The sequence below is a fragment of the Heptranchias perlo genome, chromosome 11, assembly GCF_035084215.1.
Source record: "Heptranchias perlo isolate sHepPer1 chromosome 11, sHepPer1.hap1, whole genome shotgun sequence".
In the NCBI taxonomy this organism is placed as follows: Eukaryota; Metazoa; Chordata; class Chondrichthyes; order Hexanchiformes; family Hexanchidae; genus Heptranchias; species Heptranchias perlo.
The window spans coordinates 77,106,219-77,178,307 of NC_090335.1; the positions used below are offsets into that span (position 1 = coordinate 77,106,219).

Sequence of the window (72,089 nt, forward strand, 5' to 3'; positions counted from 1 at the left end):
TCTGGGGTACGGTTCCTGAAGGTGCTGACTCTCTCTGGGGTACGGTTCCTGAAGGTGCTGACTCTCTCTGGGGTACGGTTCCTGAAGGTGCTGACTCTCTCTGGGTTACGGTTCCTGAAGGTGCTGACTCTCTCTGGGGTACGGTTCCTGAAGGTGCTGACTCTCTCTGGGGTGCGGTTCCTGAAGGTGCTGACTCTCTCTGGGGTGCGGTTCCTGAAGGTGCTGACTCTCTCTGGGGTGCGGTTCCTGAAGGTGCTGACTCTCCCTGGGGTACGGTTCCTGAAGGTGCTGACTCTCTCTGGGATACAGTTCCTGAAGGTGCTGACTCTCTCTGGGGTACAGTTCCTGAAGGTGCTGACTCTCTCTGGGGTACAGTTCCTGAAGGTGCTGACTCTCCCTGGGGAACGGTTCCTGAAGGTGCTGACTCTCACTGGGGTACGGTTCCTGAAGGTGCTGACTCTCACTGGGGTACGGTTCCTGAAGGTGCTGACTCTCACTGGGGTACGGTTCCTGATGGTGCTGACTCTATCTGGGGTGCAGTTATAGAATCATAGAAGTTGCAACATGGAAACAGGCCCTTCGGCCCAACAAGTCCCTGTCGCCCTGTTTATACCACTAAGCTAGTCCCAATTGCCTGCACTTGGCCCATATCCCTCTATACCCATCTTACCCATGTAACTGTCCAAATGCTTTTTAAAAGACAAAATTGTACACGCCTCTACGACTGCCTCTGGCAGCTCGTTCCAGACACTCACCACCCTTTGAGTGAAAAAATTGCCCCTCTGGACCCTTTTGTATCTCTCCCCTCTCACCTTAAATCTATGTCCCCTCGTTATAGACTCCCCCAGCTTTGGGAAAAGATTTTGACTATCTACCTTATCTATGCCCCTCATTATTTTATAGACTTCTATAAGATCACCCCTTAACCTCCTACTCTCCAGGGAAAAAAGTCCCAGTCTGTCTAACCTCTCCCTATAAGTCAATCCATCAAGTCCCAGTAGCATCCTAGTAAATCTTTTCTGCACTCTTTCTAGTTTAATAATATCCTTTCTATAATAGGGTGACCAGAACTGTACACAGTATTCCAAGTGTGGCCTTACTAATGTCTTGTACAACTTCAACAAGACATCCCAACTCATGTATTCAATGTTCTGACCAATGAAACCAAGCAAGCTGAATGCCTTCTTCACCACCCTATCCACCTGTGACTCCACTTTCAAGGAACTATGAACCTGTACTCCTAGATCTCTTTGTTCTATAACTCTCCCCATTAACGGAGTAGGTCCTGGCCCGATTCGATCTCCCAAAATGCATCACCTCACATTTATCTAAATGAAACTCCATCTGCCATTCATCGGCCCACTGGCCCAATTTATCAAGATCCCGTTGCAATCCTAGATAACCTTCTTCACTGTCCACAATGCCACCAATCTTGGTGTCATCTGCAAACTTACTAACCATGCCTCCTAAATTCTCATCCAAATCATTAATATAAATAACAAATAACAGCGGACCCAGCACCAATCCCTGAGGCACACCGCTGGTCACAGGCCTCCAATTTGAAAAACAACCCTCTACAACCACCCTCTGTCTTCTGTCGTCAAGCCAATGTTGTATCCAATTGGCTACCTCACCTTGGATCCCGTGAGCTTTAACCTTATGTAACAACCTACCATGCGGTACCTTCTCAAAGGTACCGCATGGTAGGTTGCTACATAAGGTCTTTGTTCTTTTACTCTCCCCAACGCCCTACCATTAACGGAGTAGGTCCTGGCCCGATTCGATCTACCAAAATGCATCACCTCACATTTATCTAAATTAAACTCCATCTGCCATTCATCGGCCCACTGGCCCAATTTATCAAGATCCCGTTGCAATCCTAGATAGTTCCTGAAGGTGCTGACTCTCTCTGGGGTACGGTTCCTGACGGTGCTGACTCTCTCTGGGGTACAGTTCCTGACGGTGCTGACTCTCTCTGGGGTACAGTTCCTGACGGTGCTGACTCTCCCTGGGGTACGGTTCCTGAAGGTGCTGACTCTCTCTGGGGTACGGTTCCTGACGGTGCTGACTCTCTCTGGGGTACGGTTCCTGACGGTGCTGACTCTCTCTGGGGTACGGTTCCTGACGGTGCTGACTCTCTCTGGGGTATGGTTCCTGACGGTGCTGACTCTCTCTGGGGTACGGTTCCTGACGGTGCTGACTCTCTCTGGGGTACGGTTCCTGACTGTGCTGACTCTCTCTGGGGTACGGTTCCTGACGGTGCAGTTCAGGCAACTCTGGCCAGAATGACCTTTGCTCACAGGCCTAGCCTGGAGAGGTCAGTCCGGATCAAGTGTTCCAAAGCGAAGTGAATATTCATCACTTCGATTCCACCTCCCCTGTTGCCATTTCTTGGCAGAGAGCACGTACCCAACCGACTCCCACTCTCGGGGTTTGTGTGTAACACTGGGGGTTCGGAGAAAGTCTGTGACGTCTGTCACAACACAAACCCCAATCACCAACAACCGGATCGGGACCAACCCACCTGCCTCTCGGGTGAATCCAGCCTGGTGAAGGTAAAGGAGAGAAGGTGAATCAGGAGGTAGTGATTGGGTTTTAAGAAGCCTGGAACTAGTCGGAAGGGGAGGAGGTGCTGAGAAAGTGTGGGATTCGATGGGGTTCAATCATTTCTACAAACCACCCCCATTACCCCATCATTCCTCTCCTTCGAGGTGGTGAAATCTGCCCGGCGACAGCACCAAACTACTCAGTGGAATTGTGGATTTGTTTATTCTGAAATGCAAGATCGACTGGCCGGTGAGACCGGTGCACGATTCATCGAATTAAAAGTTTTTATTCCCTGAAAGTCCTTGTAGACATTTAGTATGTAAAATTGCAGAACAGTGAGAAACAAACTCTCAGACCCATAACCCATAGCCAGGGGACTGTGAGCGACCCATCCTGTACAAATAACCATGTGGAGTACACAGAGACATCAGTGCTAAACCCCAAAACACACACAAACTTCATGGCTCTCATGTATTGACAAGTTAGCTTACAAAAAGACTACATACTTACTGGGGGATCTGTGTCGAGGCCGTGATACCGTTATTCATGGCATGACACAGAGCCCACCGACAGAGAACAGACACAAACCCTCAGAGGGAGCAGTGCGGCCGGAGACCTGCCCCTGACTGGGAGGGGGGGGGGTGGAGAGAAGAGAGTAGGGAGGGTGGGGAGAAGAGAGAAGGAAGAGAGAAAGGAAGAGAGGGAGGAGGGAAGACCTCCCCCGACTGAGAGAGGGGAAAGGGGGGAGAAGAGGAGAGGAAAGATACCCCCTGACTGGAAGAGGGGGAAGAGGGGATGGGGGGGGTGAGGGGAGGCCTCCTCCTGACAGGGGAGGGAGGGGAGAAAGGAAGGGAAAGGGGAGAGAATGAGGGGGGAGACCTCCCCGAGTGGGGGAGAGAGGAGGGGATAGACCCCAATGGGTGGGCAGGACAGGACAACTGGTGAGCAGCTAACCATGGGGGCCAGCCCGTTTCATCCCCCTCCATGGGCATAGGCTGCCCCTGCATTGGGGGGGGAAGGGGGGGTCTTTAACCCAGATATAATGGGAACAGATCACCACCATTTATAGAGTGGTTGTGCCCCAAAATCCCAGGATGTGGTGAACCTCCCTGGGCAAGGCGGGGGGGCTGGTCTCAGAGGCAGCGATCTGCCTTTCTGCATGTATCTACCCACAGGCTGAGTTTAATAATATTTCTGTTACTCCTTATTGAAATGAACTACCATATAAAAACAATGACGATAAATGTGTTTTTTTTAGTATATTTTCTGCTCATCCAGGTGAGGGGTAACAGTGTGGAAATACATCTCTCACCATTACAGGCACCCGAGCCAGCAAACACTCCCGGGGCAGGTACAGCACGGGTTAGATACAGAGTAAAGCTCCCTCTACACTGTCCCATCAAACACTCCCGGGGCAGGTACAGCACGGGTTAGATACAGAGTAAAGCTCCCTCTACACTGTCCCATCAAACACTCCCAGGGCAGGTACAGCACAGGTTAGATACAGAGTAAAGCTCCCTCTACACTGTCCCATCAAACACTCCCAGGGCAGGTACAGCACGGGTTAGATACAGAGTAAAGCTCCCTCTACACTGTCCCATCAAACACTCCCAGGGCAGGTACAGCAAGGGTTAGATACAGAGTAAAGCTCCCTCTACACTGTCCCATCAAACACTCCCAGGGCAGGTACAGCACAGGTTAGATACAGAGTAAAGCTCCCTCTACACTGTCCCATCAAACACTCCCAGGGCAGGTACAGCACGGGTTAGATACAGAGTAAAGCTCCCTCGACACTGTCCCATCAATCACTCCCAGGGCAGGTACAGCACGGGTTAGATACAGAGTAAAGCTCCCTCTACACTGTCCCATCAAACACTCCCAGGGCAGGTACAGCACGGGTTAGATACAGAGTAAAGCTCCCTCTACACTGTCCCATCAAACACTCCCAGGGCAGGTGGTAAGTTGAGTTTCAGGTTTTTTTTGCCCTTTTATTCGGTGCTTTCCATAACAGACCAGTTTATACCAGGCCGACAGCCCAAGGACCCCCGGTCCGTGCTGAGCCCACAGGAATGTACATGCAGCCCGGCCTGTTCAGTGAGTGTGGCAGGGTCTTGTGGGGGGGGGGGGGGGGGGGATGGGAACAAGCTCTCGGGGAAAGGGGCCAGGTCCCCATGTGGGAAGTCGATCCTCGGGTTGGGGAGGGAGGAGCCGTTATGGGCGAGTGAACGGGAAACCGTCACTGAGTCAACATTTTAAGAGGGAGGTGGGAATTGCAACAATTTTTTAAAAAAAGAAATCAGCAGCAAATATCAGAATCACACCCCTCACCCGCCTCTGCCCCTTTCTGGGTGAGTGAAAGTGATAGAAACAAACATGGGTCACTTCATGCCCGATTCTCATTCTAAAATAGTTTTATCCATTTTCAAATGCTTCATTTTAAGTTCTGAGCTCCAAATCATGCTAGCACAGGCACGATGGGCCGAATAGCCACCTTCTGTGCTGTATCATTCTATGATTCTTGGAAATCTGTAGGGATTGGAGTTTAAAAATATATCCTACAGGGAAAACACACATGCACTCGCAGACACACGCACAGACGCAGACATTACAAACACACACCACACAAACACAGACAGAGTCCCTTCCTGCCACTGGCCTGTGTTATACCCAGTTATATAAAAGGGATGGAGCAATCCAATCCTTTTAAGAGAGATTAACAAAAAGTAAGAACTCGATTGTGATCCAAACCCATCGCTTTGTAACATTTAATAATCGCACTGTACGGTATCAGTGTGGGATTAAAACCTGTGAATGCTCAAAGCTCCAAAAGAGGCCGTTCAGTTTTCAAAAGATTCAAAATTAACATCAAACTGCAATCAGCCACTCGCTCTCACTCACACTTAACACTGCGCCATCGAGTTAAACATTCCCCACATTCCCGGCATATCTGAACCCGGCTGTGAAGCTCCACTTTCACATTGAAAATACACAAATCAGAAACCGAAATGCTCCCGAATCAGAGAGACAGGTTCCCCTGGTCACAGCTCTGGGTTAATTGTGGCAAGGTATGAACAATGTGTACTTCATTAAGGAGCACTGATTTATTCAGATGCTGTAAGTAGGGGTGGTGTAAAGTTAGATTGCCGCCAGGGCTCAGACACAAACCTGCGGAGAATTCAGGGTGTTTGAATCAGTGCTGCCTACAAGAGCAGGAACTCTCCTTCAAACCCCATCAAACCAGCGCTGTTACAAACAATCAAACACACCGTCTGTGGGCCCAGACAGAAGGTCAGAAGCCCTCAACTCTCAGTGCTCTACACAAGTGCTATGGGCTTCCCAGGCTGGGGGCCCTGTGACATAGTGCAACACTGAACCCCCCAAATCAGGGGGTCCTGTTGCACGGCGCGACACCGAACCCCCCCAAATCAGGGGGTCCCGCTGCACGGCGCGACACCGAACCCCCCCAAATCAGGGGGTCCCGCTGCACGGCGCGACACCGAACCCCCCAAATCAGGGGGTCCCGTTGCACGGCGCAACACCGAACCCACCCCAAATCAGGGGGTCCCGTTACGCAGAGCAACACTGAAATCCCAGATCAGGGGGTCCTGTTACACAGCGCAACACTGAACCCCTTCACGTCAGGGGGTCCCCGTTACACAGTGTAATGGGGAAACCCCCCCTCCCCACCACCAGGCTGGGGATGTCAGGGGTAGGGCGGGTCTCAGGCACTGTGTCTCACTGTCAACCCCAGCCTGTGTTGAAATGCATCACAGAGATTTTCAGAGACAAATAAAATGACACAGCTATTCCTGGTTATTGTGAGCGCCAAACATCGGGCCAACCCCAGCTCCTATGTAACTAGTGCTGGGCAGGGTCAGCCTTCAAAATTGAGGGAGGAGGGAAGTTTGTGTGTCAGGGACCCCGAGGTGGAGGCTCCACACTCAATCTCAGGTCAAAACCAATTACCTTCATAATCTCACCTCAAAGTTTAAAGAAACAGATGCCAGTTACATGATTTGAAAAAAAAAATGAACATCACAGATCTTGCGAGTGACCCCAGGGTGGAATCTGGGGGGGAAAGAGGAGAGAAGGGACCCGAGGGGAGGGAGATCTGACGGGAAAGGGGGGGGGGGGGGGGGAAATCAAGGTCCTGAAGTGGAGTGACCGCCTCTCACTGACTCGCGGAGATCGACAGTTTCTTTCGTGCGTGTCAGCTCATCCTCATTTTTGAATTCAGTCAACAAGCAGCCAACACATCACATTCCGCGTCCTTGGAGCCCCATCGCGAGAGAGTCAGCGACAATCGATGGCACTGCAAGGATGGGGGCAAGGATGGGGGTATGGACGGGTAACAGGAGCTGTCAGAATGAAGTATAAAACAAATCAAAATGGACAGCCTCAGTTCTGATGCCTCCTGCATCAGGGAACCTTGTTACGGAGTGGTGAGTGTCCAAGGCCAGAGGGTGACTGTGAGCTCACCCTCCAGAAACAAGCAGGTACAGAGAGAGAGGCAGAGGCAGAAACTGCCCGTTCTTACTGAGGAGAGTCAAAGTAAAGTTCAATAAAAAAAAACTTGGAGCATTTCAATCGCGATGCTGTGCCTTGGATAATTCCAGGGTTCAGTCGGGCGAGGACACAGCGGGAGGGGGGGGGGGGGGGGTCAGTCCGCCGTGAACAGAGCGGTGGGGGGGGGGGGTTCAGTCTGGCGGGGACAGAGCGGCAATGGGGAGGGGAGGGGGTCAGCACAGCTGCCCACTTGTGAGTGAATTCTGAATTGGCCACTTCTCGTTTCCCGGGTGCCTTGTTAGCGCTGTCAGTTGAGGATAGCAAGACATTCCTAAAGATTTATGAAGTTATTTCCGGTCAGCAGCTTGGGAGCCTTTCCGTTAACACTTCTACATCCTCTTCTTAAATTCCTGGTTTCCATAACTAGACCCTTTCCCAATCTCAGTCACTCCGATCAGCCGACGAACACAGAACGATGCTGTGAAAACAGGGAATGGAAACAGTTATATTGGTACAGGGTGAATGGGGGGGGCGGGGGAGGGAGGGAGGGAGGAGAGATGAGTGAATGGGGGGGGAGGGAGGGAGGAGAGATGAGTGAATGGGGGGGGAGGGAGGGAGGAGAGATGAGTGAATGGGGGGGGGGGAGGGAGGAGAGATGAGTGAATGGGGGGGGGAGGGAGGGAGGAGAGATGAGTGAATGGGGGGGGGAGGGAGGAGAGATGAGTGAATGGGGGGGGAGGGAGGGAGGAGAGATGAGTGAATGGGGGGGGGGAGGGAGGAGAGATGAGTGAATGGGGGGGGAGGGAGGAGAGATGAGTGAATGGGGGGGGAGGGAGGGAGGAGAGATGAGTGAATGGGGGGGAGGGAGGGAGGAGAGATGAGTGAATGGGGGGGGAGGGAGGGAGGAGAGATGAGTGAATGGGGGGGGGAGGGAGGAGAGATGAGTGAATGGGGGGGGAGGGAGGGAGGAGAGATGAGTGAATGGGGGGGGGGAGGGAGGAGAGATGAGTGAATGGGGGGGGGGAGGGAGGAGAGATGAGTGAATGGGGGGGGAGGGAGGGAGGAGAGATGAGTGAATGGGGGGGAGGGAGGAGAGATGAGTGAATGGGGGGGAGGGAGGAGAGATGAGTGAATGGGGGGGGAGGGAGGGAGGAGAGATGAGTGAATGGGGGGGGAGGGAGGGAGGAGAGATGAGTGAATGGGGGGGAGGGAGGAGAGATGAGTGAATGGGGGGGGGAGGGAGGAGAGATGAGTGAATGGGGGGGAGGGAGGAGAGATGAGTGAATGGGGGGGGGAGGGAGGAGAGATGAGTGAATGGGGGGGGGGGAGGGAGGAGAGATGAGTGAATGGGGGGGGAGGGAGGGAGGAGAGATGAGTGAATGGGGGGGAGGGAGGGAGGAGAGATGAGTGAATGGGGGGGGGGAGGGAGGAGAGATGAGTGAATGGGGGGGGAGGGAGGGAGGAGAGATGAGTGAATGGGGGGGGGAGGGAGGAGAGATGAGTGAATGGGGGGGGGAGGGAGGAGAGATGAGTGAATGGGGGGGGAGGGAGGGAGGAGAGATGAGTGAATGGGGGGGGGGAGGGAGGAGAGATGAGTGAATGGGGGGGGAGGGAGGGAGGAGAGATGAGTGAATGGGGGGGAGGGAGGAGAGATGAGTGAATGGGGGGGGGAGGGAGGAGAGATGAGTGAATGGGGGGGAGGGAGGAGAGATGAGTGAATGGGGGGGAGGGAGGAGAGATGAGTGAATGGGGGGGGGAGGGAGGAGAGATGAGTGAATGGGGGGGGGGGGGAGGGAGGAGAGATGAGTGAATGGGGGGGGGAGGGAGGAGAGATGAGTGAATGGGGGGGAGGGAGGGAGGAGAGATGAGTGAATGGGGGGGGAGGGAGGGAGGAGAGATGAGTGAATGGGGGGGGAGGGAGGGAGGAGAGATGAGTGAATGGGGGGGGGGAGGGAGGAGAGATGAGTGAATGGGGGGGGAGGGAGGGAGGAGAGATGAGTGAATGGGGGGGAGGGAGGAGAGATGAGTGAAGTGGGGGGGGGTGGGGGAGGAGAGATGAGAGAGAGATTTATCACTGGATAGTGCTGAAAAACTCTCTAATACAACATTATAAACACCTTTAAAAATAAATTCAGGTCTCGATGACAGGTGGTTAGTTTTTAAGGTCAGAATCCAGTGTATGAACCAGAGGTTAACCCGCCCAGTCTGAATCAGCTCAGCATTAATCTCAGATCCCGACCCAGTGTAATGTCCCCCCGTTAGTATATCACACTGTGTTACCCCGTATAACGCCCCCCGTTAGTATATCACACTGTGTTACCCCGTATAACGCCCCCCGTTAGTATATCACACTGTGTTACCCGGTATAACGCCCCCCGTTAGTATATCACACTGTGTTACCCCGTATAACGCCCCCCGTTAGTATATCACACTGTGTTACCCCGTATAACGCCCCCCGTTAGTATATCACACTGTGTTACCCCGTATAACGCCCCCCGTTAGTATATCACACTGTGTTACCCCGTATAACCCCTCCCGTTAGTATATCACACTGTGTTACCCCGTATAACGCCCCCCGTTAGTATATCACACTGTGTTACCCCGTATAACCCCTCCCGTTAGTATATCACACTGTGTTACCCCGTATAACGCCCCCCGTTAGTATATCACACTGTGTTACCCGGTATAACACCCCCCGTTAGTATATCACACTGTGTTACCCCGTATAACGCCCCCCGTTAGTATATCACACTGTGTTACCCGGTATAACGCCCCCCGTTAGTATATCACACTGTGTTACCCCGTATAACGCCCCCCGTTAGTATATCACACTGTGTTACCCCGTATAACGCCCCCCGTTAGTATATCACACTGTGTTACCCGGTATAACGCCCCCCGTTAGTATATCACACTGTGTTACCCGGTATAACGCCCCCCGTTAGTATATCACACTGTGTTACCCCGTATAACGCCCCCCGTTAGTATATCACACTGTGTTACCCCGTATAACGCCCCCCGTTAGTATATCACACTGTGTTACCCGGTATAACGCCCCCCGTTAGTATATCACACTGTGTTACCCCGTATAACGCCCCCCGTTAGTATATCACACTGTGTTACCCGGTATAACGCCCCCCGTTAGTATATCACACTGTGTTACCCCGTATAACCCCTCCCGTTAGTATATCACACTGTGTTACCCCGTATAACGCCCCCCGTTAGTATATCACACTGTGTTACCCGGTATAACGCCCCCCGTTAGTATATCACACTGTGTTACCCCGTATAACGCCCCCCGTTAGTATATCACACTGTGTTACCCGGTATAACGCCCCCCGTTAGTATATCACACTGTGTTACCCCGTATAACGCCCCCCGTTAGTATATCACACTGTGTTACCCCGTATAACGCCCCCCGTTAGTATATCACACTGTGTTACCCCGTATAACGCCCCCCGTTAGTATATCACACTGTGTTACCCCGTATAACGCCCCCCGTTAGTATATCACACTGTGTTACCCCGTATAACCCCTCCCGTTAGTATATCACACTGTGTTACCCCGTATAACGCCCCCCGTTAGTATATCACACTGTGTTACCCGGTATAACGCCCCCCGTTAGTATATCACACTGTGTTACCCTGTATAACGCCCCCCGTTAGTATATCACACTGTGTTACCCCGTATAACGCCCCCCGTTAGTATATCACACTGTGTTACCCGGTATAACGCCCCCCGTTAGTATATCACACTGTGTTACCCTGTATAACGCCCCCCGTTAGTATATCACACTGTGTTACCCCGTATAACCCCTCCCGTTAGTATATCACACTGTGTTACCCCGTATAACGCCCCCCGTTAGTATATCACACTGTGTTACCCCGTATAACCCCTCCCGTTAGTATATCACACTGTGTTACCCCGTATAACCCCTCCCGTTAGTATATCACACTGTGTTACCCCGTATAACGCCCCCCGTTAGTATATCACACTGTGTTACCCCGTATAACGCCCCCCGTTAGTATATCACACTGTGTTACCCCGTATAACGCCCCCCGTTAGTATATCACACTGTGTTACCCCGTATAACCCCTCCCGTTAGTATATCACACTGTGTTACCCCGTATAACCCCTCCCGTTAGTATATCACACTGTGTTACCCCGTATAACCCCTCCCGTTAGTATATCACACTGTGTTACCCGGTATAACGCCCCCCGTTAGTATATCACACTGTGTTACCCCGTATAACGCCCCCCGTTAGTATATCACACTGTGTTACCCCGTATAACGCCCCCCGTTAGTATATCACACTGTGTTACCCCGTATAACGCCCCCCGTTAGTATATCACACTGTGTTACCCCGTATAACGACCCCCGTTAGTATATCACACTGTGTTACCCCGTATAACCCCTCCCGTTAGTATATCACACTGTGTTACCCCGTATAACGCCCCCCGTTAGTATATCACACTGTGTTACCTGGTATAACGCCCCCCGTTAGTATATCACACTGTGTTACCCTGTATAACGCCCCCCGTTAGTATATCACACTGTGTTACCCCGTATAACGCCCCCCGTTAGTATATCACACTGTGTTACCCGGTATAACGCCCCCCGTTAGTATATCACACTGTGTTACCCCTGTATAACGCCCCCCGTTAGTATATCACACTGTGTTACCCGTATAACCCCTCCCGTTAGTATATCACACTGTGTTACCCCGTATAACGCCCCCCGTTAGTATATCACACTGTGTTACCCCGTATAACCCCTCCCGTTAGTATATCACACTGTGTTACCCCGTATAACCCCTCCCGTTAGTATATCACACTGTGTTACCCCGTATAACGCCCCCCGTTAGTATATCACACTGTGTTACCCCGTATAACGCCCCCCGTTAGTATATCACACTGTGTTACCCCGTATAACGCCCCCCGTTAGTATATCACACTGTGTTACCCCGTATAACCCCTCCCGTTAGTATATCACACTGTGTTACCCCGTATAACCCCTCCCGTTAGTATATCACACTGTGTTACCCCGTATAACCCCTCCCGTTAGTATATCACACTGTGTTACCCCGGTATAACGCCCCCCGTTAGTATATCACACTGTGTTACCCCGTATAACGCCCCCCCGTTAGTATATCACACTGTGTTACCCCGTATAACGCCCCCCGTTAGTATATCACACTGTGTTACCCCGTATAACGCCCCCCGTTAGTATATCACACTGTGTTACCCCGTATAACGCCCCCCGTTAGTATATCACACTGTGTTACCCCGTATAACGCCCCCCGTTAGTATATCACACTGTGTTACCCCGTATAACGCCCCCCGTTAGTATATCACACTGTGTTACCCCGTATAACGCCCCCCGTTAGTATATCACACTGTGTTACCCCGTATAACGCCCCCCGTTAGTATATCACACTGTGTTACCCCGTATAACCCCTCCCGTTAGTATATCACACTGTGTTACCCCGTATAACGCCCCCCGTTAGTATATCACACTGTGTTACCCCGTATAACGCCCCCCGTTAGTATATCACACTGTGTTACCCCGGTATAACGCCCCCCGTTAGTATATCACACTGTGTTACCCCGTATAACGCCCCCCGTTAGTATATCACACTGTGTTACCCCGTATAACGCCCCCGTTAGTATATCACACTGTGTTACCCCGTATAACGCCCCCCGTTAGTATATCACACTGTGTTACCCCGTATAACGCCCCCCGTTAGTATATCACACTGTGTTACCCCGGTATAACGCCCCCCGTTAGTATATCACACTGTGTTACCCCGTATAACGCCCCCCGTTAGTATATCACACTGTGTTACCCGGTATAACGCCCCCCGTTAGTATATCACACTGTGTTACCCCGTATAACGCCCCCCGTTAGTATATCACACTGTGTTACCCCGTATAACGCCCCCCGTTAGTATATCACACTGTGTTACCCCGTATAACGCCCCCCGTTAGTATATCACACTGTGTTACCCCGTATAACGCCCCCCGTTAGTATATCACACTGTGTTACCCCGTATAACCCCTCCCGTTAGTATATCACACTGTGTTACCCTGTATAACGCCCCCCGTTAGTATATCACACTGTGTTACCCTGTATAACGCCCCCCGTTAGTATATCACACTGTGTTACCCCTGTATAACCCCTCCCGTTAGTATATCACACTGTGTTACCCCGTATAACCCCTCCCGTTAGTATATCACACGTGTTACCCCGTATAACGCCCCCCGTTAGTATATCACACTGTGTTACCCCGTATAACCCCTCCCGTTAGTATATCACACTGTGTTACCCCGTATAACCCCTCCCGTTAGTATATCACACTGTGTTACCCCGTATAACGCCCCCCGTTAGTATATCACACTGTGTTACCCCATATAACCCCCGTAATCACCTGTCCGTACCCCCGTTAGTATATCACACTGTGTTACCCCGTATAACGCCCTCCCGTTAGTATATCACACTGTGTTACCCCGTATAACGCCCCCCGTTAGTATATCACACTGTGTTACCCCGTATAACGCCCCCCGTTAGTATATCACACTGTGTTACCCGGTATAACGCCCCCCGTTAGTATATCACACTGTGTTACCCCGTATAACGCCCCCCGTTAGTATATCACACTGTGTTACCCGTATAACGCCCCCCGTTAGTATATCACACTGTGTTACCCCGTATAACCCCTCCCGTTAGTATATCACACTGTGTTACCCCGTATAACGCCCCCCGTTAGTATATCACACTGTGTTACCCCGTATAACGCCCCCCGTTAGTATATCACACTGTGTTACCCGTATAACCCCTCCCGTTAGTATATCACACTGTGTTACCCCGTATAACCCCTCCCGTTAGTATATCACACTGTGTTACCCCGGTATAACGCCCCCCGTTAGTATATCACACTGTGTTACCCCGTATAACGCCCCCCGTTAGTATATCACACTGTGTTACCCCGTATAACGCCCCCGTTAGTATATCACACTGTGTTACCCCGTATAACGCCCCCCGTTAGTATATCACACTGTGTTACCCCGTATAACGCCCCCCGTTAGTATATCACACTGTGTTACCCCGTATAACGCCCCCCGTTAGTATATCACACTGTGTTACCCGGTATAACACCCCCCGTTAGTATATCACACTGTGTTACCCCGTATAACGCCACCCGTTAGTATATCACACTGTGTTACCCCGTATAACGCCCCCCGTTAGTATATCACACTGTGTTACCCGGTATAACGCCCCCCGTTAGTATATCACACTGTGTTACCCCGTATAACGCCCCCCGTTAGTATATCACACTGTGTTACCCCGTATAACGCCCCCCGTTAGTATATCACACTGTGTTACCCCGTATAACGCCCCCCGTTAGTATATCACACTGTGTTACCCGGTATAACCCCTCCCGTTAGTATATCACACTGTGTTACCCCGGTATAACCCCTCCCGTTAGTATATCACACTGTGTTACCCCGTATAACGCCCCCCGTTAGTATATCACACTGTGTTACCCCGTATAACCCCTCCGTTAGTATATCACACTGTGTTACCCCGTATAACCCCTCCCGTTAGTATATCACACTGTGTTACCCGGTATAACGCCCCCCGTTAGTATATCACACTGTGTTACCCGGTATAACGCCCCCCGTTAGTATATCACACTGTGTTACCCCGTATAACGCCCCCCGTTAGTATATCACACTGTGTTACCCCGTATAACGCCCCCCGTTAGTATATCACACTGTGTTACCCCGTATAACGCCCCCCGTTAGTATATCACACTGTGTTACCCCGTATAACGCCCCCCGTTAGTATATCACACTGTGTTACCCCGTATAACGCCCCCCGTTAGTATATCACACTGTGTTACCCCGTATAACGCCCCCCGTTAGTATATCACACTGTGTTACCCCGTATAACGCCCCCCGTTAGTATATCACACTGTGTTACCCCGTATAACGCCCCCCGTTAGTATATCACACTGTGTTACCCCGTATAACGCCCCCCGTTAGTATATCACACTGTGTTACCCGGTATAACCCCCCCCGTTAGTATATCACACTGTGTTACCCCGTATAACGCCCCCCGTTAGTATATCACACTGTGTTACCCCGTATAACCCCTCCCGTTAGTATATCACACTGTGTTACCCCGTATAACCCCTCCCGTTAGTATATCACACTGTGTTACCCCGTATAACCCCTCCCGTTAGTATATCACACTGTGTTACCCCGTATAACCCCCCCCCGTTAGTATATCACACTGTGTTACCCCGTATAACGCCCCCCGTTAGTATATCACACTGTGTTACCCCGTATAACGCCCCCCGTTAGTATATCACACTGTGTTACCCGGTATAACCCCCCCCGTTAGTATATCACACTGTGTTACCCTGTATAACCCCTCCCGTTAGTATATCACACTGTGTTACCCTGTATAACCCCTCCCGTTAGTATATCACACTGTGTTACCCAGTATAACCCCTCCCGTTAGTATATCACACTGTGTTACCCCGTATAACGCCCCCCGTTAGTATATCACACTGTGTTACCCTGTATAACCCCTCCCGTTAGTATATCACACTGTGTTACCCGGTATAACCCCTCCCGTTAGTATATCACACTGTGTTACCCCGTATAACGCCCCCCGTTAGTATATCACACTGTGTTACCCTGTATAACGCCCCCCGTTAGTATATCACACTGTGTTACCCTGTATAACGCCCCCGTTAGTATATCACACTGTGTTACCCCGTATAACGCCCCCCGTTAGTATATCACACTGTGTTACCCTGTATAACGCCCCCCGTTAGTATATTACACTGTGTTACCCTGTATAACACCCCCCGTTAGTATATCACACTGTGTTACCTGGTATAACCCCCCCATTAGTATATCACACTGTGTTACCCCGTATAACGCCCTCCCGTTAGTATATCACACTGTGTTACCCCGTATAACACCCCCCGTTAGTATATCACACTGTGTTACCTGGTATAACCCCCCCATTAGTATATCACACTGTGTTACCCCGTATAACGGCCCCCCGTTAGTATATCACACTGTTACCTGCTATAGTGACAAGAACGAGGGGGGCGTTATAAGGCAGGTTCCCTCTGATGTGCCGTGGGCTGTTATCACTGGAGACCTCTTGGTCTCAGTAACAGTGACGGGAGTGCGGTGAAGACGCGAGGAGTTGAAACGTTACCTGCTCCGACGAACAGCAGGAATGTACAGATGAGGACTGGGGAACCGCTGGCAAACACTCCGAACATGAAGCTGAAGAGCGGAGTCAGGAGCACGATGACCCAGAAGAGCCAGTTGAGGAGGGCCCACGGTCGCCGGCGAGGCTGGATCCGCTGACCGGGGAACGTGCCGTCCTTGGCGTACTGCTCCTGGAGTGCGTCCTACCCAAACACAAACACATTCCTCTTCAATGCCAAGGGGAGGGGTGTGGTTCGGGGCCGGGCTTCGGCGAGCACTCAATGCCACTCCCGCCCTGCACCGTGTGGGGACGCTGGTCTGTATTTCACGTTCCCCCACACACAGCACTCGTATCTGACCTGTGTCACTCGTGGATGGGGGATAACCCCAGGGTGGTTGCATCCCTCCCTGAAGCCAGTGCCAGAGCAACATTCACCGGCCCGCTGGGTAAAGGATCTTTTCCGAACCACCACTTTAACCCTCTGTTATCTTCCTGTTACCGTCTCGCTAGCTCTTCTCTCCCTCTCTCTCTCTCCACGTGTCACTTGGGGTCAGACTGCAATACCTGACATGTTGGGGCCAGCTTGTAATGGGCTGGGGGGAAATCGCAACCCCAAGAAAAACTGAGGCAGAATGTACCCACCAGGGAGGGGGGCAAAAGGTGAAAGATCAACTCAATGCCCAGACAGTCGCAGGTGGCAGGGGCTTTAGCTCAGCCCTCCTCCCCGTAAAGGCTGACTGACACCTGATCATTTCATCGAGAAAAGGGATTGAGAATTAGAGATATTAACACATCAGTTTGATTCACAGGAGGGTCAGGGGGAAAGCGCTGAGTTTGGGGGGGGGGCGCGGGGGGGTATAGTGTGGAGCTGGGGAGACTGTTTCTAGATTCTGCTCCGTGTGCCGATTGCCGGGTATAAATTTTCAGATGGTGAACATACGAGAGGGGATTCTGTAAAACGCCTGCGGAGGTTGACAGCAGTCAGTATCCTGGGTCTGTGCCTGATTCTTGCGCCTGAGGCTGTGACCGCAAGGGGATTGGTGTCGTATTAGGGCCTCTCCCGGACCGGGGCCTCTCCCGGACCCGGGCCCCAGTGTCGGGGCCAGTGACGGGGCCGCTCCCGGACCCGGGCCCCAGTGACGGGGCCTCTCCCGGACCCGGGCCCCAGTGACGGGGCCTCTCCCGGACCCGGGCCCCAGTGACGGGGCCTCTCCCGGACCCGGGCCCCAGTGACGGGGCCTCTCCCGGACCCGGGCCCCAGTGACGGGGCCTCTCCCGGACCCGGGCCCCAGTGACGGGGCCTCTCCCGGACCCGGGCCCCAGTGACGGGGCCTCTCCCGGACCCGGGCCCCAGTGTCGGGGCCTCTCCCGGACCCGGGCCCCAGTGTCGGGGCCTCTCCCGGACCCGGGCCCCAGTGTCGGGGCCTCTCCCGGACCCGGGCCCCAGTGTCGGGGCCTCTTCTCCACCAGTCAGGAGATGGGACTGAGACCGGCACCATCGAAACCAACAGCTCACGCAGCAACCTCGGACTGGGCCCAGGGCCAACACTCAACATGCAATGTGGCAGAGAGAGATAACTATCCCCATTCATACAGACCCCGATTCCCACTCCATTGTACTGCTCATTCATTACAAATTTAGGGAAACAGAATGAAGCCCGCCCACCAACCCGTACCCCAGGGAGAGTCCGTTTCCTTTCAGGAGTGGAGTGGAAAAGTTTGAATCTAAAGAAAGCCCCGGACACCTCTCCCAGGCGCTACGTTCATCTCATCTGGATATACACATGGAACAGGAGACCGAGCCGCAGGTAAACGAGTTACCTTTTCCTGGTACAGTTTATGGAGCCACGCAGCACATTCTCTCTCATCTTCAGGAATATCTTCTAGAGGAAACCTCCTGTCAACCAAAACACAATATCTGACTGATAGATGCCTGGAACCTTGCTCTGACAGCCAGCCCGAATGAGTGAAGGCATTAAATGGGCATTGGAAAAGTGGTACACATGATCATCTCCCTCCGCGCGCACCCACTCGCCTCCCGCCCCTCCTTCCTCCCACGCGCCCCCTTCTCCCACTCCCCCACCTTGCTACCCCCCCTCCTCTCTCTTTCCCCCCCCCCCAATCCACACCCCCCCTCTCTCCCACCACCTCCTCTCCCCCTCTCTCCCCCCCCGTGCGCGCCCCCCCCCTACCCGCACACCCCCTCTCTCTCCCCTCCCCCCTCCCCTTCCCCCCTCGCCCACCACCGGCCCCTCGCCTTGCGTCCGCCCCCCAATAAGAACAATCCCAGCTTCTCCAGTCTCTCCACATAACTGAAGCCCCTGATCCTTGGTACCATTGTAGGGAAACGGCAGAGATGCTGAGGATTGGGTATCGATAGCTGGCTGAAATGTTTGTGTAGTCAGCGGCCGTCTGTTCCTCACCTGATACACATGTCTGCATGATACCGCTTGCCGTACAGTATACCCAGCAGCGTTGGGTTCTTGTTGTCTCGGAAGTTTAACGTCACATCGTACACAGCAGCAACTGAAACAGAAAGCAGGGACGTTGATGATGGGCTTTCATGGAGCAGCAGGTGTGCTGGGGGACCCGCAGAGCTGGCTGGCAGAGCAAGGGTCATACGGGATCCAACGGCCCCCCTCAGTAGTGCGGACAGCAGAGCAGCCCATCTGAGGAAATGGGTTACTGGGGTGAAGGGGTTGGTGGGAGATGGAGGCACATCGGCTGTCTTAGGCTCCCAGAGTCTTTGGGCGTCAATAAACATGCCATTGACGTTGTTCGATACGAAATGCACCAGAATGCTAAGGAATGAGAGAAATATCTGCACGTTGACCGTTAGCAATGGAGCGAGCCCCCCCCCCCCCCAGCCCCGAAACAGTGAGAGTCGGCAGCCAAGGCATTTTTCAGGGGCCCAAATACCTCGAATGTAATCTAACCCCAGACCGTTGCAGTGCCGATAAACTATCCAAGTCAGTTCCAAAGGCCAAGTCACAAAAATCCAATTCAACTTTAAACTGGAACAAGTATCTCTCACCTGCCCATGGAGGGAGTTAATGGCCCCGTCTCTCCACTTCATGGAATCATAGAAAGTTACGGCGCAGAAGGAGGACATTCGGCCCATCGTGACCGTGCCGGCTGAAAAAGAGCTATCCAGCCTAATCCCACTTTCCAGCATTTGGTTTGTAGCCCTGTAGGTTACAGCACTTCAGGTGCACATCCAAGTACTTTTTGAATGAGTTGGGGGTTTCTGCCTCTACCACCATTTGAGGCAGTGAGTTCCAGACCCCCACCACCTTCGGTGAAAAAATTTCTCCTCAGCTCCCCTCTAATCCTTCTACCAGTTACTTTAAACACTTAGGTAGCCTTTTGACCTGGGTTGCAAATTGGTTGAGGGATGGGAATCAGAGTGGGGATAAAGAGAACGTTTTCCGACAGGTGGGATGTGACAAGCGGTGTATCCCAGGGATCTTTTCTGGGGCCTCAGTTTTTCATCATATTTATTAATGACTTGGATGAAGGAATACAGATTTCTATATCCAAGTGTGCTGACGTCACTGAGTTAGGAGGGACAGTAGTAGTGGAGATGGGAGCAGGAAGTTACAGTGTGACAGGAGATTGGGCTGGAACACTCTGGAGCCTAATCACCAGTGACCACGAGAGTGCAGCAACACGCAAGCTCACCAACTCAAGCAACAATCTCATGCTGTGGCATTACAAATCACATCAGTGCAGGCAAACTGAGTCCAGCCCATCTTACCTGTTCCCCTGAGACACTCCACCGTGGTGGTAAAACCCTTTGTCCTCGGTAACAAGTGATGTTTCAGTTTCGGTAAACCCTTCGATTCAGCCACCTCCATACTGATACGATGCTTCTTCTCTGTAAACCGCGTGCCTTCACAGTACAACAGGAACTGAAGGAGAAACATAGAAAATAGGAGCAGCAGTAGGCCATTCGGCCCTTCGAGCCTGCTCGAAGGTCGCGGTTAAAGGGTCTGCTCGGAACTGACTGGGGTACGGGTCCCACAGACGCCGACTCTCCCTGGGGTACGGGTGGGGAACCAAGGGTGTAACGAGAGTGAGGAACTTGAAGTAATTAAGATTAGTAAAGAAAAAGTACTGGAGAAATTAATGGGACTAAAAGCTGACAAATCCACTGGACCTGATGGTCTACAGTTTTAAAAGAGGTGGCTGCAGAGATAGTGGATGCATTGGTTGTGATCTTCCAAAATTCCCTAGATTCTAGAATGGTCCCAGTGAATTGCAAGGTAGTAAATGTAACCGTTATTCAAGAAAGGAGAGAGAGAGAAAACTGGAAACTATAGGCCAGTTAGCCGGACATCAGCAGTCAGGAAAATGCTGGAATCCATTATTAAGGACGTAGTAACAGGGCACTTGGAAAATCATAAAATGATTGGGCAGAGTCAACATGGTTTTATGAAAGGTTTGTCAAGCACGATTTCCCTATTAGTGTTTTTTGAGGATGTAACTAGCGGGGTAGATAAAGGGAGAACCAGCGGATGTAGTATATTGGATTTTCAAAAGGCATTCGATAAGGTGCCACACAAGATAAGGGCTCATGGGATGGGGTAATATATTAGCATGGATAGAGGATTGGTTAATGGACAGAAAACAGAGAGTAGGGATAAACGGGTCATTCTCAGGTTGGCAGGCTGTAACTAGTGGGGTGACGCAAGGATCAGTGCTTGGGCCTCAGCTATTTACAATCTATATTAATGACTTAGATGAAGGGACTGAGTGTAATGTATCCAAGTTTGCTGACAATACAAAGCTGGTGGGAAAGTAAGCTGTGAGGAGGACACAAAGAGTCTGCAAAGGGAAATGTGAGGTTATTCACTTTGGTAGGAAGAATAGAAAAACAGAATATTTTTTAGATAGTAATTGTTAAACGTTGGTGTTCAGGGGGATTTGGGTTTCCTTGTACACGAAACACAGAAAGTTAACATGCAGGTACAGCGAGCAATTAGGCAGGCAAATGGTATGTTGGCCTTTATTGCAAGGGGGCTGGAGTACGAGGAAGAAAGTCTTGCTGCAATTGTACAGGGCTCTGGTAAGATCTCATCTGGAGTACCATTCCCTCTACCCTGCCCAAGCGCGTGGCCACGCAGCAGTCTGTTGTGTGCTTCATCATTCCATCCGCGCACCAAACTTGGACCAGGAGATGGATCTGCATATCCGGCGGAGCGCATGGAGTTTGTAATTGGCACAGGCCCTGGTCGTCCTCACGGTGTGGGTCTTTGGCAGCGGCTCCGGGTCCGGCTGCCCGAGTTCGGATCCAGCTCTGTGTGCGCCCCAGACTGTGCAGAATCAATTCGAGATGTGGAGGGAGGGGGCCCGGCGTCTTTATGGCTGGGCTGAGTCGGGTCGGGGCCACTGGCTGGGCTGAGTCGGGTCGGGGCCTTTTTGTAAGGCAGGGAGCGCAGTGTGCGTGAACAAACTGCTCCCTGCCTTACATAGAGCCAGACAAAACTAATGAGATCTGCAAGATGTACAATTGTAATGCAATAATTTTCTTAAACCCTGCTGAGGGCTGGGGGAGGGGAAAGAGAGCTTTAATTAAACTGTTCCCTATCCCCAAATTCACACTTACTGATTTGACAGCTGTTTTGTATTTCTGACTCAACTTAAAAATTCTGATTCAAACAGAAATAAATCGTGTGCAATCAGTCATTAAGCGGATTCAACGAAAAGCTCAGGAGTTGTGAGTCACTGTAACAACACACCGTCATACCCATAGTTAAGTGGAAGGCAGTAGCATCAGCCAACAATGGAGCAGTGCTAGGAAGAAATCCTGTCTCCCATTTGAAGAACAGCGGCTAGATGAAATTGTAGAGGCGGAATCTCATGAATCAAGAAGCAAGATCCCTGTACAACCGAGGGAGATATTCCAATATAGTGCAGATGTGGGCTTGATCTGAAAAATGTACTGGAGCAAAAATATCAGGTGATTTCTCCACTGGCAAGAAATGGGAAGACGGATGGCAGTTAGACTATAAGAGGCATTTATCATGCAAATCACATTATTCTACTGTAGTTGTTCTTAGAAACAGAAATTCTCGCCCACTGGGATTCAGGTTGCAGAAAATGTTAACAGAAACTGCTGCTAACAGAGAATAGAATGGACCTGACAGTGAGACAGCAATCAAAGCCAGATGAAATAAAGATTCTCATAGACAATGTACTGCTTGGAGCACAAATGAACAACTCCATGCATTCTGTGCAACATATACACGGCCACATGGCTAAATATCTCCAGGTACCAGCGAGATGGCCGAGCAAAAACTATGCCGTTAAATTTCTGGAATCAATCAACAGTCTCGTCCATGCAGAAATTATGTTGGAGATTCACCAATCTTTACATCATGCACTAATTATTGATGAGAGCACGGAAAACATGCTCATAATTTATTTCAAGTTCAGGGAAGCGGCTTCTGCAGTGGACAAGACAGTGTTCGGTGGAATTGTTAACTTCTAGCAATGCACCGGCTATTACGACGACTATCAAAGACCTGCACACTCTAAATCAGCTGGACATGATGACAGTGGTGATGTTCACTTAAGATGGTGCTTGTGTCATGCTGGAAAAAAAACAATGGCGGTGCCGCACGGATTAAGCAGTCCATTCCACATTCAGTACAGCAATACTGTGCAGCCCATCGAGAAGATTTGGGAATAGTTGATGCCTGGAACAAAGTAGCAATGATAAAGGAAATAGAGACATTGCTGAGAACCATTTATACAGTCGTCTGCAGATCTTCAGTTTGAAGAGGACAATTTGAGGAAATTGCAAATGTCACAGAATGTGAAGCTGTGTCCTTTCGACCTCCAAATGAAGTGAGGTGGCTATCGAGACATTTTGCTGTTAGTGCTTTGATGCACAATTACAAAGTTCTTCTTCAATACTTTGAGCTTGAAGAAACAGAGAACAATGATCCAGTTGCCAAGCATTGCCTGAAGAAGCTCTCAGACTCTACTTACCGTATCACCATAGCAGCATTGAATGATATTGTGTGTGAGCCAGCAGAACGGTGCAAATGCTTTCAGAAGAGCTGTTTAACAACAATCAAAGCTGTACAGTTAACGAGGGCCAAGAGCTGCAGGATCAGAGGACAGTATCTCAGCGAGACAGTCTTCTGGTGCAACAGTGAAAAATCTAATTACATCATGCACAAGAGATGAACCTTTCAAGGGAGATTCCATTCCGACATTCGTATCCCTACTATGTGATCATCTGGAAAAAAGGTTCCCAGAAAATGTACTCAATGAATACGAACATATGAATTAAGAGCAGGAGTAGGCCATTCGGCCCCTCGAGCCTACTCTGCCATTTGATAAGATCATGGCTGATCTGATTGTGACCTCAACCCTACTTTCCTGTCCACCTACTATAATCTTTGACTCCCTTGTTAATCAGGAATCTATCTAACTCAGCCTTTAAAATATTCAATGACCCTGCCTCCACCGCTCTCTGGGGAAGGGAGTTCCACAGACTCACGATCCAGAGAAAAAATTTCTCGTCATCTCCATCTTAAATGGGAGACCCCTTATTTTTAAACTGTGGCCTCTAGTTCTAGTCTCTCCCACAAGGGGAAACATCCTCTCAGCATCTACCCCTTCTAGTCCCCTCAGGATCTAATATGTTTCAACAAGATCACCTCTCATTCTTCTAAACTCCAATGTATCCAGGCCCAACTTGTTCAACCTTTCCGCATAAGATAACCCCCTCATCCCAGGAATCAGTCGAGTGAACCTTCTCTGAACCGCCTCTAAAGCAATTATGTCCTTTCTTAAATAAGGAGACCAAAACTGCACACAGTATTCTAGATGTGGTCTCACCAATGCCCTGTACAACTGTAGCAAAACATCTCTACTTTTATATTCCATTCCCCTTGCAATAAATGACAACATTCCATTTGCCTTCCTAATCACTTGCTGTACCTGCATACTAACTTTTTGTGATTCATGTACTCGGACACCCAGATCCCTCGGTACCTCAGAGTTCTGCAATCTCTCTCTATTCAAATAATATACTGCTTTTCTATTCCTCCTGCCAAAGTGGACAAGTTCACATTTTCCCACCTATACTCCATCTGCCAAATTTTTGCCCACTCACTTAACCTATCTATATCCCTTTGCAGACTCCTTATGTCCTGTTCACAACTTACTTTCCTACCTACCTTTGTGTCATCAGCAAATTTAGCAACCATACGTTCGGTCCCTTCGTCCAAGTCATTGATATGGATTGGAAATAGCTGAGGCCCAAGCACAATCCCCGTGGCACTCCACTCGTTACATCTTGCCAACCTGAAAATGACCCATTTATGCCAACTCTCTGTTTCCTGTTAGCTAACCAATCCTTTATCCATGCTAATATGTTAGCCCCTACACCATGAGCTCTTATTTTGTGTAGTAGCCTTTGATGTGGCACCTTGTCAAATGCCTTCTGGTATGAACGGTCGGCTTTCGATTTTGCTTCATTTGCACCACAACAAATCAGCTATCAATTCGGCACAGAGAATACCGAAAAGCTGGTTGACAAATCCAGACAAATCCTGAGCCTTGGTCAAGTAAGGTCTTCTGGGCAAAGCATCATGGATAAGAGGGAGCTCATTGTGAGCCAATACAATGACTACAAGTACTTAATTGCAGGGAAGATTGAAATAAAATCGTCAAAAACATTTCAGGACATGGTGACTCTCAGTCTACAAAATGCAGAGCGGGAAATTCTGGTTTCACAACCAGTGGATGGATATATGTGCAACGTTTCAAGCTTCAACTGCTGATTGTGAGCGTGGCTTCAGCCTTATGAATAATATAAAAATGAAATCACGAAACGGTTTGAAAGAAAATCACCTTGATATGCTTATGTGGATCATATCTCATCTGTCAAGTGGTAGAGAAGTAAACCTGGACAAAATATATAAACACTGGAAGAGAGGGAGAGACAGAAGAGAAAAACATCCAAACCAGAGACAGCCACCCTCTCCTCCATCATCTGGCCTGTCACCTACAGACTCTGGGTCTCAATCAGGATCTCCCCATTCCTCTGGTGACAGTGTTTACTTCTGAAATTTCTATAACCAGTTTTGTTTAATTAAAAATCCTTGACAGCTGGCCTTGTTACAATTATCCATTATTTCGTACTCTTGCTCTGTTATTTACCCTGAATAATATTTTCTAAAAAGATGTTCTATTCAAAGTTGTGATTTTTTTTTTTAAAACGGTGGTGCACACAGCCTTTATAATCGGTGCACAAACCTAAATTCATTCCACACACGGCCGAAAAAAGAGGGAACATTGACCTGGAGTATTGTGTACAGTTTTGGTCTCCTTATATAAGGATGGATATACTTGCCTTAGAGGGGGTACAATGAAGGTTCACTCGATTGATTCCTGGGATGAGAGGGTTGTCCTATGAAGAGGTTGAGAAGAATGGGCCGATATTCACTGGAGTTTAGAAGAATGAGAGATGATCTCATTGAAGCATACAAGATTACGAGGGGGCTTGACAGGGTGGATGCTGATTGATTGTTTCCCCTGGCTGGAGAGTCTAGAACCAGGGGGCATAGTCTCAGAATAAGGGGTCGGCCATTTAGGGCTAAGATGAGGAGAAATTTCTTTACTCTGAGGGTTGTGGATCTTTGGAATTCTCTACCCCAGAGGGCTGTGGATGCTTAGCTGTTGAGTATATTCAAGACTGAGATCGATACATTTTTGGACTCTAGGGGAATCAAGGGATATGGGGATCGGACAGGAAAGTGGAGTTGAGGTCGAAGGTGAGCCATGTTGTGCGGGGTCCTTTAGGGAAGAGTGACCATAACATGATAGAATTCTTCATTAAGATGGAAAGTGAAGTAGTCCAATCCAAAACTAGGGTCCTAAATCTAAACAAAGGAAACTACGAAGGTATGAGGAGTGAGTTGACTATGAGAGATTGGGAAGCTTCATTAAAAGGCATGACGGTGGATAGGCAATGGCTAGCATTTAAGGAACAAATGCATGAATTGCAACAATTATACATTCCTTTCTGGCGCAAAAACACAAAAGGAAGAGGCCCAACCATGGCTAACAAAAGAAATTAAGGATAGTATTAGATCCAAAGAGGAGTCATATAAAGTTGCCAGAAAAAGTAGCAAGCCTGAGTATTGGGAGCAGTTTAGAATTCAGCAAAAAAGGACCAAGAGATTGATTAAGAGGGGAAAAATAGAATACGAGAGTAAACGTGCAAGGAACATAAAAGTGGACTGTAAAAGCTTCTACAAGTATGTAAAAAGAAAAAGATCAGTGAAGACTAATGTAGGTCCCTTACAGTCAGAAACGGGAGAATTTATAATGGGGAACAGGGAAATGGCAGAGCAATTAAACAAATACTTTGGTTCTGTCTTCATGGAAGAGGACACAAATAACTTCCCAGAAATGCTCAGGAACCAAGGGTCTAGTAGGAAAGAGGAATTAAAGGAAATTAGTATTTGTAAAAAAAAGTGCTGGAGAAATTAATGGGACTGAAAGCCGATAAATCCCCAGGGCCTGAAAATCTGCATCCCAGAGTACTAAAAGAGGTAGCCATGGAAATAGTGGATACATTGGTGGTCATTTTCCAAAATTCTATAGATTATGGAACAGTTCCTACAAATTGGAGGGTGGCAAATGTAACCCCACTATTTAAAAAAGGAGGGAGAGAAAACAGGGAACTACAGACCGGTTAGCCTAATATCAGTAGTGGGGAAAATGCTAGAGACTATTGTAAAGGATGTGATAACAGGACACTTAGAAAATATCAACGGGATTAGACAAAGTCAACATGGATTTATGAAAGGGAAATCGTGTTTGACAAACCTACTGTAGTTTTTTGAGGATGTAACTGGTAGAATAGATAGGGGAGAACCAGTGGATGTGGTTTATTTGGATTTTCAGAAGGCCTTTGATAAAGTCCCACATAAGAGGTTAGTATGCACAATTAAAGCACATGGGATTGGGGGTAATATACTGGCATGGATTGAAAATTGGTTAACAGACAGGAAACAGAGAGTAGGAATAAATGGGTCTTTTTCGGGGTGGCAGGCAGTGACAAGTGGGGTACCGCAGGGATCGGTGCTTGGGCCCCAGCTATTCACAATATATATCAATGATTTGGATGAGGGAACCAAATGTAATATTTCCAAGTTTGCTGATGACACAAAACTAGGTGGGATCGTGAGTTGTGAAGAGGATGCAAAGAGGTTTCAAGGCGATTTAGACAAGTTGAGTGAGTGGGCAAATACATGGCAGATGCAGCATAATGTGGATAAATGTGAAATTATCCACTTCGGAAGGAAAAACAGAAAGGCAGAGTATTATTTAAATGGTGATAGATTGGGGAATGTTGATGTACAAAGGGACCTGGGTGTCCTTGTACACCAGTCACTGAAAGCAAAGATGCAGGTGCAGCGAGCAGTTAGGAAGGCATATGGTATGTTGGCCTTCATTGCAAGAGGATTTGAGTACAGGAGCAGGGATGTATTACTGCAGTTATACAGGGCCTTAGTGAGACCACACCTGGAGTATTATGTGTAGTTTTGGTCTCCTTACCTAAGAAAGGATATATTTGTCAGAGGGAGTGCAGCGAAGGTTTACCAGACTGATTCCTGGGATGGCAGGACTGTCGTACGAGGAGAGATTGGGTCGACTCGGCCTGTATTCACTTGAGTTTAGAAGAATGAGAGGGGATCTTATTGAAACATATAAAACTCCGACAGGGCTAGACAGACTGGATGCAGGGAGGATGTTTCCCCTGGCTGAGGGGTCTAGAACGAGGGGTCACAGTCTCTGGATACGGGGTAGGATATTTAGGACTGAGATGAGGAGAAATTTCTTCACTCAGAGGGTGGTGAACCTGTGGAATTCTCTACCACAGGAGGCCGTGGAGGCCAAGTCACTGAATATATTTAAGAAGGAGCTAGATAGATTTCTAGACACAAAAGGCATCAAGGGATATGGGAGAGAGCGGGAATATGGTATTGAGAGAGAGGATCAGCCATGATCATATTGAATGGCAGAGCAGGCTCGAAGGGCTGAATGGCCTTCTCCTGCTCCTATTTTCTATGATCTTATTGAATGGCGGAGCAGGCTTGAGGGGCCGTATGGCCTACTCTTGCTCCTATTCCTTATGTTCTCGGGCCCCACAGGCACCGGCTCCCCCTGGCGTATGGGATATCTGCACACTGATCATTGACCTTCAGTTCCACCCTGAGAGAGCTAGAACCATGGAAATTTCCAGTACAGAAGGAGGCAATTCAGCCTTCCTGTGCTGGCACCTTGCTGAAACAATTCAAAATGAACCCCACTGCCCCGCTCTCTTCCCTGAGCCCCACCTTAGTATTATAATATGGTACACCACAGCAGGAACTCATCCGGCCCAGCATTCCTGTGCTGGCTCTTTAAAAGAGTTTTCCAATTAGTCCTATTCCCCGTTTTTTTGCCCAAAATTCTGCAAATTTTTTCCCTTCAAGTATTTATCCAATTGCCTTTTGAAAGTTACTATTGAATCTGCTTCCACCGCCTTTTCAGGCAGCGCATTCCAGATCAGAACAACTCGCTGCGTAAAAAAATGTTTCCTCATGTCGCCTCTGATTCTTTTGCCAATCACCTTGAATCCGTGTCCACTGGAAACAATTTCTCCTTATTTACTCTGTCAAAACCTTTCATGATTTTGAAAACCTCCATCAAATCTCCCCTTAACCTTCTTTTTCTGAGGAGAATAATCCCAGCTTCTCCAATCAATCCCAAATTAACCCCACTGCCCCTCTTTCTCCCCATAACCCTGTATCAATCCCAAACTAATCTCACTGCCCCACTCTCTCCCCATTGCCCAGTATCTTCCTCTGCTTGAGGTATGTATCCAATTTTCCCTTAAATGATAGACTGTCTCTCCCTCAACTCTCTCCTGACAAAACCTTCTTGATCATTTTAAATTGATAATCCCTTATCACCAACTCCCCAACCAGAGGAAATATCCTTTCCTTGTTTGCGATCAAAACCATCCATAAAATCTCCTCTTGACCGTCTCTGTTCCCGTGAAATCAGTCCCAGTATCTCAAGTCTCTCCTCATAACAATAGTTTCCCATCCCTGGCAACATCCTGGAGAATCTACGCTGTACGCTCTCTATGGCTTTAATGTTCCTTCTATAATAGGCCACCTAAACTGCACTCAGTCTTTAACTGTGGCCTAACCATTACCTTGCACAAATTTATCATTACTTCTTTACTCGTGTCCCTATTTCTAAAACCCATTGTCCTTTTTTCTGGCTTTATCTACCTGCACTCACACTTTCTGTATTTTATCCCCTGGGTCTGTCTGTCTGTTCATTGCCACCCTTCAGATATCCGTGCAGTGACGGCTGTACCTCGCTTGATGTGTACTCACCCACATGTACTCTGGGTAGTCCCGCAGAGCCTGCAGTCCGCTCACCACTGTGTCTCTGTCCTCATCCCAACGACGTTTACAGAAGACGATCTCCAGGAAGTACCACGTCCACCCGATTAGAGGGACATAAAGCAACTCCTGTTTTGCCAACACTTTGGAGCTCTGTAAACATGAGGGCAAAAACCGGCAAATAAAACACAAGCCACATAAGATCAGCACCAGACAATCGGGGCTCGGGGAACAAACCAGGGCTCGGGGAACTCCTACTTCAAACCGTGGCTCAGGGAACTCGCAACCAAAACCACCACATCCAACGCTGTCCACCCCCCAAACTCACCACCCGTCTCCCCCCAAACTCACCACCCGTCTCCCCCCAAACTCACCACCCGTCTCCCCCCAAACTCACCACCCGTCTCCCCCCAAACTCACCACCCGTCTCCCCCCAAACTCACCACCCGTCTCCCCCCAAACTCACCACCCGTCTCCCCCCAAACTCACCACCCGTCTCCCCCCAAACTCACCACCCGTCTCCCCCCAAACTCACCACCCGTCTCCCCCCAAACTCACCACCCGTCTCCCCCCAAACTCACCACCCGTCTCCCCCCAAACTCACCACCCGTCTCCCCCCAAACTCACCACCCGTCTCCCCCCAAACTCACCACCCGTCTCCCCCCAAACTCACCACCCGTCTCCCCCCAAACTCACCACCCGTCTCCCCCCAAACTCACCACCCGTCTCCCCCCAAACTCACCACCCGTCTCCCCCCAAACTCACCACCCGTCTCCCCCCAAACTCACCACCCGTCTCCCCCCAACAAGCTGCGTGCAATCCACGCACTGCCTCATGCTCAACACAACTTTACTCACATTTTGTGGATTTCACTCATCTCATTTAGTTATTTTAATCCCAAATCTAGAAACAAGAGTCTCTGAAATCCTGGCATAGTTCATAAGCCTTGACTGAGAACATCACCCTGAACTCTGAACACAGCAAGAACACCACATGAAATCAGGGCGCACACATACACTGACACACACAGGAGAGGGAGAGGCCGGTTTGTTAACAGGCTCCAAAGCGGTCGTCAAGACCCGCTCCCTGCAGGCAGAGAAGGAGGAATCAAATTTAAGAGGAGCATGGGTGAGTCTCATCTACCCGCAGGGTTTGTGAGAGAGGGATTGAAAGCAGGGAGAAGTAAAAGGTTAACATTACTGACCCCCAGGATGCCGTATCTCTCACACATGGTCCAACCGCAGAGGAAGTCAATCTCATAATTGTGATTTAAGATGACAATGACATGCTCCTTGCCAAATTTGTCCTCAGTGGCCTGTTCAGTGAACAGCGTACACTCAGTGCCCGACCACCATTCCAGCAGAATGACCAGCTCTAGAGAGAAAGAGAGAGACAGACAGAGAGGCAACGGGGCAGATTAACAAGCGCAACAGCAACAGAAACAGAAACAGAGCAATAACCCTACAGTGGCCGTGCAGACCAGAGGAGAGAATCAGAACCAACAAACTCCCCGCCTGTCAAAACAAAAAGTTATTACCACTTTACTCGGGAAGACGTGGAGGATTGTTTGGAATGCTGCACAGTGGTAACAAGTTTCAGTAGCTGCACCAGCTGCCAGGGTCCCTGCTCTTATTTCAGCTGCTCTTGTTCACTGTGTCCAAAGAAAGGAAACTGCACCCAACTCCTCCCTACTGCCCTCACGGGTTAGATACAGAGTAAAGCTCCCTCTACACTGTCCCATCAAACACTCCCAGGGCAGGTACAGCACGGGTTAGATACAGAGTAAAGCTCCCTCTACACTGTCCCATCAAACACTCCCAGGACAGGTACAGCACGGGTTAGATACAGAGTAAAGCTCCCTCTACACTATCCCATCAAACACTCCCAAGCCAGGTGCAGCACGGCTTAGATACAGAGTAAAGCTCCCTCTACACTGTCCCATCAAACACTCCCAAGGCAGGTACAGCACGGGTTAGATACAGAGTAAAGCTCCCTCTACACTGTCCCATCAAACACTCCCAGGGCAGGTACAGCACGGGTTAGATACAGAGTAAAGCTCCCTCTACACTGTCCCATCAAACACTCCCAGGGCAAGTACAGGGTTAGATACAGAGTAAAGCTCCCTCTACACTGTCCCATCAAACACTCCCAGGGCAGGTACAGCACGGGTTAGATACAGAGTAAAGCTCCCTCTACACTGTCCCATCAAACACTCCCAGGGCAGGTACAGCACGGGTTAGATACAGAGTAAAGCTCCCTCTACACTGTCCCATCAAACACTCTCAGGGCAGGTACAGCACGGGTTAGATACAGAGTAAAGCTCCCTCTACACTGTCCCATCAAACACTCCCAGGGCAGGTACAGCACGGGTTAGATACAGAGTAAAGCTCCCTCTACACTGTCCCATCAAACACTCTCAGGGCAGGTACAGCACGGGTTAGATACAGAGTAAAGCTCCCTCTACACTGTCCCATCAAACACTCTCAGGGCAGGTACAGCACAGTTAGATACAGAGTAAAGCTCCCTCTACACTGTCCCACCAAACACTCTCAGGGCAGGTACAGCACGGGTTAGATACAGAGTAAAGCTCCCTGCAACGTACGAAATATCTCAGTTCTCACGTCAGAACCATATCCCCTACTGCACCCCCAATTTCTGACAGCAGCCGTCCTGTCCTGTGAGTGATGCCCAATACGTGCCATATTATGGGCTAGTTGTTGCTGTTGGTCGAGGGGGAAGATGAAACGTGGAGAGAATGCACCAAACTCACTAAAAGCACCTTCACACCATCAGTCTGGGCTGGATTTACCCTGGTCAATGACCAACTACTTAGGACACCTCCCAACCCCAACTCCAAATGTCTGTTCACCACAATCAGCCCAAGAGAAGCAGCAATGAATACTCACGGCTCCACAGAGAGTAGGCGAGGCGACAGTTGAGATGCCGGTAGAGCTGTTTGCTGATGGGCCAGATTGGCAACGTGCACAGCTGGATGAAGTTGATGAAGAGGCCACTCACGACAAACACAAACCCAAGTAACAGGTGGATGATGAACTGAGTCTTCAGGTAGGCGATCACACTCATGGTTTAATCAGAGACGTTTGCAAGGCCCGTCACTCAGAATAACCGTCCTGGAACAGAGCAAGAACAAACCATCAACTCAACCCTCACACTGCAGCACACAATCATAGAACCTCACAGCACAGGAGGTGGCCATTCGGCCCATCAGAGAAACACTACTTGGACCCTTCACATGCTGCTATCAAAATGTACAAAACCACTTGACTAATCCGCTCGGCTCAGCTGCTGGGCAAGGATCTGGCCGATTTCTACATGTATGTACACCGCGTGTTCTAGGACAAAGCGCACCAACCCTCAGGGTCCCCAGGAACTGGCTCCAGCCCGTTAACTGTGACCTAGTGGGTGTGGGGTGACAGAACTTCGCTCCCACACAATGGGACCGGGAATTGTACAGGGAATGTTTAGGGTTAGAGGTTTGAGACGGTAAAAAGGGAAAGATTATTCGCACTGCTCCACGTGTCAGGGGACTGAGCTGAAGAAGCATTACTTGGGATCAGTACTAAACCAACCCTGGCATTAGTGCTCCAGAACTAGCCGCACCTCTAGCCAAGCTGTTCCAGTACAGCCACAACACTGGCATCTACCCGACAATGAGGAAAATTGCCCAGGTATGTCCTGTCCACAAAAAGCAGGACAAATCCAATCCGGCCAATTACCGCCCCATCAGTCTACTCTCAATCATCAGCAAAGTGATGGAAGGTGTCGTCGACAGTGCTATCAAGCGGCACTTACTCACCAATAACTTGTTCACCGATGCTCAGTTTGGGTTCCGCCAGGACCACTCGGCTCCAGACCTCATTACAGCCTTGGTCCAAACATGGACAAAAGAGCTGAATTCCAGAGGTGAGGTGAGAGTGACTGCCCTTGACATCAAGGCAGCATTTGACCGAGTGTGGCACCAAGGAGCCCTGGTAAAATTGAAGTCAATGGGAATCAGGGGGAAAACTCTCCAATGGCTGGAGTCATACCTAGCACAAAGGAAGATGGTAGTGGTTGTTGGAGGCCAATCATCTCAGCCTCAGGACATTGTTGCAGGAGTTCCTCGGGGCAGTGTCCTCGGCCCAACCATCTTCAGCTGCTTCATCAATGACCTTCACTCTATCATAAGGTCAGAAATGGGGATGTTCGCTGATGATTGCACAGTGTTCAGTTCCATTCGCAACCCCTCAAATGATGAAGAAGTCCGTGCCCGCATGCAGCAAGACCTGGACAACATCCAGGCTTGGGCTGATAAGTGGCAAGTAACATTCGCGCCAGACAAGTGCCAGGCAATGACCATCTCCAACAACAGAGAGTCTAACCACCTCCCCTTGACATTCAACGGCTTTACCATCGCCGAATCCCCTACCATCAACATCCTGGGGGTCACTATTGACCAGAAACTTAACTGGATCAGCCATATAAATACTGTAGCTACGAGAGCAGGTCAGAGGCTGGGTATTCTGCGGCGAGTAACTCACCTCCTGACTCCCCAAAGCCTTTCCACCATCTACAAGGCACAAGTCAGGAGTGTGATGGAATACTCTCCACTTGCTTGGATGAGTGCAGCTCCAACAACACTCAAGAAGCTCGACACCATCCAAGATAAAGCAGCCCGCTTGATTGGCACCCCATCCACCACCCTAAACATTCACTCCCTTCACCACCGGTGCACAGTGGCTGCAGTGTGTACCATCCACAGGATGCACTGCAGCAACTCGCCAAGGCTTCTTCGACAGCACCTCCCAAGCCCGTGACCTCTACCATCTATAAGGACAAGAGCAGCAGGCACATGGGAACAACACCACCTGCACGTTCCCCTCCAAGTCACACACCATCCTGACTTGGAAATATATCGCCGTTCCTTCATTGTCGCTGGGTCAAAATCCTGGAACTCCCTTCCTAACAGCACTGTGGGAGAACCTTCACCACACGGACTGCAGCGGTTCAAGGCGGCGGCTCACCACCACCTTCTCGAGGGCAATTAGGGATGGGCAATAAATGCCTGCCTTGCCAGCGACGCCCACAACCATGAACGAATTTTTAAAAATTAGTACTAGAAACATACCCCGGGATTAGTATTGGAAGCACTAATTCAGTATTAATATTAGAAGTATAATCCCATGATTAGTATAAAAAGCATTAGCACAGTGAAGCAAGAGTGTGTTGGAAGGATTGTTTTTTCATGCAGGACACTTGTAATTCAAGAGTTCCTTATCGGGTTTCTCTGATCAATGTTTCATCAATGACCTTCTCTCCAACATAAGGTCAGAAGTTGAACTGTTTGCTGATGATTGCACAGTGTTCAATTCCATTCGCAACCTCTCAGATAATGAAGCAGTCCGTACCCACGGGCAGCAAGACCTGGACAACATCCAGGCTTGGGCTAATAAGTGGCAAGCAATGACCATCTCCAACAAGGGAGAGAGAGTCTAATCACCGAATCCCCCATCATAACGTCCTGGGAGTCGCCATTGACCAGAAACTCAACTGGACCAGCCACATAAATGCATTGGCTACCGGAGCAGGCCAGAGGCTGGGTATTCTGCAGCAAGTGGCTCACATCCTGACTTGAAAGAACATAAGAAGTAGGAGCAGGAGTAGGCTATCCGGCCCCTCGAGCCTGCTCCGCCATTCAACAAGATCACGGCTGATCTTCTACCTCAAAGCCATTTTCCTGCACTATCCCCATATCCCTTGATGCCTTTAATGTCTAGAAATCTATCGATCTCTGTTTTGAATGTACTCAATGTCTGAGCCTTCACAGCCCTCTGGGGTAGTGAATTCCAAAGATTCACCACCCTCTGAATGAAGAAATTTCTCCTCATCTCAGTCCTAAATGGTTTACCTCTCATTCTGAGACTCTGTTCTAGACTCCCCAGCCAGGGGAAACATCCTCCCTGAATCTACCCTGTCGAGCCCTGTAAGAATTTTGTATGTTTCAACGAGATCACCTCTCATTCTTCTAAACTCTAGAGAATACAGGCCTAGTCTACTCAATCTCTCCTCATACGATAATCCCACTATCCCAGGAATCAGTCTGGTGGACCTTCATTGCACTCCCTCTATGGCAAGTATAACCTTTCTTAGGTAAGGAGACCAAAATTTTACACAATACTCCAGGTGCGGTCTCACCAAGGCCCTGTATAATCACAGCAACACATCTTTACTCCTGTACACAAATCCTCTTGTAATAAAGGCCAACATATCATTTGCCTTCCTAATTGCTTGCTGCACCTGCATGTTAGCTTTCAGTGACTCATGTACAAGGACACCCAGGTTCCTTTGAACATCAACATTTCCCAATCTCTCAATTTAAAATACTCTGCATTTCTGTTTTTCCTACCAAAGTGGATAACTTCACATTTTTCCACATTTCTATCTGCCATATTGTTGCCCACTCACTTAGCCCGTCTATATCCCCTTGAAGCCTCTTTGCATCCTCCTCACAACTCACGATCCCACCTAGATTTGTGTCAGCAGCAAACTTGGAAATATTACATTCGGTCCCCTCATCCAAATCATTGATATATATTGCGAATAGCTGGGATCCAAGCACCGATCCCTGCGGTACCCCACTAGTCACAGTCTGCCAACCTAAAAAAGACCCGTTTATTCCTACTCTCTGTTTTCAGTCTGTTAAGCAATTCTCGATCCATGCCAGTATATTACCCCAATTCCATGTGCTCTAACTTTGTTCACCAACCTCCTGTGTGGGACCTTATCAAAAGCTTTCTGAAAGTCCAAATACACCACATCCACTGGTTCCCCCTTATCTGTTCTACTAGTTACATCCTCAAAGACCTCCAGTAGGTTTGTCAAACATGATTTCCCTTTCATAAATCCATGTTGACTCTGCCAAATCCTATTATTATTTTCTAAGTGTCTGGTTATCTCATCCTTTATAATAGATTCTAGCATTTTCCCTACTACTGATATCGGGCTAACCGGTCTGTAGTTCCCTGTTTTCTCTCTCCCTCCTTTTTTAAATAGTGGGGTTACATTTGCTACCCTCCAATCTGCAGGAACCGTTCCAGAATCTATAGAATTTTGGAAGATGACAACCAATGCATCCACTATCTCTACAGCCACCTCTTTAAAAACCGAGATGTAGATCATCAGGTCCTTGGGATTTATCAGCTTTCAGTCCCATTAATTTCTCCAGTACTTTTTTTTTACTAATACTAATTTCCTTCAGTTCCTCATTCTCACCAGACCCTTGGTTCTCTAGTATTTCTGAGAGGTTTTTTGTGTCTTCTTCCATGAAGACAGACACAAAGTATTCGTTTAATTTCTCTGCCATTTCCTTATTCCCTATTATAAATTCGCCCATCTCTGTCTGTAAGGGACCCACATTTGCCTTTGCCAATCTGTTCCTTTTTACATACCTGTAGAAGCTTTTACAGTCGCTAGTTTACTCTCATGTTCTATTTTCCCTTTATCAATTTCTTGGTCCTCCTTTGAAACAATTCTAAAATTCTCCCAATCTTTAGGCTTACTGCCTTTTCTGGCAACTTTATCTGCCTCTTTCTTTGATTTCATACTATCTTTAATTTCTCGTTAGCCACGGTTGAACCACTTTTCCTGTTGGGTTTTTGTGCCTTAAAGGAATATATATTTGTTGACTCCCCAAAGCCTCTCTACTACCTACAAGGCACAAGTCACCCGGTCCGGATGGGATGCATCCTAGGTTGCTGAGGGAAGTAAGGGTGGAAATTGCAGAGGTACTGGCCATAATCTTCCAAACATCCATAGATACCAGGGGTGGGGTGGGGGGGGGGGGGGTTGCCAGAGGACTGGAGAATTGCAAATGTTATACCCTTGTTCAAAAAAGGGTGTAAGGATAAACCCAGCAACTATAGGCCAGTCAGTTTAACCTCGGTGGTGGGGAAACTTTTAGAAACGATAATCCGGGTCAGAATTAACAGTCACTTGGACGAGTGCGGATTAATTAGGGAAAGCCAGCACGGATTTGTTAAAGGCAAATCGTGTTTAACTAACCTGATAGAGTTTTTTGATGAGGTAACAGAGAGGGTAGATGAGGGCAATCCAGTTGATGTGGTGTATATGGACTTTCAAAAGGCGTTTGATAAAGTGCCGCATGGTAGGCTTATCATCAAGATTGCGGCCCATGGAATAAAGGGGGCAGTAGCAACATGGATGCAGAATTGGCTAAGGGACAGGAAACAGAGAGTAATGGTGAACGGTTGTTTTTCGGACTGGAGGGAGGTGTACAGTGGTGTTCCCCAGGGGTCGGTGCTGGGACCATTGCTTTTCTTGATATATATTAATGACTTAGACTTGGGTGTACAGGGCACACTTTCAAAATTTGCAGGTGATACATAACTTGGAAGGATAGTAAACAGTGAGGAGGATAGTGATAGACTTCAAGAGGATATAGACAGGCTGGTGGCGTGGGCGGACACGTGGCAGATAAAATTTAATGCAGAAAAATGCAAAATGATATATTTTGGTAGGAAGAATTGCAGGGCTATGGGGATAGGGGAGGGGAGTGGGACCAGCTGGATTTCTCTTGCATGGAGCCGGCGTGAACTCGATGGGCCGAATGGCCTCCTTCCGTGCTGTAACCTTTCTATGATGCTAGGCCTGTGCCAGTTCTGAAAGAGCTATTAAATTAATCCCATTCCCCTGGTCTTTCCCCATAGCCCTGTAATTTTTCCTTCTCAAGTATTTATCCAATTCTCTTTTGAAAGTTACTATTGAATCTACTTCCACCACCCTTTCAGGCAGCGCATTCCAGATCAGAACAACTCACTGCGTAAAAAAATTTCTCATCTCCCCTCTGGTTCTTTTGCCGATCACCTTAAATCTGTGTCCTCTGGTTACCGGCCCTCTTGCCACTAGAAACAGTTTCTCCATATTTACTCTATCAAAAGTGTTCATAATTTTTGAACACCTCTATCCAATCTCCTTTTAACCTTCTCTGCCCTAAGGAGAACAACCCCAGCTTCTCCAGTCTCTCCACATAACTCCCTCATCCCTGGTACCACTCTAGTAAATCTCTTCTGCTCCCTCTCGAAGGCCTTGACATCCTTCCTAAAGTGTGGTGCCCAGAATTGGACACAATACTCCAGCTGAGACCTAACCAGTGTTTTATAAAGGTTTAGCATAACTTCCTTGCTTTTGTACTTTATGGTTCTATTAATAAAAAGGCTTTAACAGCCTTCTCAACTTGTCCTGTCACCTTCAAAGATTTGTGTACACACACTCCCAGGTCTCTGCTCCTGCATCCCCTTTAAAATTGTACCATTTAGTTTATATTGCCTCTCCTCATTCTTCCTACCAAAATGAATCACTTCACACTTCTCTGCGTTAAATTTCATCTGTCATGTGTCTGCCTATTTCACCAGTCTGTCTATGTCCTCCTGAAGTCTGTTACTATCCTCCTCACTGTTCACATTTCCGAGTTTTGTGTCATCTGCCAACTTTGAAATTATACCAATTTCACCTCCATTGCCATCATATTACCCGCCCCAGTTTGGAAGGATACAACCTATAATTGTGTGGTTCGGTGTTTCTGTCAGTTCATGGAAACATTTCACATACGGACACTTGCCTGAACCCTGGTGACAGTTTGCAGTTGCAGAGCGCATTTACAGAGACACATCTTGGGCACTATAGAGGACGCAGGGGGCAATCTGGGGACACGGAGCAGAGAGAAGAGGGGGACGAAGGACCAGGAGGTGATGAAAGCACTGAAGGGACCTTCTCCTTTCAAAAGCAGAGAACGAGGGGGATACAGGGCGGAGAAAGGGAGCATCCCCATGGCAGGGGGGAGGGGGGGGTCAGTAGCTGACAGTGGAGCAGAGGGGAATGGGGTCAGTGAGGAGGGGGGGCGTCAGGCCGGGATCAGTGAGGAGGGTCAGGCTGGAGTCAGTGAGAAGGGGTGTGCGGGTGAAGGAGATCACTGCAGAAGGGAAAAAGCGGGGACCTTTACTACACTGTTCAATGGGGCAACAGGCTGAATCTGGAAGTGGGGCACGGGGCCGGCAGGCGCCCCCCCCCCGCCCCAGGTGGGGCACAGGGCCGGCAGGCACCCCCCCACCCCGCATGGGGCACGGGGCGGATCACATGCCCAGGTGGTGAAGCGGTCACCCCGGCTGATACCCGCAGCCTGTGACTGCAGCTGTCATCCTTTAATATAATAGAACAACGGTTGTCTGTGTCTATTCCCAGGGCTGGTGATACTTTCCTCAATTGTTTCCTCCTGAAAGGATGACGACATTTGCTGAGGACGCTGTGAGGGATCTGGCAGTGGGTATTCACAGGTGTAATGACTCCTTTACATAAAGCACCAGCATCTTGTTACAGCTGTTCAGAACAGAGCCCTGCCCAGCACACACATCACAATAGGGGCCAGGGAACAAGGCATTGATGCCATTTGCAGTTTCAATACTATTATTGCGGAGAGTTTCGCTCTGTTGCTAATAGGAGCTCCTAACTCTGCAGAGTGCAATGAACTCCATTATAGGCCAGAGATACCCTCAAACCTCCACCATTACTCCTTTATCCCACCTTTGCCAATCTTCCTTCTTCTCCCTTACATGTCCCCCAGTGGCCTCACCCTCCCCGACTCTGCCCTCTGCCATTCCCGTGAGTCTCACATTCTCAGCTGCAGCATAAACCACAGAGCAAGAGGGCACAAGAGGATTTCTTTCTCTGCTGTCTTGTCAGCCGTGGCTCAGGGGGTAGCACTCTCGCCTCTGAATCAGAGGGTCGTGGATTCAAATCGCACTAGAGACTTGAGCACAAATTACAGGCCAACACTCCGGGGCCGCGCCGAGGGAGCGCTGCACCGCCGGAGGGGCCGCGCCGAGGGAGCGCCGCACCGCCGGAGGGGCCGCGCCGAGGGAGCGCCGCACCGCCGGAGGGGCCGCGCCGAAGGAGCGCCGCACCGCCGGAGGGGCCGCACTTCAGATGAAACCAAGACCCTGCCTGCCCTCTCGGGTGGATGTGAAAAATCCTGTGGCACTATTGGAAGAAGAGCAGGGGAGCTCTCACCTGTGTCCTGGTCAATACTTATCCCTCAACCAACAGCACTAAAATATATTACCTGGTCATTTATCTCATTGCTGTTTGTGGGAGCTTGCTGTGTGCAAATTGGGCTACATTACAACAGTGACTGCAAAAGTACTTCATTTGCTGTAAAGCGCTTTGGGATGTCCTGAGGTCATGAAAGATGTTATGTAAATGCAATTTCTTTCGCACTCAGCTGCCACCCTTAGAAATGGCGAGGGTTCAGAGAGGATATGATCAGCGTCAGCGAGGATTCTCCAACTCTACGATGGACTACCCTATGCACACTCGCTGCCTGGGCTTCCACATTAAGAGTGGGGATCTGTTTCAGCACTAGAGCAGCACCCTGTGCCCTGGGTACTCAATCAGGGGTTGGAAGACCTCAGGTTCTCTGTCCAGGGACCTGTACTCGGAAAGCAGTCAGCGACACTGAGAAAGGAAGAGTGAGGGGGTGGTAGGAAGAGATAAATTGGACCGTTACAGACGGCAGGATTAAGCTCTAGTGTTCCCTCGCTTCTGTTTCCAGTACTGATCCCAGTAATGTAAAGCTGCTGGAAACACTGACTGCATGGTTCCTGTAACTTTCTACTGGAAGATCAAAACCAATAGGAGCTTCTTGTATTCAGGACTATACTTCATTCATCACCTTCCTTCTCCATCCCCAGAGGCACTCGCCCTCCAACCAAGCCTCCATTTTTATGATGTGGAGATGCCGGTGATGGACTGGGGTTGACAATTGTAAACAATTTTACAACACCAAGTTATAGTCCAACAATTTTTATTTGAAATCTACAAGCTTTCGGAGGCTTCCTCCTTCCCCAGCCCAAGGTGGGTTGGTTGGATGCCCAGCAGTGTAGATATCACAGCTGAGCCCAATACTGCTCTGCCGTCCACTCGAGCTTCCACCCGCCCGCCCGCCCACCCACCTCCAGCAGGAGTCACTGGATAGCTGTCAGGAACCCTGGGTGCTTTTTACTGTCTCTAACCCAGGGGCACAGAGGCTAATTGTAGCCCCCCCCGCCCAGGGGCACAGAGGCTAATTGTAGCCCCCCTCCACCCCCAGGGGCACAGAGGCTAATTGTAGCCCCCCCCCGCCCAGGGGCACAGAGGCTAATTGTAGCCCCCCTCCACCCCCAGGGGCACAGAGGCTAATTGTAGCCCCCACCCCCACCCCCAGGGGCACAGAGGCTAATTGTAGCCCCCACCCCCACCCCCAGGGGCACAGAGGCTAATTGTAGCCCCCCCCCCACAGGGGCACAGAGGCTAATTGTAGCCCCCCCCACCCACCCCCAGGGGCACAGAGGCTAATTGTAGCCCCCCCTTCCCCTCCCCCTCACCTTTAACAGCAGCCTGGTTGAGATCAGTTAAATCAGCACAGATTAAGAAAGGTTGCCGGGGCCTCCTCGAGCTGCTTGGTTCAGTTGCGCACAGGGCTGGAAATTACCAACGCGTCACTGGAAGGGAAATCATCCTCGAGTGCTCAGTGTGACGGAACTCGATTTAGAAACGGTCTGAAATAAAAATTCTAATTCAGTCAGATCTTTAGTCTGAAGAACCCATAGCAGGAAGCAACAGGTCACAGATTGAAAACCAGAACTCGACGTGAACCAAAACAGCAGCGTCTGTACTGTTCAAATGAAGCAGAGAGGTTTGGATGTGGTGAACTGCAAGAGCAAAGTTCAAGAGCATCACCCAGTCACACCAGCCCACAGATGGCCTTCAACTGCCCTTCTGGGGTATTGGGGGAGCTGTAACTGAGCACGAGAGTGGTCCCCTTGGCCATGTGTAGATGGAAGGTGGGGGGTCAGTGTGGGAAGGCCTACACCCCACATCTTGCGACTGCAGCTGCTTTCAAATAAACTTGCGGCCCCCACAAAAACCAGAGATCGCTGCAGACAAACTGGTCCAGAGCGAAATCAGCGAGTGCATGTTACAAGAGAGAGGCTAACACCATATGTTAACCTGTCTTTTCTCTTTCAGACACTGACCAGCCGATTTATTTCTGTTAACTTTTTAGAATTGTAGAATCTTACAGCACAGAAGGAGGCCATTCGTCTCGTCGTGCCTGTGCCAGCTCTTTGAAAGAGCTGTTCAATTTAGTCCCACACCCCAGCTTTATCCCCATAACCCTGCAAATTAGTCCTCTTCAAGTGTCTTTTGCAAGTTCCTAAGGAATCTCATTCCATCACTCTTTCAGATCGTGCGTTCCAGATCTTAATCCTCTGTGAACCTCATTTCCTCTCTTTTGAATCTACAACTTCTGGTTACCAACTCACTTGCCAGAGGAAACAATTTCTCTCTATTTGCTCTATCAAAACCCCTCATTATTTTGAGCACCTCTATTAGGTCTCCCCTTAACCTTCTCTGCTCTAAAGGAGACAAGTGAATTCCCAGAATCAGGGGGTTCGGAGTCCTATAGGGGTACGGCATGGACCGTCCGTCATACCCACGCAACAGTAGGGGGGGTCACAAGGAGTGATCAAAAGCAGAAGCCCTGGCTCATCTTTCCTTCCTTAACCCACGATTCAGTGGCGCACCCCCTACTGCAATCAGCTAACTGAGCACAAAGCATGAAACCTGGGCCCTGGGCCACTCAGTCCCACTCTGTCTCCTGACTACCGGGGACGGGGAGATCCTGTGCATTTGTAGTTCTTAAATTCTGGCACTGACCAAGGCACAGCTCAACCGAGGTGCTGAATGTCAAGGAGACATAGGATCTGAGAGACAGCAGGGCACAGCTAAAGGCACAAAACACACAGGTAAATCGGACCAAAATAAGTTGCAAAAGTGACCAGTAAAAACACAAGCAACCAGCACAACATATCGAGAGCAGATTTACCCTGAGATATTCCTGGAAATGCACAGTGGGGTTTCAATTAGTGAAGAGCAAAGAGGGATTAGTGAGTGGGTGAGGTGCAGAGTCCCCACCCGAGACACAAACTTTATCTCCTCGCAGACACTGGCCCCACCTGCGGATTTCTGCACGGCTTTTATTTTAGGTTTCTGGCAGTCACTCCCTTCACTTAATCTGAGTACGAGCAAGAGGAATAAAACTCAAATGTTTAAAGTCAAGCTAAATGGAGCAGATGAAGGGATTCCAAGAAACTGAAATCAGAAAGGAAAAGCATCAGACATCCAGTCCCAAAGGAAAAGACAGAGTCTTCCTGAAATCAATAACCCAAGGATTAATCTTCATTTAACTCCTGTTCTGTTAAATAAATAACTACATCACTCAACTCATCATCACGTCGCCAAAGACTCCAAAAACGTTTTCAAACTCGCTGCCGGACTCCAGTGGTGACTGCTTTCGAGATGCAGCAAGTCCCAGGGCACACTCTGGGTTCAACAGGAATTGCTGCTTTGGATCCTCGTTCTCTGGTACTGCCTGTGACTTCTAGTTACTGTTATTCACCTCACTCAGGGGACTCTGGACACACCCGGCAGAACAACAAGCAGCTCCCTGAGCCATTCACTTGAGAAAGTGTGGACCCACAGTGTAAAGCAGGTCAGGCTGCGAGTTACACAGCTCTCAAATCATGTGAAAGTTCATGCTAAGAACCCATGCAGCTGACGTCACCGATCTTTTCGACAGTCAGTGGTATTTGTCCCGGGGTGGCTCGCTGTAGTGTCTTCCTGTCGCACTCTGTCCTGCTTCACATCTACCCTATAAAGGCACGTGTCTAAACTACCCCCAGGTCCACTGGAATTCTCCTGCCCTCACAACGGGACCAAAGGTTTCAGTGATGGTGTAATATTAATCACAGCATGAGCTGTGACTGTGCAGGAGGGGCAGGTTTCACCCAGATAGTGATAGAAGGCACGGCAGAGCAGAGGGGAGGGAGCAGGTTATAGTAACACACAGGAACCTCAATCTCTGCTTCATCAGCATCCCGGCAGAGTAACCTGTAAAAATTGACCCAGCACCAGGAGGTGGAGAGCGAGCTACCACAGGTCAGGAGGCTATACCAGTGTCGACAGCCCACCTGGTCTCAGGGTCCCAACAAGGCAGCATCTCAGCACCCAACAAGAACTGAGAGGGGAGGGGCTCAAACCCCCTAACACAGAGTGAAAGGCCCCACAGGAGCTGGGATCTGTGGTGGGTACAAACATTCCTGATCCTGCACAGCCCTTCAAACCCCACAGCCACCTGCGCTCACATTCAGCGGGGGGCAGCTGTCCGATTGGGCCTAGGTGACCAGAGGTTGGGAAATCGGCCAGTGCCCTTGCCGTCTAACCCTTCCATTATCAGCCTTGATAGATTATCAGCCTCGCCACAGTCCAACAGTCACTGGTGAAACATCAGTCAAGGGCAAACAGTTGACGTGTTAGTCAGAAGGGCATGAAGTCATTCTGATGTCAGGACATAGATCAGGAATCCAAAGGACAGCATTCCTCATTCCCTGAAAAACAAACAGGGATTGTGTTCATCCTGTGAGAGGGGGCAGAATTAGGCAGGAACAATGTCCCTTTAAGAAAACAACATAATTATACTGCAATTTCAGATGGCAATCTTGCCGCACCCGGCTACACACAAACAGTCAGAGACATCACTCACAGACAGAGCCACGTAACAGGGACCTTTGTACAGGGACCAGCAGAATTCTACCAGAGCCAACTCCAAAGTCCAGACTTTTACCACAGAATCATACAATGATACAGCACAGGAGGCCATTCAGCCCATCATGCCTAGGCTGGTTCTTTGAAAGAATTACAAAGAATGTACAGCACAGGAAGAGGCCATTCAGCCCAACAGGTCCATGTCAGTGTTTATGCTGCACAGGAGCCTCCTCCCTACTTCGTCTAACCCTATCAGCATATCCTTCTATTCCTTTCTCCTTCGTGTGTTTAACTAGCTTCCCCTTAAATGCATCTATACTATTCACCTCAACCACTCCTTGTGGTCGAAGTTCCACATTTTAATCACTCTCTGGGTAAAGAAGTTTCTCCTGAATTCCCTATTGGATTTGTTAGTGACTATCTTATATTTATGGCCCCTAGTTCTGGTCTCCCCTACAAGTGGAGACATCTTCTCTACGTCTACTCTATCAAACCCTTTTATAATCTTAAAGATCTCTATCAGGTCACTCTTCAGTCATCTCTTTTCTAGAGAAAAGAGCCCCAGCCTGTTCAATCTTTCCTGAAAGGTATAATCTCTCAGATCTGGTATCATACTAGTAAATCTTTTTTGCACCTTCTCCAGAACTGTGCACAGTACTCCAAGTGTGGTCTAACCAAGGTTTTGTACAAGTTTAACACAACTTTTCTGCTTTTCAATTCTATCCCTTTAGAAATGAACCCCAGTGCTCGGTTTGCTTTTTTAAAAAAAAATGGTCTTATTAACCTGCGTTGTTACTTTTAATGATTTGTGTATGTGTACCCCTGGATCCCTCTGCTCCTCTACCCCATTTAGACTCATTTTCCAAGGAGTATGCAGCCTCATGATTCCTACCAAAATATACCACCTCATATTTATCTATATTGAAATTAATTTGCCAATAACATGCCCATTCTGCAAGTTTATTAATGTCTTCCCGTATTTTGTCGCAGTCCTCCTCGGTATTAACTATACCCCCAGTTTGGTGTCGTCCACAAATTTTTGAAATTGTACTTCCGATTCCCGAGTCCAAATTGTTTATGTAAATGGTGAACAATAGTGGTCCCAGCACCGATCCCTGTGGAACACCACTTCCCACTTTTACCAGTCTTGAGTAACTACCTTTAACCCCCTACTCTCTGTTTTCTGTTTTGTAGCCAGCTTGCAATCCATCCTGCTACCTGTCCCCTGACTCCACATGCTCCAATCTTAGTCACGTGTCTACTGTGCGGTACCTATAAAGAGCCATCTAATTAGTCCCACTCCCCTGCCCTTTCCCCACAAATTTTTCCCTTCAAATATTTATCCAATTCCCTTTTGAAAGTTACTATTGCATTTGCTTCCACTGCCCTTTCAGTCAGCGCGTTCCAGATCAGAACAACTCGCTGCGTAAAAATAAATTCTCATCTCCCCTCTGGTTCTTTCGCCAATTACCTTAAATCTGTGTCCTCTGGTTACCGACCCTTCTGCCACTGGAAACAGTTTCTCCTTATTTACTTTATCAAAAACATTCATGATTTTGAACACCTCTATTAAATCTCCTCTTAACCTTCTCTGCTCGAAGGAGAATAATCCCAGCTTCTCCAGTCTCTCCACATAACTGAAATCCCTCATCCCTGGTACTATTCTAGTAAATCTCCTCTGCACCCTCTCTAAAGCCTTGACATCCTTCCTACAGTGTGGTGCTCAGAATTGAACACAATACTCCAGCTGAAGCCTAACCAGTGTGTTATAAAGGGTTTAGCATTACTTCCTTGCTTTTGTAATCTATGCCTCTGTTTACAAAGCCAAGGATCCCATTTGCTTTTTTAATACCCTTCTCAACTTGTCCTGTCACCTTCCAAGATTTGTGCACACTCAGGACCCGTACCCACTTTAAAATTGTACTATTTAGTTTATATTGCCTCTCCTCGCTCTTCCTACCAAAATACATCACGTCACACTTCTCTGCGTTAAATTTCATCTGCCATGTGTCTGCCCATTTCACCAGTCTGTATGTCCTACCAGTCATCTGATCAACTCAGCCCTGTAAGACTGAACAAGTGTCAGTGCTCCGACAGGCCAATAATCTCACTCGACACGCAGCAGCTTGCAACCCGAGATGGTCACATGGTCCCATCATACGAGCAGCCTTCGAATTCAATTACCAGAATCCAAAGCTCAGATTCAAATCCTCTTTCTTAGACACCTGAGCTATTCTCAAGGAATTCTTTGTTTTAAAAAAAAATCAGCATTCTTTAGTCAACTCAGACCGATGTTTTTCATTTTGTTATGGAATCAAGTTAACAAACTGCTCGAGCACATCGTACTGGCCTGGGATTCCATTACCACAATGGGCTGTTCACCAGTACTGTACCCCAGTGTTATACAGTGACAGACCTGTACCCACCAGTACTGTACCCCAGTGTTATACAGTGACAGACCTGTACCCACCAGTACTGTACCCCAGTGTTATACAGTGACAGACCTGTACCCACCAGTACTGTACACCAGTGTTATACAGTGACAGACCTGTACCCACTAGTGCTGTGCCCGTTATAACTGTACCCACCAGTATTGTACCCGTTATACAGCGACAGACTTGTACCCACCAGTACTGTACCCGTGTTATACAGAGACAGACCTGTACCCGCCAGTACTGTACCCGTGTTATACAGAGACAGACCTGTACCCGCCAGTACTGTACCCGTTATACAGAGACAGACCTGTACCCACCAGTACTGCACCCCAGTGTTATACAGTGACAGACCTATACTCACTCGTACTGTACCCATGTTATACAGTGACAGACCTGTACCCCAGTGTTATACAGTGACAGACCTGTACCGACCAGTATTGTACCAGTTATATCTGTACCCACAGTATTGTACCCATGTTATACAGTGACAGACCTGTACCCACCAGTACTGTACCCACTATACCGTGACAGACCTGTACCCACCAGTACTGTCACACCTGGTCTGTGGCACCCACAGAGTGGTGTATTGTGTCACTGAGCCAGTGGGGGAGCTCCCTATTTCAGCATACGCTGGTTCTGTACTTTTGTACCATCGGCACTAGCAGCAGATAAAGCTGGCACAGTAACCGGGAGCTCTCCAAGATAGGAGACTGCCACGAGCTGCCACATTCTCCAGCCAGCAGCCCCTGTGGTACGAGCCCACACCCAGAGAGCTGCAGTTAAGGGGAGAACATAAGAAATAAGAGCAGGAGTAGGCCATACGGCCCCTCGAGCCTGCTCCACCATTCAATCAGATCATGGCTGATCTTCAACCTCAACTCCACTTTCCTGCCTGATTCCCCATATCCCTTGATTCCCCTAGAATCCAAAAATCTATCTATCTCAGCCTCGAATATACTCAACGACTCAGCATCCACAGCCCTGAGGAGGGGTCAGACAGGTGTCTGTGTTTGTAGAGGGTCCCCATGGGGCGGGGGGGGGGGGGGTTCAGGGTCCCCCTTCCTGCTGCTGCCCACCTTTCACAGGGCTACATTCCCTGATCCTACTTCACATTACAGGCCGCATGGGAACCAGCTGAGAGGCTGGACACAGGTGTTAGCTGTTAGCACCTGTGGGAGAGAAGCAGTAAACTCCGCCTGTGTCACAGCTCACTAATCCTTCAGGCGAGCTGGGAGAACAAACATGTACAAGGTCACTTCACACCCTGGATCACATGAAGCAAAACTCAGATCAAACATAAGTTCTTCTCCTCGTGGCATTGGTGGGTTGGTGGGGGGGTTGGAAAGGGTGGGGAGGAGGGGAGGGGTTTGGAGGGGTGGGGGTTTGGAGCCGGAGCCCATAGGGTCAGGCCGGAGTTGGACCTTACCAGTAGGTGTAATAGGCCAGGGCCAGGGCCAGGAGAGTGAGGCAGACCCCCGAGAACAGCGGGTAGGCAGTATGTTCCTCAGTCATCTTCCACACCTCACTTGTTTCTCAGAACAAAGGCGTCAGTCTGTGCTGGGCTGACAAACCATCTAAATCCACAACAGATTATGACGACAGCAGTGGACTGTTGCAAAGCTGAGAACACAGCAGCTCCCAGAAAGCACCTCCTCAGCAACTCGGGGATCGGAGGCAGTGAGGGGCAAGCGATTACTCTGCTCTGAACACTGCTCCTATTATTCCTTAATTAACACAACACAAAGATTAATCCTCGCAAATGCCTCACTGAAATAAAAGAAATCAGGCATTCCTTCTCCAGATAGAATCGAGTAGGAATGTGTAGCACACCGATTGCTTATTAATCCTTTAAACTGCTTAGCAATTAGCTTCTCCAAACGCCCTGGATCTGTCTCCTCGAATCTACATCAACCCATCGCTGGGACAGATACCCTATATTTCCCCCCTCGCGCCCAGTCCCCAACCCTTCCCCTCGCGCCCAGGTTAGTGAGACTAAAGAAACCCGCAGGGGTCCCACTCGCTCACTCTGCGGTCACTAGTTAGCAAATTAGAACTCGTGCACCTTGGGAGGAAGTGCTTGTGAAATCCCCGTGCGATATAAAGTTCTTCACCCCCCCCTCCCCCCGCCCCCGGGGTACAGACAGAATCACGGGGGGCGTGCCAGTGTCCTGCAGGTTGAGCGAGAAAGGGGGGGCATACCCCCCCCCCCCCCGCCCCACCAACCCCTCACTCTGCTCCAGTCCACACAGCCGAGCTCCACTCCAGGGACCCTCACTCTGCTCCATTCGTTTGTTCCAGGAGTGCTGGAATCTGAATTATCATTGAGCTACAAACTCAAGGGAATTAAAAGGTGGTAACACACGTAGACAAGGAGATAAAAAGCAAATAGGATCCTTGGTTTGCATTTAGAGAGTACAAAGACTAGGAGGTAATCTTCAACCTACGTAGGCCGTAGCTGGAGCACGTGGACAGTTTTTGGGCACGAGTTCTGTACAGACTCACTGGACATTGCCAGGGATTTGGGGTTACAGATAGAAAGGCTGGAGAAGTAAGGGGTCTCTCTGGAGCTGAGAAGGTTAAGAGGTGACCTGATAGAAGGCTTCAGGATTCTACAGGGTAAGTAGTGAAAGATTGATTCCACTAGTCAGTGAGACAGTAATGAGAAGCGCAAATTTAAAATAATCACAAAAAAGGATCAAAAGGGTTGGAGCATTTTCTTTTAAAACACAGAGTGGGTAAGAATGTGAAACACTGTTGTAAAACCGGTGTTGAAGCAAAGTCTGCTTGAAACAGAGGAATATTAAAGGGTACGGGGAGTGAGCAGGAGAGTGGGATCAGACTGGGTGGGATATTGAAGGGTACGGGGAGTGAGCAGGAGAGTGGGATCAGACTGGGTGGGATATTAAAGGGTACGGGGAGTGAGCAGGAGAGTGGGATCAGACTGGGTGGGATATTAAAGGGTACGGGGAGTGAGCAGGAGAGTGGGATTAGACTGGGTGGGACATTGAAGGGTACGGAGAGTGAGCAGGAGAGTGGGATTAGACTGGGTGGGATATTGAAGGGTACGGGGAGTGAGCAGGAGAGTGGGATTAGACTGGGTGGGATATTGAAGGGTACGGGGAGTGAGCAGGAGAGTAGGATTAGACTGAGTTTCTCCATTGTCTGAATGGCCTGTTTCTGTGCGTGATCCATTCTTTCATCCCATGATTTTCAACCACACCGCTGCACTAAGCCTGCCTCCGTGCCTCATCATATCTCTTAAACATTTCTCAGCATTTCACACAATGAATCATCCTGGAATCCAGTAGCAAACAGCAGGCATTAGCGATGTAAGTAACTTGCCCCAGTGTCATGAACTGCCCCGTCCCCTATGAGGGGAGATTGAGTGGAATGGGCCTATACTCTCTGGAGTTTGGAAGAATGAGAGGTGATCTCATTGAAACATACAAGATTCTGAGGGGGCTTGACAGGGTAGATCCGAGAGGTTGTTTTCCCTGGCTGGAGAGTCTGGAACTAGGGGTCATAGTCTCAAGATAAGGGGTCGGCCATTTAGTACTGAGATGAGGAGGAATTTCTTCACTCAGACGGTCTTGAATCTTTGGAATTCTCTACCCCAGAGGGCTGTGGAGGCTCAGTCATTGAGTATATTCAAAGCTGAGATCATGGATTTATGGACTCAAGGGGATATGGGGATCGGGCAGAAAAGTGGAGTTGAGGTCAAAGATCAGCCACGATCTTGTTGAATGGCGCAGCAGGCTCAAGGGGCCGACTTCTGCTCCTATTTCTTATGTTTTTATATTGGCACCTACTCTGCAGCTGTGTATCCCCAGCAATCAATGATCTTCTAACATCCTTCGTTCCCCAGCAATGTCCCACAAACAGCAACACCAGATACAACCAGCGCATCTGTTTTTAGTTGACTGAGGAATATTGACCAGGAAACCAGGCGAACTCCCAGCTCTTCTTCCAATAGTGTCATGGGATCTTTAACATCCTAATGTCTCATCTGAAAGACAGCCCCTCCGCCAGTGCAGCGCTCCCTCAGTACCGCCCCTCCGCCAGTGCAGCGCTCCCTCAGTACCGCCCCTCCGCCAGTGCAGCGCTCCCTCAGTACCGCCCCTCCGCCAGTGCAGCGCTCCCTCAGTACCGCCCCTCCGCCAGTGCAGCGCTCCCTCAGACAAGGCAGCGCGCCGCACCGAGCCGCACGTGGTCCTACCAACACACTAAGGAGCTGCGGGAGAGCTAAATTCAACCCCAAGCCTGCAGACAGAGGGTGTGAAATCAGCGTTAAACTGTACTGCTTGGGCGAATGTTCTGGAGCTGGAGGAGGTTACAGCGATAGGGAGGGGCAAGGCCATGTAGATGTTTAAACACGAAGATGAGAAATTGAAATTGGACACAATGAGACCCCTAGAATTAACAACAAAGGAACAGGTCATTCGGCTCAACAGGTCTATGCCGGTGTTTCTGCTCCACACGAGTCTCCTCCCACCTTACTTAATCTCACCCTATCAGCATATCCTCCTATTCCTTTCTCCTTCATCTGTTTAATCGAGCTTCCCCTTAAATGCATCTATGCTAGTCACCTCAACTACTCCTTGTGGGAGCGAGTTCCACATTCTAACTACTCTCTGGGTAAAGAAGTTTCTCCTAAATTCCCTATTGGATTTATTAGTGACTATCTTATATTTATGGCCCCTAGTTCATGGAGGGAGCCATTGTAGGTCAGCAAGCACGGGACTTAGTGCAAGTTAGGATTCGGGCAGCAGATGAGCTCAAGTTCATGGAAGTTGGAAGATGGGAGGTCGGCCAGGAGAGGGTTGGAATAGTCAAGTCTGGAGGTAACAAAGGCATAGATGAGGGTTTCAGCAGCAGATGGGAGGAGGCAGGAGCGGAGACGGGCAATGTTACAAAGGTGGAAGTAGGCGGTCTTGGTGATGGGGCGGATATCTGGTCGGAAGCTCAGGGTCAAATAGGAGGCCAAGGTTACAAACGGTCTGGTTCAGCCTCAGACAGTGGGCAGGAGAGGGATGGAGTCGGTGGCTAGGGAACGGAGTTTGTGTTATGGACCAAAGATAATGGCTTTGGGCTTCCCAATATTTAGTTGCAGTGTGACAAATGAGACACAGTGGAGGGGTTGAGAGGTGGTGGTGAGCTAGAGCTGGGTGTCGTCAGCGTTCATGTGGAACCTGACGTCCTGTTTTCGGATGATGTCACCGGGGGGCAGCATGTAGATGGAAAACAGGAGGGGGCCAAGGATCTATCCTTGGGGGACTCCAGCAGTAACAGTACAGGAGCAGGAAGAGAAGCCATTGCAGGTGATTCTCTGTCTACGAATGGATAGTGAGGGATGGAACCAGGCGAGCGCTGTCCCACCCAGCTGGACGATGGAGGAGAGGTGTTGGAGGAGGATGGTGTGGTCAACCGTGTCAAAGGCTGCAGACAGGTGGAGAAGGATGAGGAGGGATAGTTTACCACAGTCACATAAGTCACAGATGCAGCAAACTTTCATTCCACCACAATCTGTAACCTCATGGCCCGGCATATTCCTCACTCTACCATTACCAGCTAGCCTGGGGATCAACCCTGGTTCAATGAAGAGCATACCAGGAGCATCACCAGGCGTTCCTAAAAATGTGGTGCCAACCTGGTGAAGCTACACCACAGAGCTACATGCATGTTAAACAGCGGAAGCAGTATGCTAAAGACAGAGCTAAGCGATCCCACAACCAACAGACCAGATCAAAGCTCTGCAGTCCTGGCACATCCAGTCACGAATGGTGGTGGACAATTAAACAACTAAAGGGGGGGGGGAAGGAGGCTCCGTGAACATCCCCATCCTCAATGATAGCAGAGTTCAGCACATGAGTGCAAAAGAAAAGGCTGAAGCTGGTGAGTAAGTGCCGCTTGATAGCACTGTCGACGACACCTTCCATTACTTTGCTAATGATTGAGAGTAGACTGATGGGGCGGTAATTGGCCGGATTGGATTTGTCCTGCTTTTTGTGGACAGGACATACCTGGGCAATTTTCCACATTGTCGGGTAGATGCCAGTGTTGTGGCTGTACTGGAACAGCTTGGCTAGAGGCGCAGCTAGTTCTGGAGCACAAGTCTTCAGCACCACAGCCGGGATGTTATCGGGGCCCATAAGCTTTGCAACCATCTTCAGCCAGAAGTGCCGAGTGGATGATCCGTCTCAGCCTCCTCCCGATATCCCCACCATCACAGAAGCCAGTCTTCAGCCAATTCGATTCATTCCACGTGATATTAAGAAACAGCTGAGTACACTGGATACAGCAAAGTCTATGGGCCCCGACAATATCCCGGCTGTAGTGCTGAAGACTTGTGCTCCAGGACTAGCCACACCTCTAGCCAAACTGTTCCAGTACAGCTACAACACTGGCATCTAGCCGACAATGTGGAAAATTGCCCAGGTATGTCTTGTCCACAAAAAGCAGGACAAATCCAATCTGGCCAATTACCGCCCCATCAGTCTACTCTCAATCATCAGCAAAGTGATGGAAGGTTTCATCGACAGTGCTATCAAGCGGCACTTACTCACCAATAACCTGCTCACCGATGCTCAGTTTGGGTTCCGCCAGGACCACTCGGCTCCAGACCTCATTACAGCCTTGGTCCAAACATGGACAAAAAGATGAATTCCAGAGGTGAGGTGAGAGTGACTGCCCTTCACATCAAGGCAGCATTTGACCGAGTGTGTCATCAAGGAGCCCTAGTAAAAGTGAAGTCAATGGGAATCAGGGGGAAAACTCTCCAGTGGCTGGAGTCATACCTAGCACAAAGGAAGATGGTAGTGGTTGTTGGAGGCCAATCATCTCAGTCCCAGGGTATCGCTGCAGAGTTCCGCAGGGCAGTGTCCTAGGCCCAAACATCTTCAGCTGCTTCATCAATGACCTTCCCTCCATCATAAGGTCAGAAACGGGGCTGTTTGCTGATGATTGCACAGTGTTCAGTTCCATTCGCAACCCGTGCCTGCATGCAGCAAGACCTGGACAACATCCAGGCTTGGGCTCATAAGTGGCTAGTAACATTCGCGCCAGACAAGTGCCAGGCAACGACCATCCCCAACAAGAGAGTCCAACCACCTCCCCATAACATTCAATGGCATTACCAAAGCCGATTTGCCGGTCAACATCCTGGGGGTCACCACTGGCCAGAAACTTAACTGGACCAGCCACATAAATACTGTGGCTACAAGAGCAGGTCAGAGGCTGGGTATTCTGTGGCGAGTGACTCACCTCCTGACTCCCCAAAGCCTTTCCACCATCTACAAGGCACAAGTCAGGAGTGTGATGGAATACTCTCCACTTGCCTGGATGAGTGCAGCTTCAACAACACTCAAGAAGCTCAACACCATTCAGGACAAAGCAGCCCACTTGATTGGCACCCCATCCACCACCCTAAACAATCACTCCCTTCACCACCGGCACATTGTGGCTGCAGTGTGCACCATCCACAGGATACACTGCAGCAACTCGCCAAGGCTTCTTCGACAGCACCTCCCAAACCCGCGACCTCTACCACCTAGAAAGACAAGGGCAGCAGGTACATGGGAACACCACCACCTGCACGTTCCCCTCCAAGTCACACACCAGCCTGACTTGGAAATATATCGTCATTCCTTCATCGTCGCTGGGTCAAAATCCTGGAACTCCCTTCCTAACAGCACTGTGGGAGAACCTTCACCACACGGACTGCAGCGGTTCAAGAAGGCGGCTCACCACCCATCTTCTCAAGGGCAATAAGGGATGGGCAATAAATGCTGGCCTTGTCAGCAACACGCACATCCCATGAATGAAAAAGCCATTTGTGACTTTGGTGATACCAGTCGCAGAGTGAAAAAGACTGTCCAACTCCCAGTAACTCACCCAGGCCCATTCATCTTGTGCAAGCCCAGTGTGTGCCAGTAGGATATTGAACAATGGAAAGCACCACAGATCAATCCAATCCTATCTGCAACCAACAACCACACACGTTTTCATTAAAAGAAAACTCTACGATCGCTCTAAATGAGAGAATGGACTCTGATTTCCTTTCGGTAAAACATGAACAGAACTCCAGCAGATTATCGACACACAGCACAGGTCAGAAGAATCATCAGTGAAATTTATACATTTATAATCCCCCAAACTGTGACCATAGCGAGCAGCAATAACAAGGCCAGCGTTAACCCCAGTCTGTAACCTCCAACCCCCACCGACTGTCCCAATCTGTACCCCCCACCTATCCCAAGATTCATCTGCTGTTTCAACTCTTTCCCTGGATCTCAATACCATTGGATCCTCCCCTCCCTCAATCTTTGCTCCTTCCAACAACCTGCAGCTTTTCAAACCCTCAGCTTCTTCTCACCTGGTTACTTTCCCGATGAACCTTGTTTCAAACCCTGCTGCTGTCCTGGTCTGTGGGCTCGATTTCTCAGCAATAATGTTACTCCTGTTAGTCTACAGTACACAGGGGTTCACTCCTCACAATCCACTTTACTCCCATCTTGCCCACATCAGCACAGAGGCAACTCCTGGAGTCACCGTATTTCATTACATTGCAGTGTATTATAAATATTTAAACTCTAATGATGAGCAGAGATATTAAACCAGTCTCTGCTGTATCCATTACACTGGAATTAGAACTAACTGACTTACAAATTGTTATATGCACCAAACGTCATCAAAAATAACAAAGCTTTAACTAGCAACACCACTTATAGATCAGTTTTACAGTTCAACCTGCTCCCTTATACTTCTGCTAGATGCTGAGTTACATTTTGATTAGATATTCAGAATCTAATAAGTGATTTAATTCTATTCTCTATACACCCAGTACTGGCAGTCTCCTCTCCTCCACTTCAATCTGTTATTTGGTGAGAATTACTTTTGTTACAACTTGAGGTATTTCCATATTTATAGTTTGGTGATATTTTGGCCTGATATTTTAAGGCTACATTTTGAGACTGATTACTGCAGTGAATGTACTCGTGTTACACACACTCTGCTCCTCACGTTCCCAGTGCTGGTCATTTAAATTCAGCAGTAACAAATTCACTGTGGTGTCGATCAGAGACTCTCACTCTGCATTATTAATTGGGTTATCCTTTTATTGTTACAGCCTTTGATTTGATGACTGCAGTTAGATACCATTGTGATGATAATGCATTTCCATTTTACTGCATCTCTTGTACTTAAGCTTGCGGGAAGTTTGGGGTCGAGCGCAGTTTCTGCTGCTCACTCTGGTCCCACTCCACAGACATTCACTGACTGACATTACCCTCGTCAACCCATTGGTGCTCGCACTGCGAGACTGGTCTGTCCAATCATTTAACTGTCACATCCACTTGTAGCTCGTGGTGGGCAATATGACTGGTCCTGTAAAACAACAATCTCTCACTGCTCAGGGCAGTCCCTAAAGCTCTCACTGTGCAAACCCAGCCGCCCGCCACTGGAGGCGCGCCCCCGCGCGCCCGCCACTGGAGGCGCGCCCCCGCCACTGGAGGCGCGCCCCCGCCACTGGAGGCGCGCCCCCGCCACTGGAGGCGCGCCCCCGCCACTGGAGGCGCGCCCCCGCCACTGGAGGCGCGCCCCCGCCACTGGAGGCGCGCCCCCCGCCACTGGAGGCGCGCCCCCGCCACTGGAGGCGCGCCCCCGCCACTGGAGGCGCGCCCCCGCCACTGGAGGCGCGCCCCCGCCACTGGAGGCGCGCCCCCGCCACTGGAGGCGCGCCCCCGCCACTGGAGGCGTGCCCCCGCGCGCGCGCCACGATCCATGGAACCCACTCAATCCCTCACTGGCTCTCTCCCTACTCTGCCAGCAGTCAATGGGCCCACCTTAACCTTGGCCGTCTTACAACTATTCATGGCCACCACCCCTCCTTCAGCCTGTGCCACCTCCACCACCGAATCGTCACACATTACCTGGTATCCCACACCCTGCCTCCCAGAGGCTCTTACCACTCCTGCGCCAACTCATCCCCACTACCTGGCCCACCCGCACCACGCAGCTACACCAACCACCCAGCCCTCTCCGGCTCAATCAAATCACAGGGTCAGTTACTGGCAACACTCAGAAACATATATAAAAAACACACCGCACATTACTGGGTGGAACACTCCTGAATATAACACACTATGGCTCCCTCTCTCCCAGACCCAACTCCCTCCCCCCCCCAGACACCTCTCAGACCCCCCCCTCAGACCCCCCTCCCCCCCCCCTCAGACCCCACTCCCCCCCCCCTCAGACCCCACTCCCCCCCCCCTCAGACCCCACTCCCCCCCCCCTCAGACCCCACTCCCCCCCCCCCTCAGACCCCACTCCCCCCCCCCCCTCAGACCCCACTCCCCCCCCCCCCTCAGACCCCATCCCTCCCCCCCTCAGATCCCATTCCCCCCCTCAGATCTCCCTCAGACCCCATTCCCCCCCTCAGATCTCCCTCAGACCCAATTCCCCCCCCCCTCAGATCTCCCTCAGACCCCATTCCCCCCCTCAGATCTCCCTCAGACCCCATTCCCCCCCCTCAGATCTCCCTCAGACCCCATTCCCCCCCTCAGATCCCCCTCCCCCCACCTCAGACCCCCCTCCCCCCACCTCAGACCCCCCTCCCCCCACCTCAGATCTCCCTCCCCCCACCTCAGATCTCCCTCCCCCCACCTCAGATCTCCCTCCCCCCACCTCAGATCCCCCTCCCCCCACCTCAGACCCCCCTCCCCCCACCTCAGATCTCCCTCCCCCCACCTCAGATCTCCCTCCCCCCACCTCAGATCTCCCTCCCCCCACCTCAGATCTCCCTCCCCCCACCTCAGATCTCCCTCAGACCCCACTCCCCCCCCTCAGACCCCACTCTCCCCCCTCAGACCCCACTCTCCCCCCTCAGACCCCCCTCAGACCCACCTCCTCAGACCCCACTCCCCAGATCCCCTATTCCCCTCAGACCCCACTCCCTCTTCCCCCCCGGACCCCACTCTCCGTCACTCACCTCTCCGGGCGGCTCGGGCCTGGGCCTCAGTCCCAGTCTCTGTCGTGGCTCCGTGTCCAGGTGGGGCCTCGTCCGGGGCCCGCGACAGACCTCAGGGAAGGTACCGGGCGTCGGGCTGGGGCTGGGGCGGACGGGCCGTGTCAGCGGGTCCGGGGCTCGGAGGCCGAACGCGGGACTTCACTGCGTTAAAACAACCCGGAACCTTTACAGCCGTGCGCCTGCCGCTCGTCTCCAAACGGACTTCCGGTCTGCGGCCTCACGCTGCCGGGCGGACAGGCCTGACTCTGACTTTCGGTTCCGGCCTCAGGGGGCCCCACACAAGACCCCTGCCCATCAAGTGACGTAAAAGGGCGTGGTCAAATCCAATAAGCCCCGCCCACGGCCCATTGAGTCACTTTGGGGAGCAGCCAGAACGCCCCTCGGAGCCTTCAGCCCCATGAACCCCACTTGGTTTGGGGTGGTGGGGTTTACAGGCCTTCCACAGTGTAATCCTGAGGACCCGGTCCCGGGCTATCCCGGTCACAGCTAAGCTTCTGTTAGGGGGCCGGCTGAGACCCTCATTGCAGCTGGTCACGAATTGCGGGGGGCGGGGAATTGAGGAGGATTTTTTTCACGCGGAGGGTTGTTTAGATCTGGAACGCACTCCCTAGGAACTTTCAAAAGGCAATTGGACATGTGCTTGAAGAGGACTAATTTGCAGGGTGATGGGGGAAAATTGCCGGGGTGTGGGACGAAATTGGACAGCTCTTTCAAAGAGCCGGCACAGGCATGACGGGCTGAATGGCCTCCTTCTGTGTTGTAAGATTCTATGATTTAAGGGGAAGCTAGATAAACATATGAGGGAGAAAGGAATAGAGGACATGCTGATTGGGTTAGATGAAGTAAAGTGGGAAGAGGCTCGTGTGGAGCATAAACACTGGCATGGACCAGTTGGGCCGAATGGCCTGTTTCTGTGCTGTAAATGCTACGTAATTCTATGAAGGAACAGAGCAATGTCCAATACAGAGAAAAAGTGGTTGTGGTACAGATCGGCCATGATCTAATAGAATGGCGGAACGGGCCCGAGGGGCTGAATGTTCCAATATAAGCCAGGTTAGAGTGTGAGTTGGAGGGGAACTTGGAAGGGATGGTGTTCCTACAACAGTACTACTCCTGTCCTTGATAGTGGAGTTTGCAGGGGAGGGAGGTGCTGCTCACGTAACCTTGGTGAGTTGCTGCAGTAGATCGTACACACTGGAGCCACAGTGTGCCAGGGGTAGAGGGGGCGGAGGCGGCAGAGGGGGGGAGGGGGCGGAGGCAGTGGGTATTGGGACCAGTGACAGGGACTTGAGCAAAACCGATTGTCAGTGGAGGTCGAGGAAAAATCCTTTCAGTAGCTGGAGGCGTACTTGTCACAAAGGAAGATGGTAAGAATGTTACCTGTCAGCCCCGGCCTGGATGTTGTCTAGGTCCTGCTGTAGGATGGGCCGATCCATTATCATGATAGGTGATTGGAGCTGAACACTGTGCAATCATCAGCGAAAATCCCCACTTCTGACCTTATGATGGAGGGAAGGTCATTGATGAAGCAGCTGAAGATGGTTGGGCCAAGGACACTGCCCTGAGGAACTCCTGCAGCAATGCCCTGGGCTGAGATGATTGGCCTCCAACAACCACTATCATCTTCCTTTGTGCCAGCTACTAGTCCAGCCACTGAGTGTTTCCCCCCTGAATACCACTGACCAGTTTTGCTGGAGCTCCTTGGTGCCACACTCGGTCAAAAGCTGCCTTGATATGAAGGTCAGTCACTGTCAGCTCACCTCTGGAATTCACGTCTTGGTCACGGCTGTGATGAGGTCTGGAGCCAAGTGTTTCTGACCGAATTTGAACTAAGGTTAAGTGAGCAGATTATTGGGCAGTGTGTCTATCGATGGCTCCTTCCATCACTTTGCTCATCGAGATAGTAAATCAAAAAATTTTAAACAATTCACACTTTATTTAAATTCTGTTCTGATTCTAGTTATTAATATTGTGAACAGATTATGGATAAATGGGAGGAGTTACCTCAAGTCATTTTTCCACGATATATTTCTGTGTAGTGACTGGTTTAGTGGGACATATTTCAAAGCACATCGCGAGCTGGGATGGATTTATGGCCAAATTGTGTTCCTGTTCATCAGCAAATTGCACATCAGTTCCACCAACAGAGGTGTGATTCCCCATCAGCGCTAGTATTAGAATCATAGAAGTTTACAACATGGAAACAGGCCCTTCGGCCCAACATGTCCATGTCGCCCAGTTTATACCACTAAGCTAGTCCCAGTTGCCTGCAATTGGCCCATATCCCTCTATACCCATCTTACCCATGTAACTGTCCAAATGCTTTTTAAAAGACAAAATTGTACCCGTCTCTACTACTGCCTCTGGCAGCTCGTTCCAGACACTCACCACCCTTTGAGTGAAAAAATTGCCCCTCTGGACCCTTTTGTATCTCTCCCCTCTCACCTTAAATCTATGCCCCCTCGTTATAGACTCCCCTACCTTTGGGAAAAGATTTTGACTATCTACCTTATCTATGCCCCTCATTATTTTATAGACTTCTATAAGATCACCCCGAAACCTCCTACTCTCCAGGGAAAAAAGTCTCAGTCTATCCAACCTCTCCCGATAAGTCAAACCATCAAGTCCCGGTAGCATTCTAGTAAATCTTTTCTGCACTCTTTCTAGTTTAATAATATCCTTTCTATAATAGGGTGACCAGAACTGTACACAGTATTCCAAGTGTGGCCTTACTAATGTCTTGTACAACTTCAACAAGACATCCCAACTCCTGTATTCAATGTTCTGACCAATGAAACCAAGCATGCTGAATGCCATCTTCACCACCCTATCCACCTGTGACTCCACTTTCAAGGAGCTATGAACCTGTACTCCTCGATCTCTTTGTTCTATAACTCTCCCCAACGCCCTACCATTAACGGAGTAGGTCCTGGCCCGATTCGATCTACCAAAATGCATCACCTCACATTTATCTAAATTAAACTCCATCTGCCATTCATCGGCCCACTGGCCCAATTTATCAAGATCCCGTTGCAATCCTAGATAACCTTCTTCACTGTCCACAATGCCACCAATCTTGGTGTCATCTGCAAACTTACTAACCATGCCTCCTAAATTCTCATCCAAATCATTAATATAAATAACAAATAACAGCGGACCCAGCACCGATCCCTGAGGCACACCGCTGGTCACAGGCCTCCAGTTTGAAAAACAACCCTCTACAACCACCCTCTGTCTTCTGTCGTCAATCCAATTTTGTATCCAATTGGCTACCTCACCTTGGATCCCGTGAGATTTAACCTTATGTAACAACCTACCATGCGGTACCTTGTCAAAGGCTTTGCTGAAGTCCATGTAGACCACGTCTACTGCACAGCACTCATCTATCTTCTTGGTTACCCCTTCAAAAAACTCAATCAAATTCGTGAGACATGATTTTCCTCTCACAAAACCATGCTGACTGTTCCTAATCAGTCCCTGCCTCTCCAAATGCCCGTAGATCCTGTCCCTCAGAATACCCTCTAACAACTTACCCACTACAGATGTCAGGCTCACTGGTCTGTAGTTCCCAGGCTTTTCCCTGCCGCCCTTCTTAAACAAAGGCACAACATTTGCTACCCTCCAATCTTCAGGCACCTCACTTGTAGCTGTCGATGATTCAAATATCTCTGCTAGGGGACCCGCAATTTCCTCCCTAACCTCCCATAACGTCCTGGGATACATTTCATCAGGTCCCGGAGATTTATCTACCTTGATGCGCGTTAAGACTTCCAGCACCTCCCTCTCTGTAATATGTACACTCCTCAAGACATCACTATTTATTTCCCCAAGTTCCCTAACATCCATGCCTTTCTCAACTGTAAATACCGATGTGAAATATTCATTTAGGATCTCACCCATCTCTTGTGGTTCCGCACATTGATGACCTTGTTGATCCTTAAGAGGCCCTACTCTCACCCTAGTTACTCTTTTGCCCTCTATGTATTTGTAGAAGCTCTTTGGATTCTCCTTTGCCTTATCTGCCAAAGCAATCTCATGTCCCCTTTTTGCCCTCCTGATTTCTCTCGTAACTCTACTCCGGCAATCTCTATACTCTTCAAGGGATTCACTTGATCCCAGCTGCCTATGCATGTCATATGCCTCCTTCTTCTTTTTGACTGGGGCCTCAATCTCCCGAGTCATCCAAGGTTCCCTACTTCTACCAGCCTTGCCCTTCACTTTATAAGGAATGTGCTTACCCTGAACCCTGGTTAACACACTTTTGAAAGCCTCCCACTTACCAGACGTCCCTTTGCCTGCCAACAGACTCTCCCAATCAACTTCTGAAAGTTCCTGTCTAATACCATCAAAATTGGCCTTTCCCCAATTTAGAATTTTAACTTTTGGGCCAGACCTATCCTTCTCCATAGCTATCTGAAAACTAATGGAATTATGATCACTGGTCCCAAAGTGATCCCTCACTAACACTTCTGTCACCTGCCCTTCCTTATTTCCCAAGAGGAGGTCAAGTTTTGCCCCCTCTCTAGTCGGGCCATCCACATACTGAATGAGAAATTCCTCCTGAATACACTCAACAAATTTCTCTCCATCCAAGCCCCTAATGCTATGGCTGTCCCAGTCAATGTTGGGAAAGTTAAAGTCCCCTACAATTACCACCCTATTTTTCTTGCAGCTGTCTGTAATCTCCTTACATGTCCTTGCTTCTGGCATTTCTTTCTTGGGCAACTGACACACCAGTTAGAGACCCTGGTCCCCTGTTTACAGATCGCTCGGTGGCTTCACCCCAGCCAACCTGTAGAATCCACTGCAACCCCAGGCCGCATCCTGTCCTCTGTCACCCCCCCACCCCCCACAAGCCCACAGCTGCATATTGGCAGGAGAGCCTGCAGTTTCTCTGCCCCACTCCCGCATTCCCTCACTCAATCCTCCCACCCATCATCTGGCCTTTAATTAGCCTGGAAGTTGATTTTTCCGACCCTGCTTTCACTCAGCTCCTCTAATTCTGTTGCTGCTGTATTCCTCCCCTTTAAAACCCTGGGACATTTCTGACAATAAAAACTTGCATTTATACAGTACATCAGAAAAACATCCCAAGGCTCCTCACAGAGGCATAATCAGACAGTTTAAGGTGGGCCCTATAGGAGATGGGGAGGGGAGAGGAGGCTGTGGGGCTGGAGCACGTCAGGGAGATAGGGAGGGGCGAGGCCACGGAGGGATTTGAATAAGAAAAGAATTTTAAATTGAAGGTCAGGGAGGCCGATGGAGGAAAGCATAATACTGAAACTGTAAAAAACAGGGACTCGTCACGAGAAGAACAATTTTACAACTAAACAAAGAACTACGGCCATTTACGATACTGTCAGGACGCAACATACAATGCTGTAGGATAGCAGCATAAGATGCTGTAAGAATTCAGTGTAAGATGCTGTAGTAACACAGTGTAAGATGCTGTAGGAACTTAGCATAGAATGCTGTAGGAACACAGTGTAAGATGCTGTAGGAACACAGTGAAAGATGCTGTAGGAACTCATTGCAAGATGCTGTAGGAACACAGTGTAAGATGCTGCAGCAACTCAGTGTAAGATGCTGTAGGAACTCAGTGTAAGATGCTGTAGGAACTCAGTGTAAGATGCTGTAGGAACACAGTGTAAGATGCTGCAGCAACTCAGTGTAAGATACTGTAGGAATACAGTGTAAGATACTGTAAGAACACAGTGTAAGATGCTGTAGGAACTCATTATAAGATGCTGTAAGAACTGAGTGTAAGATACTATAGGAACACAGTGCAAGATACTGGAGGAACACAGTGTAAGATGCTGTAGGAACACAGTGTGAGATGCTGTCGGAACACAGTGTAAGATGCTGTAAGAACACAGTGTAAGATACTGTAGGAACACCGTGTAAGATGCTGTAGGAACTGATTGTAAGATACTGTAAGAACTCAGTGTAAGATGCTGCAGGAACACCGTGTAAGATTCTGTAGGAACACAGTATAAGATGCTGCAGGAACACAGTGTAAGATGCTGGAGGAACTTAGGAAAAGATGCTGTAGGAACACAGTGTAAGATGCTGTAGGAACTCAGGTGTAAGATGCTGGAGGAACTCAGTGTAAGATATTGTAGGAACACAGTGTAAGATGCTGCAGGAACTCAGTGTAAGATGCTGCAGGAACACCGTGTAAGATGCGGCAGCAACTCAGATAAGATGCTGAAGGAACTCAGTGTAAGATGCTGCAGGAACACAGTTTAAGATGCTGTAGGAACTCAGTGTAAGATACGGTAGGAACACAGTGTAAGAGGCTGCAGCAACTCAGTGTAAGATGCTGTAGGAACACAGTGTAAGATACTGTAGAAACACATTGTAAGATGCTGTAAGAACTCAGTGTAAGATACTGTAGGAACACCATGTAAGATGCTCCAGCAACTAAGTGTAAGATGCTGTAGGAACTCAGTGTAACATGCTGTAGGAACTCAGTGTAATATACTGTAGGAACTCAGTGTAAGATACTGTAGGAACACAGTGTAAGATGCTGCAGGAATACAGTATCAGATGCGGGAGGAACACAGTGCAAGATGCTGCAGCAACTCAGTGTAAGATGCTGTAGGAACACAGTGTAAGATACTGCAGAAACACATTGTAAGATGCTGTAAGAACTCAGTGTAAGATACTGTAGGAACACAGTGTGAGATGCTGTAGGAACTCATTGTAAGATGCTGCAGGAACACCATGTAAGATACTGGAGGAACACAGTGTAAGATGCTGCAGGAACACCGTGTGAGATGCTGTAGGAACTCATTGTAAGATGCTGCAGGAACACCATGTAAGATACTGTAGGAACACAGTGTAAGATGCTGTAGGAACTCAGTGTAAGATACTGCAGGAACACAGTGTAAGATGCTGCAGAAACACATTGTAAGATGCTGTAAGAACTCAGTGTAAGATACTGTAGGAACACCATGTAAGATGCTCCAGCAACAAAGTGTATGATGCTGCAGGAACACAGTTTAAGATGCTGTAGGAACTCAGTGTAAGATACTGTAGGAACTCAGTGTAAGATACTGTAGGAACACAGTGTAAGATGCTGTAGGAACACAGTGTAAGATACTTTAGGAACACCGTGTGAGATGCTGCAGGAACTCAATGTAAGATGCTGTAGGAACACAGTGTAAGATGCTGCAGGAACACAGTGTAAGATGCTGCAGGAACTCAGTGTAAGATGCTGCAGGAACACAGTGTAAGATGCTGTAGGAACACAGTGTAAGATGCTGCAGGAACACAGTGTAAGATGCTGCAGGAACTCAGTGTAAGATGCTGTAGGAACTCAGTGTAAGATGCTGTAGAAACTCAGTGTAAGATGCTGCAGGAACTCAGTGTAAGATGCTGTAGGAACTCATTGTAAGATGCTGTCGGAACTTAGTGTAAGATACTGTAGGAACACAGTGTAAGAAGCTGTAGGAACTCATTGTAAGATACTGTAGGAACACAGTGTAAGAAGCTGTAGGAACTCATTGTAAGATGCTGTAGGAACACAGTTTAAGAAGCTGCAGGAACTCAGTGTAAGATGCTGTAGGAACACAGTGTAAGACGCTGTAGAAACTCAGTGTAAGATGCTGCAGGAACTCAGTGTAAGATGCTGTAGGAACTCATTGTAAGATGCTGTCGGAACTCATTGTAAGATACTGTAGGAACACAGTGTAAGAAGCTGTAGGAACTCATTGTAAGATGCTGCAGGAACACAGTGTAAGATGCTGTAGGAACACAGTGTAAGATGCTGCAGGAACACAGTGTAAGATGCTGCAGGAACTCAGTGTAAGATGCTGCAGGAACACCGTGTAAGATGCTGGAGGAACTCATTATAAGACGCTGTCGGAACTCAGTGTAAGATACTGCAGGAACACAGTGTAAGAAGCTGCAGGAACTCAGTGTAAGATGCTGTAGGAACACAGTGTAAGATGATGCAGGAACACAGTGTAAGATGCTGTAGGAACACAGTGTAAGATGCTGCAGGAACACAGTGTAAGATGCTGCAGCAACTCAGTGTAAGATGCTGTAGGAACTCAGTGTAAGATGCTGTAGGAACTCAGTGTAAGATGCTGCAGGAACTCAGTGTAAGATGCTGTAGGAACTCATTGTAAGATGCTGTCGGAACTCAGTGTAAGATACTGTAGGAACACAGTGTAAGAAGCTGTAGGAACTCATTGTAAGATGCTGTAGGAACACAGTGTAAGAAGCTGCAGGAACTCAGTGTAAGATGCTGTCGGAACACAGTGTAAGATGCTGTAGGAACACAGTGTAAGATGCTGCAGGAACACAGTGTAAGATGCTGCAGGAACTCAGTGTAAGATGCTGCAGGAACACCGTGTAAGATGCTGTAGGAACTCATTATAAGACGCTGTCGGAACTCAGTGTAAGATACTGTAGGAACACAGTGTAAGAAGCTGCAGGAACTCAGTGTAAGATGCTGTAGGAACACAGTGTAAGATGCTGCAGGAACACAGTGTAAGATGCTGTAGGAACACAGTGTAAGATGCTGCAGGAACACAGTGTAAGATGCTGCAGCAACTCAGTGTAAGATGCTGTAGGAACTCAGTGTAAGATGCTGTAGGAACTCAGTGTAAGATGCTGTAGGAACACAGTGTAAGATGCTGCAGCAACTCAGTGTAAGATACTGTAGGAACACAGTGTAAGATGCTGTAGGAACACAGTGTAAGATGCTGCAGCAACTCAGTGTAAGATGCTGTAGGAACTCAGTGTAAGATGCTGTAGGAACTCAGTGTAAGATGCTGTAGGAACACAGTGTAAGATGCTGCAGCAACTCAGTGTAAGATACTGTAGGAACACAGTGTAAGATGCTGTAGGAACTCATTATAAGATGCTGTAAGAACTGAGTGTAAGATACTATAGGAACACAGTGTAAGATACTGTAGGAACACAGTGTAAGATGCTGTCGGAACACAGTGTGAGATGCTGTCGGAACACAGTGTAAGATGCTGTAAGAACACAGTGTAAGATACTGTAGGAACACCGTGTAAGATGCTGTAGGAACTGATTGTAAGATACTGTAAGAACTCAGTGTAAGATGCTGCAGGAACACCGTGTAAGATTCTGTAGGAACACAGTATAAGATGCTGCAGGAACACAGTGTAAGATGCTGCAGGAACACAGTGTAAGATGCTGTCGGAACTTCGGAAAAGATGCTGTAGGAACACAGTGTAAGATGCTGTAGGAACTCAGGTGTAAGATGCTGGAGGAACTCAGTGTAAGATGCTGCAGGAACTCAGTGTAAGATGCTGCAGGAACACCGTGTAAGATGCGGCAGGAACACAGTTTAAGATGCTGTAGGAACTCAGCGTAAGATACGGGAGGAACACAGTGGAAGAGGCTGCAGCAACTCAGTGTAAGATGCTGTAGGAACACAGTGTAAGATACTGTAGAAACACATTGTAAGATGCTGTAAGAACTCAGTGTAAGATACTGTAGGAACACCATGTAAGATGCTCCAGCAACTAAGTGTAAGATGCTGTAGGAATTCAGTGTAACATGCTGTAGGAACTCAGTGTAATATACTGTCGGAACTCAGTGTAAGATACTGTAGGAACACAGTGTAAGATGCTGCAGGAACACAGTATCAGATGCGGGAGGAACACAGTGCAAGATGCTGCAGCAACTCAGTGTAAGATGCTGTAGGAACACAGTGTAAGATACTGCAGAAACACATTGTAAGATGCTGTAAGAACTCAGTGTAAGATACTGTAGGAACACCATGTAAGATGCTCCAGCAACTAAGTGTAAGATGCTGCAGGAACACAGTTTAAGATGCTGTAAGAACTCAGTGTAAGATACTGTAGGAACACCATGTAAGATGATCCAGCAACCAAGTGTAAGATACTGTAGGAACACAGTGTAAGATGCTGTAGGAACACAGTGTAAGATGCTGTCGGAACTCAGTGTAAGATACTGTAGGAACACAGTGTAAGATGCTGTAGGAACTCAGTGTAAGATACTGTAGGAACACAGTGTAAGATGCTGTAAGAACTCAGTGTAAGATACTGTAGGAACACCATGTAAGATGATCCAGCAACTAAGTGTAAGATACTTTAGGAACACTGTGTGAGATGCTGTAGGAACTCAGTGTAAGATGCTGCAGGAACACCATGTAAGATACTGCAGGAACACAGTGTAAGATGCTGTAGGAACTCAGTGTAAGATACTGTAGGAACACAGTGTAAGATGCTGTAGGAACTCAGTGTAAGATGCTGTAGGAACACAGTGTAAGATGCTGCAGGAACACAGTGTAAGAAGCTGCAGGAACTCAGTGTAAGATGCTGTCGGAACTTAGTGTAAGATGCTGCAGGAACACAGTGTAAGATGCTGCAGGAACACAGTGTAAGATGCTGCAGGAACTCAGTGTAAGATGCTGTAGGAACTCAGTGTAAGATGCTGTAGGAACTCAGTGTAAGATGCTGCAGGAACTCAGTGTAAGATGCTGCAGGAACACCGTGTAAGATGCTGTAGGAACTGATTGTAAGATACTGTAAGAACTCAGTGTAAGATGCTGCAGGAACACCATGTAAGATTCTGTAGGAACACAGTATAAGTTGCTGCAGGAACACAGTGTAAGATGCTGTAGGAACTTAGGAAAAGATGCTGTAGGAACACAGTGTAAGATGCTGTAGGAACTCAGGTGCAAGATGCTGGAGGAACTCAGTGTAAGATATTGTAGGAACACAGTGTAAAATGCTGCAGGAACTCAGTGTAAGATACTGTAGGAACACAGTGTAAGATGCTGCAGGAACTCAGTGTAAGATGCTGCAGGAACACCGTGTAAGATGCGGCAGCAACTCAGATAAGATGCTGAAGGAACTCAGTGTAAGATGCTGCAGGAACACAGTTTAAGATGCTGTCGGAACTCAGTGTAAGATACGGTAGGAACACAGTGTAAGAGGCTGCAGCAACTCAGTGTAAGATGCTGTAGGAACACAGTGTAAGATACTGTAGAAACACATTGTAAGATGCTGTAAGAACTCAGTGTAAGATACTGTAGGAACACCATGTAAGATGGTCCAGCAACTAAGTGTAAGATGCTGTAGGAACTCAGTGTAACATGCTGTAGGAACTCAGTGTAATATACTGTAGGAACTCAGTGTAAGATACTGTAGGAACACAGTGTACGATGCTGCAGGAACACAGTATCAGATGCGGGAGGAACACAGTGCAAGATGCTGCAGCAACTCAGTGTAAGATGCTGTAGGAACACAGTGTAAGATACTGCAGAAACACATTGTAAGATGCTGTAAGAACTCAGTGTAAGATACTGTAGGAACACCATGTAAGATGCTCCAGCAACTAAGTGTAAGATGCTGCAGGAACACAGTTTAAGATGCTGTAGGAACTCAGTGTAAGATACTGTAGGAACTCAGTGTAAGATACTGTAGGAACACAGTGTAAGATACTGTAGGAACACAGTGTAAGATGCTGTAGGAACACAGTGTAAGATACTTTCGGAGCACCGTGTGAGATGCTGTAGGAACTCATTGTAAGATACTGTAGGAACTCAGTGTAAGATACTGTAGGAACTCAGTGTAAGATACTGTAGGAACACAGTGTAAGATGCTGTAGGAACACCGTGTGAGATGCTGGAGGAACTCATTGTAAGATACTGTAGGAACTCAGTGTAAGATACTGTAGGAACACCATGTAAGATACTGTAGGAACACAGTGTAAGATGCTGTAGGAACTCAGTGTAAGATACGGTAGGAACACAGTGTAAGATGCTGTAGGAACTCAGTGTAAGATGCTGCAGGAACTCAGTGTAAGATGCTGTAGGAACTCAGTGTAAGATGCTGAAGGAACTCAGTGTAAGATGCTGCAGGAACTCAGTGTAAGATGCTGTAGGAACTCATTGTAAGATGCTGTCGGAACTCAGTGTAAGATACGGTAGGAACACAGTGTAAGAAGCTGTAGGAACTCATTGTAAGATGCTGTAGGAACACAGTGTAAGAAGCTGCAGGAACTCAGTGTAAGATGCTGTAGGAACACAGTGTAAGATGCTGCAGGAACACAGTGTAAGATGCTGCAGGAACTCAGTGTAAGATGCTGCAGGAACACCGTGTAAGATGCTGCAGGAACACAGTGTAAGACGCTGTCGGAACTCAGTGTAAGATACTGTAGGAACACAGTGTAAGAAGCTGCAGGAACTCAGTGTAAGATGCTGTAGGAACACAGTGTAAGATGCTGCAGGAACACAGTGTAAGATGCTGTAGGAACACAGTGTAAGATGCTGCAGGAACACAGTGTAAGATGCTGCAGCAACTCAGTGTAAGATGCTGTAGGAACTCAGTGTAAGATGCTGTAGGAACTCAGTGTAAGATGCTGTAGGAACACAGTGTAAGATGCTGCAGCAACTCAGTGTAAGATACTGTAGGAACTCAGTGTAAGATACTGTAGGAACACAGTGTAAGATGCTGCAGGAATACAGTATCAGATGCGGGAGGAACACAGTGCAAGATGCTGCAGCAACTCAGTGTAAGATGCTGTAGGAACACAGTGTAAGATACTGCAGAAACACATTGTAAGATGCTGTAAGAACTCAGTGTAAGATACTGTAGGAACACAGTGTGAGATGCTGTAGGAACTCATTGTAAGATGCTGCAGGAACACCATGTAAGATACTGGAGGAACACAGTGTAAGATGCTGCAGGAACACCGTGTGAGATGCTGTAGGAACTCATTGTAAGATGCTGCAGGAACACCATGTAAGATACTGTAGGAACACAGTGTAAGATGCTGTAGGAACTCAGTGTAAGATACTGCAGGAACACAGTGTAAGATGCTGCAGAAACACATTGTAAGATGCTGTAAGAACTCAGTGTAAGATAATGTAGGAACACCATGTAAGATGCTCCAGCAACAAAGTGTATGATGCTGCAGGAACACAGTTTAAGATGCTGTAGGAACTCAGTGTAAGATACTGTAGGAACACAGTGTAAGATGCTGTAGGAACACAGTGTAAGATACTTTAGGAACACCGTGTGAGATGCTGCAGGAACTCAATGTAAGATGCTGTAGGAACACAGTGTAAGATGCTGCAGGAACACAGTGTAAGATGCTGCAGGAACTCAGTGTAAGATGCTGCAGGAACACAGTGTAAGATGCTGCAGGAACACAGTGTAAGATGCTGCAGGAACTCAGTGTAAGATGCTGTAGGAACACAGTGTAAGATGCTGCAGGAACACAGTGTAAGATGCTGCAGGAACTCA

The 72,089-nt window shown here is 49.0% G+C and overlaps 1 protein-coding gene across 2 annotated transcripts; it reads right to left on the reverse strand.

Annotated features, from left to right (window-relative positions):
• Window positions 1-2,808: 2,808 nt before the first annotated feature.
• Window positions 2,809-59,057, reverse strand: LOC137327515 (1-acyl-sn-glycerol-3-phosphate acyltransferase gamma-like). Of its 2 annotated transcripts, none has more exons than XM_067993410.1 (9): window positions 58,792-59,057; window positions 32,625-32,849; window positions 30,923-31,092; window positions 29,710-29,871; window positions 20,046-20,199; window positions 18,712-18,814; window positions 18,110-18,185; window positions 16,292-16,490; window positions 2,809-7,531 (listed from the first exon to the last, which is right to left on the reverse strand). In XM_067993410.1, the coding sequence occupies exons 2-9, from the start codon at window positions 32,800-32,802 to the stop codon at window positions 7,443-7,445; spliced, it is 1,131 nt and encodes a 376-aa protein (XP_067849511.1). In that variant the 5' UTR covers window positions 32,803-32,849; window positions 58,792-59,057; the 3' UTR covers window positions 2,809-7,442. The 2 variants fall into 2 exon arrangements, with proteins under 2 accessions (XP_067849511.1, XP_067849512.1); XM_067993411.1 differs by lacking the exon at window positions 58,792-59,057 and adding an exon at window positions 44,053-44,420.
• Between the last annotated feature and the right edge of the window lie 13,032 nt (window positions 59,058-72,089).

What these genes read in the sequence shown, in the direction of transcription:
- LOC137327515 (XM_067993410.1), bottom strand. Translation starts at nt 32,802, where the DNA reads ATGAGTGTGATCGCCTACCTGAAGACTCAGTTCATCATCCACCTGTTA. An exon ending in GGAGTGTCTCAGGGGAACAG is followed by an intron (nt 18,815 to 20,045) that starts GTAAGATGGGCT and finishes TTTCTGTTTCAG; the next exon opens with TTGCTGCTGTGTACGATGTG. An exon ending in ATAAACTGTACCAGGAAAAG is followed by an intron (nt 16,491 to 18,109) that starts GTAACTCGTTTA and finishes GTGTTTGGGTAG; the next exon opens with GACGCACTCCAGGAGCAGTA.